The sequence below is a fragment of the Miniopterus schreibersii genome (genome assembly GCF_964146895.1).
Source record: "Miniopterus schreibersii genome assembly, chromosome: 15".
Classification (NCBI taxonomy): Eukaryota; Metazoa; Chordata; class Mammalia; order Chiroptera; family Miniopteridae; genus Miniopterus; species Miniopterus schreibersii.
This window is the reverse complement of record NC_138115.1, coordinates 26,649,398-26,720,701: the sequence shown is the minus strand read 5'-3', so window position 1 is coordinate 26,720,701 and position 71,304 is coordinate 26,649,398. Positions and strand designations below refer to the sequence as shown.

The window sequence follows — 71,304 nt, the reverse complement described above, 5'->3', positions numbered from 1 at the left end:
CAAACAAGTGAAGAATGAAGGACATGGTGCAGTGGTCACCCTCCAGCTGTCAGCGGTGCTTACACAAGAGGCCCCTCCCCTTGCACCCTGGACATGGAAGGTCATGTTCCCATAGGGAGCTGGGGCCAACGGTAGTAAGGGAGCATCCACAGGATACCAAAGAGATATGCAAGCTGCACACTGTCACTTAAGAGCCTCGGATAAGGGGGAACATCAATCTTGCATTCAGCATTAGGGGAGAAGGCAGAAAGACCAGCAATTTAGCCACATCTTCCAACAGTCAAGATTACAGGGAAGAGGGTTTTCCACTAGATCAGATATGTTCCCCTTGTCACATCCCCTACCACTCACTTTTGCAATTCCCTGAAAAGCTAGTGTGTACAACACAACCCTGAGGAGGACTCACCAGTGAGCTAAGATGGGATGAGTTCCTTAGCTTGTGACCACATAATGGAATCACATCATATATTTAAATTTACACAAATTTCAACTATTTGAGCTCAGAAATAAATAGCTTAAATAATGTTAAAAGTACCTTTTTTCCTTCTCATGAGATGAACAGAAAGAAGTGAATCTGCTGTCCCTTCAGCAGATGCAGAAAAACACCACATTTCCTTTGTGTCATGAATAATGAGAACCTGTTCCCTCACTGAGTGAGATGCCAGGGTTTAAAAACAGGTGATTTTCCCATCACAGGCCTCTCAGTGCAATCCATCTGTGCCATCTAGTATCAACCCAGGAATCAATACTTAAAGGGAAAAGGGCTATGTTGGATTTACTGAAAGGCAGTGTACCCATCTCCAGTGTGGCTCCTTCCTTAAGAACATGTTAAGGGTTATTTTGTCACAATTTTGTATAATATGCTAAATGTAGTGCCCAAAGCTTGCTTGTGTGACTCTATTATAAATGTAAAACATAGCTTCTTTGTTGAGGAAGAGCAATTTAGACAGCTACCTAGCAAATTTAAGGTGCTAAATGGGTAGTTTGCCATGAAGAATTCAGTTTGGCTGTTTCATTTCAATGACTCTTTATAGACGGCCTACTGTGTGCAAGGAATTGTTAGGAGCTACTGGGGATACAACGGAGATCCCTGCTTTGCCATAGCCTTCACTGCCAGTGTTGGGCTCTAGGAAGAAGGTGAAAACCAAAGACTAAAGGGGGAGGGTGGGACACCATCTTCTTTAGAAAACTGAGGAAGGCTTCTTGGAGGAGGAGACACTTAAGAGTGGGCTGGATTTCAGCGGATGCCGAAAGTAACAACAGTTGGCCATTGTCACAGAGTTTGGTGCTTCATCCAACGACCCTGAAGTACCTCCATTTTATAGATGAGAAATCTGGTGGTCACAAAGGTTAAGTCACTTGGTCAAGGTCACATTATGTGGCAGAGCTGGCCTCAAACCCAGATGGGTGTTGTAAGGTAGCAACACTGCCTATTATAAGGGTAATGTTAACTAGGCTCTCAGAACACTCAGTAATCAATGAGCACTCAGTCAACATTAGCCCCCTCTCCTTCTTTCTATATTGTATCCTGCTACAGCACAGAGCTCTGTTTAATAAAAGGGCCAGGAAGAAGTGGGCTGGAGGATGGGCTTGAGGTATGGAGGGCAGGAAACTGGTACAAATCACTGGGGGCTGCCCGTCTGGGAGATGAGCCAGTGCAAATCTCATGTAAAGATTTGTAGCTGGTCTTCTATTACTGAAGAGTTGACAATAAGGTCTTCACCAGGACACTCAAACCTACTATCTATACATATTTGTTTATTGATTTCCAGAAAATACTAATATATATACACACATACTAATAAAATGTATACAGTATATGTAATATAGTGTTTGTGGTGAATATACATATGTACATACACATGTTTATACACACACATATACAAATTTGTATATCACTACCCATGGGAGTAGCTATTTTTATTTTCTCTCCCTCATTTACAGTGGGCGGTGGCGTTTTGGCTGCCCAGCATGTCAGTATACCCTTCCTATAGGAGGAAGCTCTCTGTCCCCTGGCAGCCTGCCTTTAAGCCTCAGTGCAACCTGTAAGGTGCTCCTGTTTGAACTGAACTTGAGAGGCGGGTCAGCTGGTGGTAAGTCGCAATGGAGTCCGGTAGCACAGAGGCCATGTCCAGGACATGAAGTGCAGTAGTGTCAACGGAGAGGATCCCGGGGCAGTGGGTGCCTGCAGTGCCCTTGGCACTGTGTGAGATCACAGCCAATATGCTTCTGATTATACCTAGAGGTGCTGCCTGTTGTTTCTAATCAAGAGCCCTGCCTAGCCCAGACCCAGTAACCTGCCCACAAACAAAAGATGGTGTGGTGCTCTCAAGTGTAGTTCTGAAACCTGGAGGGAAGCCACAAATGTTACATTGATTTTAACAATAACCAAAGCAAATCTGCCATTCCACATTAGCCTGGGGTTTGGCTATCTTTTATGGAAATAATGCTATTTTCTGTCTAGATATATGGGTGGTAAGAAAACAGTCAAAATCAATAATCAAACAAGTCCTGGCTCTTGGCTCTGGGTGGATCAGCTGGTTTCTTGACTCATTTCTTATTTTATCTAAAGCTAGGTCAGACTGTCCAGGTGCAATGTTCATAAAAACCAAAGCCTTAGTGTGCACATTTTCTTTAAGGTCAGGGTAATTTACAGTCTGTCTGGAGAAGCTTTTAGAGATGTAGAATGTGATGTGGGATGTGACTGTAATCCACAATGCACTCCCATTACCCTTCCCTCCTATTAGAAATTGATTTTGGCACTGTTCCTTCAGTGGAAAGTGACTCTGTCAGCAATTGCTGTTTCCTTTTTCACACATTGGGGTTCCCCCAACCAACGTATTAAAGAGTCTTTAATGTTCCTTTAGGAAAGGTTAAATACAGTTTTCACCAACATTTAGAATTTCATGTCTGCCTGCTGTTTCTACTGTGCTTCGTTCCCTGAGCAATTAATAATCACATGGGGTGGAAGATCGTTTTCCTCAAATTACCTGAGCTTGACTACTCTGGATGCCACATGACCCTGAAGGAAAACACAGTCAAACAAAGCACATAGCCCTGGTCATGGTTGGCAGCTTGTGTCTCCCTTTCTCCCTACCTGCACTTCACTTTAGGCAGGCCAGAGAACACACTGGCCTCCATCAACAGATTAGTTGAAGCTGACAGAGAGTGGTTAGTTCATCTTTGCATGTGGCAATTAGAGTTTCTGTAATTTTCAGGGTATTGAATAGTGTGTTGGTTAATTTTATGTGTCAGCTTGATGGGATCATGGGGTGTCCCTAACTTTTTGTCTAAACATTATTTCCCAGTGTGTCTGTGATGGTGTTTCCAGATGAGTTAGCATTTGAATTGGACTGAGTAAAGCAGGTTCTTCTCCCCTGTGTGGGTGGGCATCATCTAACCTACTGAGGGCCTGAATAGAAAAAATTTAAAAAGGTGGAGGAAGGGAGAATCTACTCTCTGCCTGACTGTTTGAGCTGGGGCATCTATCTCCTGCCCTCAGAGTGAGACTTAGACCATCGAGACTTAGACCATCTGCTCCCCTGGTTCTCAGGCCTTTGGACTCGGATTGAATTATACCAGTGGCTTTCCTGGGTCTCCAGCCTGCAGATAGCAGATCATGAGACTTCTCAACCTCCATTATTGCATGAGCCAATTCCTCATAATAAATCTCTTTATATTGATTTTGTTTCATTAAGAACCCTGACTAATATAGGTAGTGTCTCTTAATCGTGTCCATGATATCATACTTTTTTAAAAACCTATCTAGCCCAGCGGGGCATGGCTCAGCGGTTGAGCATCAACGTATGATCCAGGAGATCGGGGTTCAATTCCCGGTCAGGGCACATGCCCAGGTTGAGGGCTCAATCCCCAATGGGGGGCGTGCAGGAGGCAGCCAATCAATGACTCTCATCATTGACGTTTCTCTCTCTCTCCCTCTCTCTTCCTCTTTCTGAAATCAATAAAGATATATTTTAAATAAAATAAAATAAAACCTATTTAAATTCATGCTCTCTTGGTTAAATATAAAAATTCTCTCATCCCATATACTGAACTTTACATCTTTCACAGATCCCCAGATGTTAAGTTTAATTTTCTTTAAACTTATTATTCATTTTAAAGTTTCCAAATATGGGAACATATTGAATATGCCTTTTAAAAATGAGGTAGATTCCCTGGAGATTTGGGTCAGCCTGTATAGGGAAGAGGCCCTGGTTAACAGTCATGGGTATGGCAAACCTGCAGGGTGGTGGACCCAACAGCCATTCTCAATCCTCTCCCTATTGACATCTGCTGACTAGCTGTTCCATATTTCTAAATAGAAAGGAAATTATTAAGATATGGTTCTAAATGTGGAAGAAATATTTAGGACAGTTGTATTGTAGGTGGGAGAGAACAAATAAATGTAAAGGGGGATAAAGTTTCTATACTTAACTTGAACTGGTAAAATCATGGTATCAGTAGACTGTGATGTTATGCACATATAATCTAATACCTAGACCAACCACAAAAAAGCTATACAAAGAGATACACTAAAAAACACTATAGGTAAACCATAATTAAAAAGTTTAGATAACCCACAGAAAGGCAGGGAAAAGGAGACAGAGAAGTAAAAATAGAACAAACAGAAAACAAAATATAAAATGGCAAACTTAAGTCTTGATAGATCAATAATCACATTAAATGTAAATGGTCTAAATATACTAATTAAAAGAGATGGATTGGCAGAGTGGATTAAAAACTGACCCAATTATATGCTATCTACAAGAAACTCATGCCAAATATAATGCTATAGGCAGGTTAAAAGTAAAATAATGAAATAAGATATATTATACAAACATTAGAAGAAAGCAGAAGTGGCTATATTACATCAGATAAAATAGAATTCAGAGCAAAAAAAATTTCCACAGACAGAGAGCAACATTGTTTAATGATAATAGGATCAATCCATCAAAAAGACACAGCAATCCTAAATGTGTATGCACCAAACAGTAGAGCCACAAACTATGTGAAGCAAAAACTGATAGAACTAAAAGGAGAATTAGGAAAATCCGCAATTATAGTTGAAGACTTCATAACCCCTCTCTCAACAGTTGATAAAACGACTAGATAAAGTCAGCAAGGACATAGAAGAACTCTGTGAAGTCAGCAACACCAACAACAAACAAGATCTAATCAACGTATATAGACTATTCCATCAAACAATACCAGGATACACATTATTACCAAAATCCCACAGGATATATACCAATATTGACTATATCTTTGGCCATAGAACAAAAATTTAAAAGAAAATTTTAAAAGAATTTGAAATAATACTGAATGTATTTTCTGACAACAATTGAATCAAACTACAAATCAATAACTGGGAATCAATAGGAGAGAAATCTCCAAACACTTAAAAACTGAACAATAGACATCTAAATAATCTATGGGTCACAGAGGAAGTCTCGAGGGGAAAAAAATACAATGAATGGAATAAAAATGAAAACAAAACATATAAAAATTTATGGGTCACAGCTAGAGCAGTGCTGCCAGGAAATTTAAAGCACTAAATGCCTACCATTAGCAAAGGGAAAATCTCAAATCAGTGATCTAAGCTCCCACCTCAAGGACCTAGATAAAGAAGAGCAAAAGAAACCCAAAACAAGTAGAAGGAACAAAATAAACACAAACAAGCAGAAGGAAAAAATAATAAAGATAAGAGCTGAAATCAATGAAATAGAAAACAGAAAAATAATAGAGAAAATCAATAAAGCAAACTGCTATTTTTTTGAAAGAAACTTACTCCAAGTCTCATATTTTGTATAAAAATAAACTCAATGGATCATGAACTTAAATGTAAAGCATAAAACATAAAGCTTTTAGAGAAAAAATAGGAGAAAATCTTCATATCTAGACAAAGATACTTAGATTTGACACCAAAAGCATAAACCATAAAAGGAAAAATTAATAAATTGGATTTCCTCCAAATTAAAAACTTTTGCTCTGTAAAACACCCTGTTAAGAGGATAATAAAAGACAAGGTACAGGTCCTGGTCAGTTAGCTCAGTTGGTTAGAGCATCTTCCCAATATGCCAAGGTTGTGGGTCTGATTCCCCTGTCAGGCCACATACAAGAATCAACCACTGAATGCATAAGTGAAATAACAAATCAATGTTTCTCTCTTTCTCCCCCCACTCACTCCTTTCCTCTCTCTCTCTCAAATCAATAAATAAAAATAAAAGACAAGCTACAGACTGGGAGAAATATTTGTATACCACATATATGACAAAAGACTACTATCTAGAATATAAAAAGAATGCTCAAAATTCAATGGTAAAACAAAGAATAATTAAATTATGAATACATGATGAAATATTTCACTAAAGAGAATATATAGCAGGCAAAGAAACACATAAAAAGACATTCATCATTAGCCATTAGGTAAATGCAAATTAAAACCCCAATGAGGCTGGCCAGTGTGCCTCAGTTGGTTGGAGCATCGCCCTATACACCAAAAGGTCTCGGGTACAATTCTGGGTCAGGGCACATACCCAGGTTTTGGGTTCAATCCCCAGTCAGGGTGTGTACATGAGGCAACCAACTGCTGTTTCCCTCTCCCTCTCCCTCTCCCTCTCCCTCTCCCTCTCCCTCTCCCTCTCCCTCTCTCTCTCTAAAATCAATAAAAACATATTCTCAGCTGAGGAATAAATAAACAACAACCAATGAGATATTACTACCCACTGATCATAATGATTAAAATGCTGACTAGGATGTGGAACAAATGGACCACTCACATTGCTGGCGCGAACGTAAACTAGTAAGGCCACTCAGGAAACAGTTTGGCAGTTTCTTAAAAAAACTATACATGAAAACTATACATGTATCTACCATACAACTTGATCCCAGAGAAATCAAACTATGTCCACCCGAAAACCTGTACACAAAATGTTCATAGCAGCTTTATTTGTAATAACCCCAAACTGGAAACAACCCAGATGTCCTTCAACAGGTGAGTGGTTAAACAATCTGTGGCACCTCCATACCCTGGAATGCTGCTCAGCAATAAAAAAAGGGTGGGCTATTGATACAGGCCATAACCTAGAAGAATCTCCAGTAAATAATGCTGAGTGAAAAAAGCCAATTCCCAAAGGTTACATACATATGGATGAAATGACAAGATTCTGGAAATGGAGAATAGATTAGTAGTTGCAGGGGTTAAGGAGATCATGGGTGAGAGGGAAGTGGGTGTGGCTAAAAGGGACCCCACTAGGGATCAGTGCAGTAAAGGTAAAGTTCTGTATGCTGACTGTATCAATGCTAACGTCCTAGCTGTGATATTGTATTACAGTTTTACAAGATGTTACCGTTAGGGAAAACTGACAAAGGGTTTTTGAGATCTCTATATGCTTTCTTACAACTGCATGTAAATTTACAATGACCTTAACAGAAGAGGTTTAATTAAAAATATCAGTACTTTGTTCAAATAATGTGTTGCATTATTTATAAAACAACTTGCAGTCATTGTGAACTACTCTCCTAGAAGTTTAAGCAAGTAGTTTTTTTCTTAACTTTTTTATTTTGAACTACTTTTAGACTTACAGAAAAATTGCAGAATAGTAGAGTTTCCATGTATCTTTCACCTACATGCTCCCAATTGTAAACATCTTGTATAAACATAGTACAATGATCAGAACCAGAAAATTAACATTGGTACAATACCATTAACCAAGTTCAAGGTCCCATTCAGACTTCACCAGTTCTTCCATTAATGTTCTTTTTTTTTGTTCCAGGATCCTATTCAGAAACCCACACTGTATTTACTTGTCATTTCTCTCTGTTCTCTTACTGGCTCCAATTGTTCCTTAGTATTTTTTGTCTTTTATTGACCTTGACGTTGCCAAAGATCAGTTGTTTTAGTAAATGTTCCTTGTTACAGGCTTGTCTGGTATTTTTATATGGTCGGACTGAGTTCTTGCTCTATGAAGCCATCTGAAAGCTTCTAGATTCTGAAGTTAGGAAAGGACTCCTAGGGAAAGGGAGAAGTGAGGGAGGAAATTCACTGGGTCCTGAAAAACTGTATACATATATAATGCACATGCAACACGCAGTTACAGGGCACTCCCTCCAAAAAACCCAAACAACCAGGTGTGTTGCCTGCCCAGAGTTAGCCATACTCTCTCCTTCACAAATACCTTCAGCCACTAGGCGGCACCTTCATTCTTCTTAGTGGCGGCGTTTTTGCTAGTTGGCGCCAGGAGTCGTCTCTAAGTCTTTAAGTGAATAGTTCTTTCTCAGCCTACTGCAGAGCGTGCAGATCATTTCCTCAGCTGATTCAGATGTATTATGATGTGCTGAGAAATCTGAGCACTCCCTCACCCTGCGGAGACTAATTTCCTTGACATATTTGTTGGATTAAATGCATTAAATACAGTGTGTATTTAAATGCACACTGTTTAAAACTCAGCGCTGCAAAATGCCATGCTCAAGATATATATTATCTAGTCAATAACTAACTTTAATGTAAGAGAAGGAGGGAGGGAAGAAGAGAGGGAGGGAGAGAGGGAAGAACCTGATTTTGTACTAGACCAAGGGTGAGACATAGCAGCCAAGTCTAAAGCTTTCCACAAGTCAGCTCCATCCTGGCTTCACCTATTACTAGATTTATATTACCTTGGGCAAAATAATTCATCTCTCTAAGCCTCAGTTTTCTCATCTGTAAAATGGGGAAAATGGTACCTCAGAAGTATGGCTTTTACATGTCTGACATATGGGAAGCACTGGGTGTTGTGCCTAACACATAGTAGGCACTCATACAAAATAAGACTCAGGAATTTTTTTGCTCCTTTAGACCCAGAGATGGCGTTGGTCCTGGCTCTGTGGCACGCTTCTTCTTCCCTGTGCCAAGGTGATCTCCCTTAGCTCTGGGAGGTGTTAAAGCGTGGGTATTTGGTGCACAGACTCGGGAGCCAAGTTGCCCCGGTCCATGGCCCCGCTCCACCACGTGCCAGCTGTGAGGCCTTGGGCAAGTTTCTTAAACTCTCAGTGCCTCAGTCTCTGCATCTGTAAAAGAAGATAATAATAGTCCCCTACCTCACAGGGTTGTTGTGAGTGTCGAATGAATCATCACATATAAATTCATGAGGTCAGTACAGGCATCCTTGGAGCTCTTGCAGGCTCAGCTCCAGGCCACTGTAATAAAGCCAGCATCAAGTTGTTTTTCTGGTGGAGGGTCTTGCCTTCAATTTGTAAAAAACACACACCTGTGAAGTATAATAAAGGGAAGCGCTGTACCTGCCGCGTATTGTTACACAGGTCTTGGCTATTCCTATTATTTCAGGTTAATTCAGGCCTCACGTGCCTTCAACTCTTAGCTGGCCTTCACACCCAGAATGGGGCCTGTAGGGCCGCCCAGAGCCCCATCCTGTTGTCTCAGTGCTATGCTCAGATTTTCGAACTTCTAGAAGCCCCTATGCATAGGCCTACCTTCTTCAAATGGCACCTGCTCCATGCTGGAAGCCTCCCCTCCCCTCTTTTACTGATTCAAATGTACCCTCCTCGAACCCTGACCTGTGGCTCCTGCACGAAATGGAGCAAACCAGCAAATCCATACAAAGATACTAATGGCTGAATATAAGCTCCGGGGGGACAGAGGTCTTGTTGGTCTTCACTGCTTATCCCTAGTACCTAGCAGGAGCCTGAATTTAAAAGGACTCAATAAATATGTGTCACATGACATTTGGACCTGTAGGGACACAAAACCTTAGTTGAAAGTAAAGCATCTTGAATGGTGGGATTTCAGGCATCTTGAGAGGCTGGAGAGGAAAATGTTGAAGGCGGGGTAGTCTTACCTGTTTCCCTCAGACTACAGTGACTATGGGACATTCTACTTCACTTACACATATAACTGTATTTTAAAAAACTTTTTCTTTTGAAATGAATTTTGACTTACAGAAAAGTTGCAAAGAAAGTGCTCATTTTTCAGCTTCCCTGTATGTTAATATTAACATCTTACATAGCCACAGTGGTCAAAACCATGAAATTAACATTGATACTATGAATGTTACTATTAATGCTATTAATTACTATTAATTAAGCTACAGGCTTAATTTGAATTTTACCAGCTCTTCCACTAATGTGGAACTTCCATTGCATTTAATCACCTCAGTCGCCTCCAATCTGTGACACTTCCTCAGCCTTTCCTTGGTGACCTTGCCACTCTTCAAGAATACCGGTCAGATACACTGTAGAATATCTGACAGTTGGGTTTTGTTGAATGTTCCTCACTATTAGATTGAGTTATGGATTTTTGGCAAGAATACCACAGAGTGATGTGACCTTCTCAGCATATATATCAGGAGTTATGTGATGTCAATATGTCTTATTATTGGTGATAATTAACCTTGATCACTTGTTTAAAGTGGTGTTTGCTGGGTTTCTTTACTGTAAAATTGTTACTTTCTCTTTATAATTAATAAATATCTTGAAGAAGATGCTTTGAGACTATGCAAATATTCTGTTTCTCCTCAAACTTTCTTGCACTAATTTGAGCATCCATCGGTAGATTTTGCCTGTAATAATTATTACTGTGGTGTTTGCCTAATGGTGATTTTTTATATTTCTCATTTCTTCTACATTTATTTATTGGAATTCTTCTGTAAAGAAGAGCTGTCCTTTATTTACCATTTATCTATGCAATTAAAACATTTATATTAGTATGAAACCATGGATCTTTATATTATCTTTACAGATTATAATCCAATATTTACTTTATTTACTCATTTCTCAACTTGTGCCAATTTTGGCCAATGGGATTGGCTTCAGGCTGGCTGTGTGTCTTGTCACGTGCCCCATCCTTTCCATAAGGTCATTTTGGTAACAATAGAGACCACCGGGCTTATCAGTAATATTGTAATAACTATATATGGTGTCAGATGGGTACTAGACTTATTGGGGTAGTCACTTCGTGAGATATATAGATAGATGTCTAATCACTATGTTGTACACCTGAGACTAGTCTAATATAGTATGTCAACTGTAATTAAAAAATAAATTAAAATAAAATTTTTAAAGTGTAGTTTCAACTTGGTTCTTATTCATGAAGTAGTGGTTTGAAAGCCAGTAAGGCTTGTTAAAGGAGCCAGAACATTTAAGCAGAAAACAGTTTTCTCTACTGAGAGAGCGGAATAAGAAAAGGTTGTTACTAGGACACATCAAGGCATCTCCACAATGTGGAATATTTTACAAGAAAATTAGCCTGGACCTTTACAAAGTCAGTGTCATGAAACCATCAAAGAAAAGCGATGAGGGTTTTGTAGATTAAAGAGGCCAAAGAGACGTAACAACCAAATACAATGTGTTGACCCGTGAAAGGATTCTGATTTTTTTAAAAGTTATAAAAGTCATTTTGGGAACAATCGAGGAGATATGAATTTGGACTGGATATTAGACACCAGGGAATTATTAATTTTCTTAGGTGTGATGATGGTTTTATCATTCTATAGGAGAACACTCCTGTTCTTAGGAGATAAGATGCTTAAGTATTTAGGAATGAAGCATTTTGATGTCTGCAACTTACTCTCAAATAATTGTTAAATATGGCAACACTAGACCAAGATAAGGAGCAGAGAGTCTTTAAAAAATTTAAACAAACAAGACAAAAATGCCTCAAGCAGAAGCCTCTTTACTACCTTAGAAAGCTCTCATTAGCAATAGGACTTGCCATTCCTTTGACTCCTTTCCGAATGTGAGCAGTGTTTTAACACCTTCTGGGAGATGCCTGTGGCTTTAGTGAAATTCAAGCCCTCCAGGCTTCACATGACTTACACATGAGTCCTTCTCCTCCCTCCTGTACCCTCAGGATCTAAGAAATTGGACAGACTTCCATTACTCCAACTTCTAGAGCTTGAAGAAGACAAGTTTGGGGGACAGCAGGACAGAGTCCATAAGGAAAGTTTTTTCCGAGATACCTACATTATGATGAGTAAAAGAACAATGAATATGTCACAAGTAGGAAAGCAAGCAATACACAGAAAGCGAAGGAGAGAGGGAGATCCCTGCCTGGAAGAAAACCCAAGGAATAAAAGAAAATCCCCTCTGGCCGTTTTGAGGATGTTTCTGTTTAGTTGGCTGTTCACCAGATTTTTATAGTAATAAAGGAAAAATAGAAGAAAGAAAAGACCTTGGATATTTGATTGTCTATTTTGGAGAATTACTGCTTAAGGAGAAAATTGAAAAAGTGCCCCAAACAATAAAAAATTATATCTGTTCAGGGATATTGGTTCTACTGTTGTTTACAATAGTGAACAGAAAGATTTATATAGTCAGAAATTGGTTGAATAGATGATAGAAATTCATACCTTAGAATACCATGCAGGGTTGAGAATGAAGACTGGGATCTGCAACGTGTAAAGGGGAAAAAAAAACCCTCGATGTTGATCTGCTTGCCTGTGCTTATGTGCTTTTATGAACAAAAGCACATAAGAGCAGGTAAAGGTGTTTTCTTAAGAGGTTATCAATGGCTCCCATGGCTTATGATGGGATTTCTAATTTTTCACCCTTTTCTACACTTTTCTGTATTGAGTTGATTTTTATTTTATTGTTTTTTTAAAAACATCATATATGCATTCATTTTATTTAAACAAAAATAAAAACTTGTATCTCCCTTTGCTTTCCTTGAGCTCAGGGGACTTGAAAGTCCCTGAAGTACTCTGGGATGAGGTAGACCAGATGGAATAAAACCAGGTCCCATTAGTTTTGTAATGAGGGGCCAAACATCTTGCCTTTTCTCAGGACAGCTCTGCAGCCCAAGCCCTTGGGAAGACTCAGCAACAGCGGATTGACCTGAAGCTACCAGTGACCAGCTGGGCAGACGGCTGTTGGGACATTGGGCTTGTGGGAGATGAATTGTTTTGGAAAGCGGAACGGGGCCATGGAAGAGTAAGAGTCTAGCAACTTATTGGCCAGACCATCTTAGGCAATTATTTCTCCTCTCTAGCCTCAGTTTCCCTGTCCATAAAATGGAGTTAATGGAATCTACATCATGGGGTTATTGTAGGGATCAGACAAAATAATATATGTAAAAGATAACCAGTGTCAGTTTCCCTCTTCAAAGTCTTTCCATTGTGCAGTTAAAATTAGATTTTTCGTTTTATTGATGATTGAAACTTGGGTTGAGGGCAAATTTATTTGGAAATGTTTGTGGAAAGATAGATAACCCTCCCTGACCCTTAGTCTACACCCGCACATCTAGCCCTCAACACACTAGGATTTCACCAGTGATGGGAGTCTTACAATTCAATGATTTGTTTCCAGGACTTTGATTTCCTGGTGCATTATCTTATTTGATATGTGGGAAATAAGAGAATTCAACGGTTATTTCTATGAATAGAACATGATTAAACAGTTGTCAGGAAATCAGAACAAAAGGAAATGCTTTGCACTCAAAAGGCCTGCAATCAGCAAGGAAAGGTCAGAATGGCGGCTGTCATCTGAGATGGAAAGAGGTTTCCATTTCCCCGCAGGGCGATAGACTTTTGGTTTCCAGCTTTTCATCTCCGGGTTTCAGCTCAATTCAATAGCAGAGTCAGCCTGCTGCCCTGGGCTGAAACACAACTTGAGCACATTTGGTTACTTCTGTTTTATTCAGTACAGCAATTTGGATTTTTAAAGAGTAATTAAGATGAGTGAACCAGCCCTCTGTGTTGCCTCTGGAGGGACAGTCTGTCCTAAGCTGTGATGGAAACATTCTCTCTGAAGTCATCTTAACACAGGAACCCAGCAAATTGAGATTGCTCACCAGATCAGAGTCTTGGAAACAACGTTTAAAACAAAAAATATTTTATGGCAACTGAAATGTCAAAGGAGTGAACTCAAAGAGCTGAGTTCTAGTTCAGTCACCAAGCATGGAATCCAGGATTGAGCAGAAGAAATAACACATCTGCGCACAGTCCAGACAATTTCTGCCTCGGATCACATCTGTATTTCTGCATGACATCTCTATTTCTCATCTAGGTTAATATTTTTAAAAGATGGGTACACAAGAGACCATTATGCTTACGCCAGGAGCTTCAGAATTTAAAAGTGCACGAAAATCCATGTCATAACTTTCCCAAGTCAGAATCCCTCAACTAGGGCAATTTCACCTGTCAGGTGGGTGTACATCTGAGGGGGCTTGACAACATCTTGACCCTCACGAACATCCTCTGTGTGGGCTGAGGGGAGTGAGGGAGCTTCTAGGGGCTGTGCATTGAGTTGAACACTGTTAGGAAGTGATGATGCTGATGAATTAACCTCCAAATGGTCAAGCATTGAAACCAAGACCTTCATAATTTTGATCACTGGAAACCATGGGATTAGTAACTTGGCTCATGTTGTGAATGACTCTGTGTGTGTGAGTGTGTGCACGTGTGCGTGCAGGCATGAACACACACTACGTGGAATAAGAGAACAGAAATGAAAGATTCCAAACAATTAATTGCCCAATTAGCTGTCCTTGCAATTATGGGAATGTGACATTCAGTTAAATACACAATGATCGTTTTAAATTAAATTGCCCATTTTGAAAGCGTCCTCCTGGCTCGGTCACGATGCCAACTGGTTCTTACTGAGGTGCCTTTGCTTTTGAGAGGCAAGCACAATAGTTCCCCTCACACTAGGCCTGGGTCTGCTTCTTAATTAACAAAGTTGAAAGGAGGGAGGGAAAAAAACGTGGCTGGGAGCTGGGGGCTCAGCTAGACAGCCTTTTCAGTGATTTCTCAGGCTTGAGGGTGGCCCGCCTGGCCTCTGCCTCTGAGGAAATAGTGCAGGGGGAGGCAGGGCGGGCTGGGAAGACTGGCTCCAGCCAGGACGTTGTTGTGCAATCTGCTAAAGGGCTCTTTTCAAAGCAGGATGGTGTGCGGGCAAAAATCAAAGACAAGTGCATACGAGCAAAAGCTCAGGTTCCAGAGATTCAACATGACAGAGGTCTGGCTGGAATCTTATCAACATTTCCTGCTGGCATCCAGAAATCCAAGGGGACAGAACCTGAAAACTGTTCTTCCTCTTCTTGTTTTCAAGGATCTGGTCTCACGGGCTGACCTGCTCGCCCGCTCAGTGCCCAGCTCCGGGATGCACAAGAACCTCAGTTTTCTTTGGCATTCTCCCAGCTGGCATCATGTCCACCCAGAAAGACAGCACAGCCCTCGATACAATGGGGCCCGCGGTTCCCACATGTATCATTTTCACATCCTTGAGCTCAGAAAGAAGGGGCCAAGGGGAATCAGGATTTCGAGGGCATTGGGAACTCCTGGACAGGCCTCTTCTGCCTTGGGTGGCAGCTCAGGTCGCAGAGCCTGGGAGGGCTCTGCACCCAGTGAACATTTAAGAAATGCAAGCCTATCTGACATGGGGTTCCTGAGAAAGCCCTGCGGGCCAGCCCTTTTGCTCTCCTGCACTATGAAATGTGTTCCTGATGGTCATATTATTGGACACGAACTGGCACTTAAGAGCAAGGGGGGCTTCCAGATCCGGGCTTCCTGCAGGCTCTGCTGCTTCACAGCTGGGGGAACCTGGGCAGGTTACTTAAAGGTTCTGAGCAGCAGGGAGCTTGTCTATAAAAAGAGAATAAAAGTGGTATCAGCCCCATTGAGATATTGTAAGGACTAAATAAGGAAATACATAGGAGGGTCCTACCACTGGTAAGTTCTCAAAACTGGTAGCTTTTATTGCTATATATTTATTATGCCTTTCAAAAGGATGGCTCGGTGTCGAAGCTGGGCCTCCAGAGAAGAGCCATCAACCCCTCGGCCTTGCTTAGACCTGGGGCCTGGAGGCTGAGGTGCAGGCTGATGGGCCCACTGTATGATCCACCCTGCACATGGCCTCCAGTGGGGTTTTTCTAAAAATGGAGCTCTGTCCAGAGCATATCTCTCCTACTACCTGGAGCCCTTCAGTGGCTTCCACCAACCACAGGACATAGGCAGGGCTTCTTCCATGACAGAGGGTCCCTCTGGGCCACCTGGCACAGGTAAGGCCAGAAAGCCTGAGGGCCTGCATGGGTCAGGGTCCAGGGTTCCCTCCAGGTCTAGGGAAGACTCAGGAACAGAAAGGAAACAGATCTGGGGCAAGCGTTTCAGGACCTGGGACAGGCTGGGAGGAGGGGAGGGCCTGCGTGACAGCTGGACCTGAGAGTGACCGGTGATCCTGGGGTGGTGGCGAGATTTTGGCCTCTTTCTGTCCCATCACCAAGTGGCTGCCTTTCTTCCTGCTGTGTGAATATAAATGAGGCAGCACCCGTGATGGTTTCAGTGGTTGGTGTGAGAAAGAAGCCCTCATCGTGGGCAGTTAAGATGGGCTGGTTGCAAGTTAGAGAAACTCCAATTGAAAAATAGGATTTTTCCTCCCTCACAATTCTAGGAGTCCAGAGGCTTCAGGAGAGGGATTATAGATGGCTCAATGATGTCATCAAGAATGCAGGCTCTGCTTGTGACTCTGCCGTCCTTGCTGTAGACCCTTCTAAGATACTTCTCTTCAGAGTCTCAAGATGACTGCCAGGGAAAATGGCAAGCAACTGCTTCTTTGTGAGGTGGGGGAAGAGCACAAGAGCCCTCTCACCGACCATGCAATGTAAATCTTTCCCTGCCGCCTGACTGGGCAATTTAGGGTACCCCAGACCAATAACATGGTTTCCCTCTGGAGCTGGGTAGATCCCAAAACAAATCTGAGACCCAATTGGAAACTGGTCAGGGGAGACCGTGGGTTGGGCATACAAGCTACCTCTCTGCAGGCCCCAACAAACACACACCTCACACTGCCCACAGGAAGGACACCAGGTCTGTGGGACTGAGACATCCTGGAGCTCCTTGAAGATCCATGGTAACCTCTAGAGGTGGCAAGGATTAGTCTATCTACTTTCCTGAAAAGGGCTCAGAGAGGTTAAGAAACTGACTCAGGGTCACACAGGCAGAGGCTCAGCAGTAGGTCTTTCTTTCCCCTCCCTGCCCACTCAGAGCTTGTTTCTGGTCTAGAATCCTACAGAGGCCCAGAGGGCAGGAGGGAGGCCCACGGGTGATTGAGTTGTTTGTTCTGTCTACAATTGGATTGGATTGATATGTAACAGTCCACTCAAGAACAACCCTGAAATGCACTTGACACCCACCCTCCCTCTCAGGCTGCAGCCCTTGGCCACCGACCAACTACTTGCTCTCTGGCACTTCTTTTCCCTGCCACCATTCCTGCTTCCTGCCCACAGGTCTGCTTTTTCATTTTCCCTTCCTGCCTCCATGTGACCTTTGTCCCAAGACTCCCCATTATCAGCTAATGGCAAAGTCCTCCCTGTGTGGGTGTGACAGGCAGGGGACTGGGAGAAGGGAGAGAGGAAGGACATTCCTATGCAGAGAGGCGGTGGCAGCTCCCCCCTGGCACTGTGGAAGTGAAGCCATCTGAGCAGATCTGGGTAGACTGGCCCAGGTGCTGCCAGACGGAACATCAACTCCATTAGGGCAAACACACTGATTTATCCATTGGAAGATGGGATTCCTTCCAAGAAGTTTCCCTTTGACATTTGGTGCAAACTAAGGGGTTGGAAACTGAACTTTAGATAAACCAATTTTCAAAGCAGCCAAGGGGCAAAGTCCACTTGCTGCCCGGTAGGGCTTAACCTTTGCTCCTGGAGGGGTGCTGGGAGTGGGGGGATGTGGCCCTTTTCTCTTTCTTATTTGGATGGGAGAGGCAGAGTCAAGAAGGCTTCCCTTCCCAGAGGCCAGTGAGAGGCATGGGCTTCTCTGGCCAGTGGGATGCCCACAATTCAGGTCCATGAGTTAGAGGTGGCGTCAGGGTCCACCTGTGTCTTGCTCATTTCCAGGGCTCCTTCTCTCCTTTTTCAAGGGAGTCTCCCAAACTAGGGTGGGCCCCACCAGGGGTTTCTGGATACCCTATGGTTTTTCTGCCTTTTGGAATTCCTGGGTCTGCAATAAATGTGAGCCCCAGAGCTGTGGGGGAGGTTCTGGAACACTTTCCTTGTCCACTGGTTAGGAGAACTATGGCTAAGTGCCTGCTCTGCCTTAGCTACCTGGGTGACTTGGGGAAAATCAAGTAATCCCTCTGTGCCTCAGTTTCCTCATCTGCCAAGGGGATTTTAATAATATCCACTTTCTCTCCTGGTTCTTATGAAGATCACAGATGATAACAAGAATGAAAATGCCATGCAAACCAGAAGACAGGTCATAATGAAATGGTGCCTCTTTCAGTGGTCCCGACCCCATGCTGTGCTTTGTCACTTCTTCCCACTTGGAAATAAGACCACGGGAGGGGGCATGGCTTTCAGTGAAGTGGTTATTTTCCTCAGGCCCCATCGTAATTGGAAGGGTCCTGGAGTGGAGGTAGTCAGGAAAACCCAAATGTGAGTCCCGGCTCCCTCCATCACTAACGAAGTGATCTTAGCCAGTTCCTTCTCTGGCTTCTAGAAGGGAAGGGATAGATGACCACTAAGTTACCCGCCCTGCCCCCCCCCCCCAATGGCTCCAGTTCTGTGAATTTTATTGAACTCCTTCCTTACCCTTATAGTAGAGTTATAACCAGGTTCCCACTGTAGTCTTGACTAAAAAAAAAGCTTTATTGAGGTGCAGTTGTACACAATAAACTAGGGATCCTGACTTGGAGAGAATGCAGCTGCTTCCCAGCTAATGCCTTTGCAGTCTCCAGAACCTTACCCTCATCGGAGGGAGCAGTACTATTTCTTCCTGGCTTCCAGGGTTCCTATTATTGGAAATGCATTAACATTCCCCAAATGTCATGATGGAGCTAAGAAGGGACTCCAGGCCTGTGGTGGGGAGACAAGAAACTTTGGGAGGGTGATCACTTAAAAATATTGACTAAATCTTTGGAATCCTGACACTTTCTGCAAAGAAGGCTTTGGCCAAGTCTTCCATGTTCCCGAGAGAACCAGCAAGACCGAGAGGGACGGGATGAGCCAAACAGTGACAACACCCCAAAGCCGGTCTGTGAAGGCAGCTGCAACTACTCTGAGACCCTGGAAGTTGGGGCGAAGCAGATTAATCCTATACTGTATTACAAGAGAAAAACAGCCTTCCTATGTATTCTAGATAATTAGCCATGTGGTCAATCGCTCTGTATCAACTGAAGATAATGTTATAGGAGAACAATTAAGGACACAAAAAAAGTTCCCCAGACCAGCTCCTCCTCTTCTGCACTATTGACATTTGGGGCCAGATCATGCTCGGTTGTGGGGCCCTCCTGTGTGTCATAGGATGTTGAGCAGCATCCCTGCCTTTACCCATTAGATGTCAGTAGCACCCCACCCCCAGTTATGACAACCAGAAATATCTCCAAGCATGCTGAATGTCCCCTGGGGTCAAAATTGTCCTATTTTGGTTTTTAAAAAATGGTCCTGTTTTATTTTGTTTTTAAAATTAAGGACCTTTGTTTTAACCACTGTTGATTGTGTGACTGCTACATGCCAGGCACTGTGTTAAGGGCCTTATAGACAGGACCTTGTTTACCGTGGCTAGTGGAATACAAGGGCCTTTTATTTTCTTCTCTTATTATGAGAAACACATAAAGCCAAAGAGTCTTTTGATTGCTCTAGTGAATTTGTAGGTTTTCCCTCTGCCTCCCACTTTACTGAGCAAGGAGGTGGGCCGGTGTCGGCAGGGAAAAGAGGTTAGTGCCCTGGCCCGGTCACTTGTTAGGAGTGTGCTTTTAGAATCTTCCTCACCCTTTGGAGTCTCATTTATAAAGTGGGAAGAATGACACCTGCCTTGCAAGGCCGTGAAGCTTAGAAACAAAATATGTGAGGAGAGGGAGTCTACCTGCTTTGCTACCACCTCCTTCGTACCTGCCGCTGGTTCACAGATGATCAATAAATGCTCCTTAGAATGAATAGGTTGGTGGAGCAAAGTGTCTGGCATCTGCCACAGGCACTGGTACCCATATATACGCCCAAAATACTTACTGGCTGACTGTGTCTGTGATGAGACAGGAGAGGAAAGAGGCACAAGCAGGTGTCAGAGACTTTAGGGAGCAGGCCGCAAACCAGAGCCACCTCTGCCTTGTGGAGTTTGTGATCCAGGAGGATGGAACAACAGTTAACACAAATCACAAATCATTAAGTAACTGCAAGTGTGAAAACTACAGCAAAGCAGAGGGGCCACACACCCACACTGAAGCACACCCAGCCACGGGCAGCTGAGACCATCTGCCAGGGGTCTAGCCTGTGGGATTGTAGTTAGCCAAGGATCTGGGCTCGGGAGAAGTTTTAGAGAGGTCTTCATTGCTTTTTAAGCTCAAAACAATGAACTTTAATAAAAGAAAACATTTCCATTGAGCTTGTAAATACTTATAGGAGTTAAAAGTAATTAACTAGTCTGTTTTGTTCTAATTCAGTAAGTGCTTTCTTCATTAACTTCACTGTCCTTTAAGGTTGGAATTAAGGTTTGTCTGTATTTGGAAAAGATCACATCTGCCCGAAGATGGATGGGTGACTAGCGTAAGGCAGCCACTTGCACTGGGAACACCAACAGGAGACTGGGCTCTGTGAGGCTGTGCCCACACCCTGGCCCTGCCATATCTTGCCTGTTACCCTGGGCACATTTCCCCTCCCTACCTGCCAAGCCTCAGTTTTCTCCTGTGTAGTGGGGATGGTGTTACCATGCAAAGCTGTGCTGAGGATTAAGAGGCTGTGCTATGAATGGAAAGCACCCGGCGTACTGTGTGGCACAGGAGGGGTCAGTTCATGAGGATCCCCTCCCCTCTTCCTTCTTCCCTTCGCTTAGAGACAACCTCTCCCAGCCATATTCTCTCTGTCACACTCAGGTCGGGTGATAGTGCTGGTGGGTGCATGCTCACCCCCCTGCCTCCTTGCAATGGTCTGAGTCAGGCTAGGAGCTCCTAGAGGGCTGGGGCTGGGAGCCACTCACCTGAGTGCCCCTCAGTGCCCATTTGCTACCAGACACCTCCCCTCCCCTCCCTGTTCTGTTGGCACTGCCGAGAATGATGTGTCCCAGGCTCCCTGGCAGCAGGCTTTGGCTAGTTTCTACCAGTGGGAGCACTGATGAGAGATTTGAAAATGGAAAGACAGGAGAAGCCAGGGTGTTTGTCTCGACCTCCCTCTTCTGTGTTGGGGCTGTTTGTTTGGCAGTGGCTGCGTTTCCTCTGATAACCATGGTCCAGCCCTGCTTGGCTGAGGCTTCTAATTACACCATTTTCCTCCTGCATCCCTCTGTGCCTCGTGGGTGGTACTGGCAGCTTCCTGCTGTTGCTAAGCTCTGGGCAGCTTCGCCATCTCCTATTAGGCTTCTAAGCCTTTCCTCCTCCTGCGTAAGCAATTCCCTGCGCCGAATTCCCTCCCCGGGAACTGCCTGGGCGGCTGTTTCCCTGACAGGAGCAGACTGACGCATTTTGCTTCTCCAGCCTCTGACCACGGAAGGAGCTCACAGAAGGATGGATGCATTTTCTGTTAAAATATTGTAGAAAAGGTGGGCTTTGCCCACTCTTTCTAGGCCTCCTCCTTGGTCCCCCCTCACTTTCCAGAACCTTAGCAACCTGGAAGCACAAGGAGCAGCCCAAGTGAGGGCCAGCCCCAGAAAACCTATGACCAAGCCTTTAAAGTTCGTGAACGTTCTGTCGGGTTCATTACTGTTCCATTTTTCTCAAGCCCCCGCTTCTAATTGGATCCATCTACATAACAAGTATAATCAGTGAGCCAAAATTAAATATCCCCACCTCTGCCCTTCTAATCAGCCACAAATCACGAATATAAGGAGCTGGTTCAAGTGCAAGGCCCAGCTCTGGGCGGCCAGCTCTGCCCATCAGTTCCGGCGGGCTCTGCACACAGGCAGGACCTAACCCCCCAGAGGGGGGACTGCTAACAAGTCTCATTCAATGAGGTCCTGCTTGCCACGGAATTAGTCTTGAAGGAGACTTACAGGGAATGCTGATTTAAGAAAAACACAACCTGATTACAGATGATTGGGAGAGAACGGCATTTTTGGTCTCCTGAACCTGCCAGGGACCTGGGGCCTGCTAGGGTGGGTCTGGATGCCCAGGAAGGGGGAGGGCCACCCTGTTCCTGCTGCGGCCTCCTCCTTCATGGAGGGCCTCAGATTCTGGAGACAGACCCCCCCCCCCCCGGGTTCAAATTCTGCCTCTCTGACTTACCAGCTGTGGGGTCAGGGTGAGCGTTTGACCTGGTCTGAGCCTCAGTTTCCTCATCTGTAAAATGAGCTCCTCTGTCATAGTCCTAGAAAGAGCTCCAGGACAGAGAAAGTGCTCAACAAAGGCCTTATTATCCTCTCCCTGAACATCCTTTAAGGACCCAGGCAGGCCTGTAAACATACTTGCTCTGTGCTGACTTTGCCAGTCATATTTAAACCTTCCTGTGCCTTGGGGGAGGTGCGTACAAGCCGGAGAAAGCCTCTGGGGGGAGTGGCAGCAGATGTCTCTCCGGCTGTGGTCTCTGTAGCCTGGTTTGTCAGGACAGTTTGTGTCTGTGTCTTCTCTCCATTCCCTCCTGGAGGGAGGCTCTGTCCCCAGCCTCCTCTCCCCCTCTCCCTCCCGGTTTCCCACCTCCCGCCCTTTCCTCCTACTCCGCCCTGTTCTCCTGCTCACCTTTTCTTTCTTCCTCCCCCCTCCTCTCCCCTTCTTTCCCACCCTTCTCCTTTCTCTTCCCCTTTGCCTTTCCCTCCCTCTCCCTTACCCTGTGACATCGTCACTTCCTGGCCTCAAACAGGTCCTCGGAGGCCGAGGCCGGGCTGCTCCTGGGGCCCCACCCTCTCCAGCCACCAGAGGGCGCAGCGGGGGAGGGGGAAGAGGTCAGCGGCCTTTACAATCACTGTGCAGTTACCTGGCGGGCTGGGCCCAGCCCAGATCCCCAGGGCATCCCCTCTCCCCTCTCACTGCTAAGCCATGTTGGGGACCATTCTTCTGCCTCTTCCCCAAACTCACAACCATCTTTACTGCCCCGCCTCCTCTGTGAGCTTCATGCAACCGTTGCCTAGCGCAGGGCTCCTTCAAGCGCCTCTCATGTTTTTCCCTCCCTCCCCATGGCCTTTCGGGCCTTGACCGGGGTCTGTCACTCATTCTTCCCCAAACTCGGCTGACAGCCTCTGACCAGGAGGACCTGAGTCCCTCTCCCCACCTCCATCTGTCCTGCCGACGGTGGCCGGAGCGCATTTCCTGGTCCGTGGATTGGATCGTGTCAGCCTGTGCTTGGAAGCCTGCCCTGCCGGCCACTCAACCGGGGAGCTTCTAACAACACAGGTTTCTGGGCCCTGCCCATGACCTCAGAGCCACAATCTGGAAGGGGGAGGGAGCAGGAATCTGTGTTTTCAATAAGTCCTCCTGGTGATCTTCAAAGTTGAGCAGGTCTGTAGGAAGGGGTCTCAGTGTTAAAGCTCTTAGAAAGCAGAGAAAGCCCTTAGGAAGCTACCTCACCATGTACGTGTGTAAAAATGTGCAGGACTGGGGTGGAGAATCTGCATGTACAATAAGTGCTTACTTAACATTATCGATAGATTCTTGGAAACTGTGACTTTAAGCAAAACATACATAAGAAACCAGTTTTACTTTAGATATAAACAAGAGTTAAGTCCCTAAGGCATATATCTGGTTACAAAAAAAATCACCAAACTTCTAAATAAAAACCCAAAGTACTTCTAATATTAAACATTGAGCTAAATGTGAGCTCTAAAGGAGACATCTGTAATACTTTCAACAATAAAGATAAATAAATAAAAATTAAAAATAAAATAAAATAAAAATAATCTGGGCTGGGGTGGGGAGACGGAAAAAAAGAAAGATGAATAAAAGCAAGTAAGATAATTATTTTCCAGCCCTCTCATTCCAGTCTTGGGTGGCTGGAGCCCATCCTGGCAGCTCAGGGTACAAGGTGGGACCCAACCCTGGACAGGAAGCCCTTCCGTCACCGGGCGCATCACACACACACCTGCACACACTCACTCACTCAGGCTGGGAAATCCAGACACGCCGATGAGCCTCACCTGCACATCTTTGGGATGTGGGAGGAAAACGGAGTCCCCGAAGAAAATCTGTACAGATACAGGGAGACCGTGGAAACTCCACACTGACAGTGGCCCCGCCAGGACATCAGTTTTTTATTTTCTCATCAGTGTTTTAACAAAACAACATTATTCGAGGACCTGCTGTATGTGTGTGTATGTCTATATGTGCAAGTTATACACACACACACATACACATATATATGGTATCAATTGTTGTTTCAGTCACTGTGCTAAGATATGATTCAATCCTTACTACCCCCTATGAAGCAGGTCCCATACTCATTTTACAGATGGAGAAACAGAGGCTCAGGGAGGGGAAGTAACTGCTGCATAGTCACACAGCTGGAGAGCCGTGGGGCAGGATTTGAACCAAGGGCTGCTGCTGAAGTCAATGTTAGAGCCCCCCTGCAATGCTGCCCATTGGTGGGCCAGGATTTTCATGGGACAGGCTCTCTTTAATTTTCAAGATCAACACCCCTGGTTTATAGCTAACCCCACCCTTTCTCATGACAGCCCCTGGAGGCTGGAGTTCTAAGGTTCTGAGAGTCTTCCCCACCAGGCCCACCCCTCCTCAATGTAATCCTCAGTGGGTTTTAAAGGGTGACCTCTTTCACTCTGTCCCCACCAGCCTTGTCAGTGGGGGGGGGGGTTGGAGGGGGAAGCACTCTGTCATGGTTTGGCTTTGAAATTGGCTGAGGGAACAGAAATATGAGGCAGGTGACTTGCCCTAACTCGGCCAGTGAGAGCAGGACTGGAAGGCAGACCCTGACCCCAAATATCTGCCTGGCTTTGAAATAGGTACCTCAGATTTGACCGCTTCCATGTTCAGATGCACCTTTGTTGAGAAAGAACGATCAGTAGAATGAATGCAGCCACGATCAGCTTTCACACTATATGTAAATGAACTCCTTCAGTTCTCTTCATTTGTGGAAAAATATACAGAGAAAATCCCATGTGGGAAATGGGAGCTTTAAATTATATTGTTTGTTCTCTGTAATTGAAAAAGTGCTATGTACACGTAGGGAATGAGCACTGTGTTCTCTAAACACCCTGTGGACTTGAAACGCTGCAGGGTAAAGGGGATCCCAGGGTTTATGGCTGGGCTTTGCTGCAGGTCTTTTCAGAGCTACAGAGAAACTAATTCTCACTTTGAATTTCTAAGAAGGTGGATATAGTTCTCAGCATTCCTGAGGTTCATTTGACCATGAACCTTGTCACAGCATCTTTGGGGGCTAGCAGACCCTACAGTACATTTGCAAACCCTAGGATCAAAAATACTAATAAATATAACCCCTTACATGTGCAGAATACTTTATAGCTGGTCCCCAATGAGCTTTCAGACATGATTTCATTCAATAGGGTTTTCTCGAGGGACAAAGAGGGTCATTTGAGGCTGTGGTGGGCAAGAGCAAGACTGGGAAGGCATCAACAGGGGAATATGGGGCACCTGGAAAAGCTCCAGGGAAGCTGGGGACAAAGGTCCCATGAACCAGTCCTTCCATTGGGTTCCCAATCTGCCACAGGAGATGGGCTGCACCTCCTCAGGAGGTTCCTTCTCTACCCCAGAGCCTATGGGAAGATACCCGCAACCTCACTCAGGTTCCCAAGCCAGCATGAGACCCCAGCCAGGCACTTCTCTGGCTTTCTTGCAGCAGGAATATGCCATCATTGTTGGGAAGCACAGCTTTCCAGGAAGCCCAGGTCGTGGCCATCTGTCCACAAGGGCTGGAGCCAAGGCTGGCCTGGGCCACATGGCCAGATTACAGCCTTTCTCTCCGCCTCCAATCACATTTAGGATGCTCAGGATCAATGAATGGTCTGATCATTCAAATCATACCAGAGTGTGCTGATCCCACATGCTGACCAACTTGGGATAAACCTACTTTTCAAGGGCAATGTTTGCCTATTGGTGGGATTGCAGGCCCTGCTGCAGTGCCATGAAGGAGGTGTCTTTGACCTGCAGTGCCTTCCTAGGACCCCATGAGTGATCCACCATAAATTCGTTCCTGTTAACTACTCAGCTTTCCCTGGTGCACTATTGCACTTGTGTATCCAGCAGGAAAATACAATGCTTCTCAGAAGTATGAATCTAATGTTCTAGAACCACCCAGAGGCTTTGGAGGTACTGACTTATCACTATTTAGCATCCACTCACTTGGACACCTGGGACTGTCGGGGGAGTAACTCCACATAATGACCAGAGTTCGCAGGAACCAGGTCCCGTTCTAAGCACTTTGTATGTATTAACTTGCTTAAGCCTCCCAGGGACCCAGTGGAGGAGATACTATTTTTGTCTTCTCCACTTCATAAAAGGGGAAAACAAGGACAGAGAGGCCAAACAATGTGCCTATGGTCAACCAGCTAAGAAGTGGAGAGGTAGGACTTGAACTCAGGCTGTCTGGCAGTTCTTGGCTAGCCCTCTGCAGAGATGCCAATCTGCCCAGGGCTGAAGGGCAGGACAGCTGGTATTGCAGAACTGAAGAGGCCTTTAGAAGTAGCTCTGCCCATGCTGCTCAGGCAAAGTACAAACTGGAAGCCATATGTATCTTAAAATAGAATCTTGGAGAAATGAATTTCTAGCTAAAGGAATGAATCTCAAATAGTCAATGTTCAAGAATTGGTAGGTGATGCTGTGTTGGCCAGAGAACATGTCCAGGTAAAACAACCCCCCAAACAAACAAACAAACAAATAAACAAAAAACTAACAAACCAAGTTAAACTAAACTAAAATATAAATAACAGAGCCACACAGAAAACCATAGGAAGGCAGTCACCTCTTCTGCTTGCATAGAAAACTGTCAGATCTAGAAACAAAGGAAGATAGATATAAAGGATTTCAAAGTATGAGAGTGATTTTTGTTTTTTCCTTTAATGCCAGGTTTCAAAGAAGGAAGAATATGTCTGTCACTGTTACACATTCATCCTGTTTAAAACCATCCAGATGTCTTAACGGGCTCTGTCAGGAATGGGAGGGTCCCCATGGCTGCTTCTCAAAGCCAGTAAAGAACCCTTCACTTGGAGTGTGGAGTGGCCCTCTCGTGGCCATCACTTCTTTTTGAACACTTGACGGCACACCTGGTCACAGCATGTCAGCTCCTGCAACATCAGAAAGTGGGTGAGTGAGGAGCAGGTTGGGCCTTCCTTCTGCCCTACCCCTGGTCCTCCTGGTGTCTGTGGTTTGGGAGGGGAGGGAGGGGGGAGCTGTAATAAAGAGGACACTTATTCTGGGCAAAGTGCTTCTCCTGGATCCAATCAGCTGGCATGCCCTGCAGGTGGCAGTAATTTGATTTTGACACTTGAATTGAGCTTGAACAACTATAAAAATGAAAAATTTGAAGAAATTATCCTCTTGGGCGGGATTTCTCCTACTTTTGTGATTAAAGCGACATCACCTAATTTATAAAAGGCAGCAAAGCCGTGAAGAAGAGAAGTATTTAGTGGGGAGAAGCGTTCAGAGGGCAAGGGCCTAGGAAGATGCTTGCTGCTGAGCGGTGCCCCTCTACCCTGTGGGCTTTCTGGCCTCTGGAGATTAGAATGTTGGTTGGTGGTGGCCCAGGCAATGAAAGGGTGTGGGCTGCAGACAAGATGCTGTTTTTCATCCAGACAGAGGGAGCCCTCAAGCTTTATCTGTCACTCATGACCCTTTAAGGGAGGAAAGAAAAACATGAGTGTGGGGACCACCATGAAATCATTGCAGTTGACGATGAATCCATTGTCTTAACCACAGGGACCACTGGGTATTGCACTTCAATTAAAAAGATCCATCATCCAAACCAGAGCAGGTAGGAAACACTGTCAATGGAAAACACAGTGAATGCCTCCCATTTGTCATCGGTTGACATTGCCTCTGAAATAAAGATCTCAGGTGAGGCAAGGCTGGCTCTGAAGGGCACCATGGTGACCTGAACACTGACACTGGAGCCAGGTACCTGCCTGGCTCCACAAATGAATGAATGAATGAAGAGCCATTAGTTGAATGAACCACTTATTTAACAAATGAGTGACTGAACGCCTGAAGGAGTGAAAGATTTTTCACTATTTGAAAGTTTGAACCATAAATTGCCTTGAAGATTGAAGAATGAAAAATTAAGCTACCTACACAGATGTAATTTAAGGATATCCGCAGTGGTACCTACTGCTCTGTGCTAGTACCGAATAACCTAAAATATTTTGGGATCAGGTGGATATAACTTATGATGAGAGGCCAATGCCTGTGGTCTACAAGCAGTTCACAGGCCCAGCTGCCCCCTGTCCATTCCATCTGCACCCCAACCCCTCTTTTTCCAGGCTCAGAAAACTGCGAGGAGGCCTGGTCCCACCTTCTTTTGGGACATCTTAATTCTGTGCCTCACATTTCTCTCCAGCTGCTCTTTAACAGGTTTCCTGTATTTCTCCATGGATCTCAGCTCCCTAGCTCAGCATTTTGAACTTCCATTTTCATTGCAGCCATTCACAGAAACGGCCATATAGATTTCTTCCCGGAGACCCCTGAGCCAGATAGGAATGGCTTTCTGACTATATGACCACACGCATTTGGCTGGAGCTCAGGGGAGGAGTGCGGGGCCATTTTTCTTGTCAAGGTGCCTGGCTAGATGAACAGGCAGCTCATGTGAGCACAGTGCAAGGGAGCTGGGCAGACCCTGGGACTTACCAGGTATAGCTTGTCCCCTTCAACCCACTGCCTCCAGCCACGGTTCTCCTTCTCCCCCTTCTGCACGCACACGAGGACATCGCCTTCCCAGGTGATCAGCGACTGCAATGACAAGTTCCCAAGCAAATCAACTGTGTGGTCTTGATTGGGACTGAACAAACGCCAACCTGCTGCTGCAGCCCTGAAGCTGCCCCTGGGCTCCTGCTTGTCCACGGTGCAGAGCCCTCCGCCTCGGGAGAGATCCTCCCAGTCTCATTTCCACAAACACCTGCCATTCCAGCCAAACCGGCTTATTGTGGCCGGTTCTGTCTTCTTTTAAGAATTCTTCTCTTCCACTTTATCATATGGTAAAGACAGCATTCCAAATCAGAGGGGAAAAAGATGATGCACTTGACTATATAATGATGTAAAATTTCTAGAAGGGGAAAATACCTCAGAGTCAACAGATGAACAAGAAGCTGCGAAAAATACTTGTAACACGTGTCAGACGAAAGACCCGATTCCCTTATATAGAAGAAAGGTTCCCATAAATCAGTGAGAAAAGGTCGTTAACCTAATAGGAAATTCAACTAAGGATGCCAACCAACAGCTTACAAGGAAAGAAAAACACGACCCTAGCAGATGGCCTTTAAACATAAGAAAAGATAATCACCTTCACTCCTAAGAGAAATGCAAATGAGGGCTGTTTGTTTTTTAGATTCGATTCATCAAACAGTCAAAGATAAAAGAGTGATAACCCCCTGCAGAGAACCTCCTATAGGGCTGGTGGGTATATCAGTCAGTATTAATCTTCTTTTACCTTTCAAAATATAACATTACGTATACTAGAAATTCCACTTCTGGGGATTTTCCCTACAGGAATCACATTGTGAGGACTGCCCACTGCAGGCCAGTAAGAAAGGCAGGGAAGCTACCTCACTTGCAGGGGACCGTGTGGATGGCTCTAGGGTCAGCCTTGTCATCTAGAGCCAGGAGGGTGGACCTGCTCCTGGCCTTGGTCCTGGGTTTCCTCCAGGCAGCAATGCTGACTGGTCAGTATCACAGGGGTGGCAGCAGAGATGCAGACCTTGTGCTGGATGACCGGCAGGTTGGAGAGGCTACAAACATACTGAGCCCCAAGAGGCTCAAACTCCTGTGCACATATTTACAAATTACACATCCCCCAACTCCTCCTCTGTTCCCCTTTTTACCTCTCCTAACACCTGCATGGGATGACCTGTACCACCCGTAGGTGGTTCTGCAAGGCGACCCACTTCTGTGCCAGAATGAGGCTTGCATATGCACTTCTGGAGATGATGATGTCATTCCCATCTAAGCAGTGGCTTGGGGTTGGTGATATCCTTCCTTGGGGATGACCCCAATGCCAGTTGGTTTTCTTCCAAGTATGTGCAAACCATATTATGCTTCTATGAACAATATCATGCTAAGGACCAGATGTTTACTTTTCTGTCTTATAAACCCCATTGGTGATAAACTGAGCAGTGTTTTTTAATTCACTGTCCTTACACATTCAGGTCTGTTTTTTGGTACAAATCTGTTTGCTACAGATTGTTTAAATCTAGCTATTTCTAAAATAATATTTGACCTTGATCATATATTTTATATACAATTTTATTTCTCCTCCTATTACTCCTCAACATATTGCAGCATTGTTTGTTACAGCAAAGGACTGGAAGCCCCATAAATTCTGTCAGCGAGCGGCTGGTTAAATATGGTGTGGTTCATCCCTGCTATGCAGCCCTTGAAAGAAGGAGGCAGTTCTATACTGAAATGAACAGTCTCCATAGTGTATAGTTTAAGTTTAAAAAGCCAGGAGCAGGGCCACGTGCATAAAACAAAGGGGGCATGTATATGCATGCCTGCGTGCGTTCGCACAGGTTCCCTGAAAGGAGGTAAAACAATCCCTAATGGTGATTGTCCGTGGGGAGGGAACTGAGAGGCTCAGGGCAAGGGTGGGAAGGAAATTTTACTTTTTACCCTTTAAATTCTTTTTAACCATCTGCATGTATTAATATTCCCCAAATTAATTTAACAATAAAATTCTACATGCTTTCTAAAGCCTCACATCTTAGAATGTCTTGGAGGAGCTTAATTCACAGGTTGCTCTCCTAGATATTCTGGGAGGGAGATGAGGGCTGGAATATTGCAGAGATCTCTTTCAAATAGACAAGAAAGGAATATACATTTGCTGTCGCCCATCTTCGGTCTTGGATTCATTTCCCTCCCAAACAGGTAAGAAAGGACCGACGTCTCCTATTTGGGCAAGGACTGTGTCTTCTCATCCCCTCCACCCGTGTTGCCTACACACCACAAACACCTAATCCATGCTGCTTGAACTAACGTCTGTCTCCCCTCATAGACAATAAGCTCCATGAAAGAAGAGGCCGTGTCTGCTGTTCATTCCTGCAGCCCCCAGCTCAGCACAGTCACCAGGCATAGGAGGTGCTGGGCAAGCCTGTTGGATGCACCTGAGGTTGATTTTGTTCAAATGCAACCTTGAGGCAGACCCGCAGAGGGGAATAAACGAGCATGTGTGTTCTTCTTTGATGACAGTTCTTGACGGTGACTCAGCCCACCCACCTCCTTGCCTTAGTTTCTATGGTACCACCGGAGCCCCCACGTGTCCATCAATATGGACCCTGAGTGGCAATTGCCCACCTACCTGTCTACTTCCTCATGGGACTGGGAGGTCTCTGAGGGCAGAAAGGGGGTCTGACTCATCGCTTTATCAACACCAGGCCTCACATGTAGCAAGTAGGGGCTTCGCAGATTTGTAAAAGGAACAAAGAGAAAGGTGGTGGTGCACGAGGGCCTGTCCTAATATTTTCTTTTAATGACTCATGTTGGGCAGCAAGAGGAAAAGTTATCCTGGCCCTAAAGTACATTGGTTATCAATGAATCATGGTGACACCTACACCTTATTCCTACATAAAACAAACTATAAGAAGAGAGAAGATGGTTTAATGAACTAAAATTCAAATTCAACTTGCTTTTAGTTGGTGTTCTTTATCCCTGAATCAGAGGAGGCTTTTCAAAGAGGTTCAATTGCCTTAGAAGATCCTGAGGTTGAGATGATAAATATAAGTGAGGAAAACCATTGCTTCTGAGTGGGGGCGGGGGGGGGGAGGGGACAGGGCCCCAGGGGGAGGAAGAGGGGCACTTGCAGTGAATTAAGGAGGAAGTCGGGTCCACGCTGCGATTCCCCATCATGGTGTCCATGGCTAACATCATCCAAACGGCCCTTTGTGGTAAATCAGATGCAGGTACTGGATCAATGCTACATTTACAGAGGCTGATAACTAGGCTGTGGTTATACAAGAGAATATCCTCATTCTTAGGAAATACATACTGAATTATTTAGGGGTAACACAATAGATTGCTTAGGGAAAATATGTATAGAATAGAGAGAGAGCATGTACAAAAGATAAAGCAAACGGGGCAAGGTGGTAACAATAGGCAAAAAGTGTGTGGATGGCCTTTGTTATAGTCTTGAAACTTTCCTATAAATTTGGGACGCTCCCAAATAAGTGTTGTTGTTGTTTAAAAAAGGAAAATAGCTCTTTACATTGAGAGCATTGAAGAATACTCTTAACATGTTTAAACCCTCCCATGTAAGACTTATTCCTTCAGCGCCCACCCTCCTCTGGCAATCCCTGAGGTGGGGCCCTCCTGGAGAGACTCTTTCTCCTGGGCCCTCCGGAGACATTGTAATGACATTATTGGTTCTATTGGTTTTAATTGCCATCATCTTTATCTGCTTTCCCTGCCCCAATTACCTATTTTTAAAAATTGAGGTATAATTCACATACGATAAAAATTTCCCTTTAAAAGTATATATAATTCAGTTATTTTTCCTATATTCACAAGGTTGTAAAACCAGAACATTTTCATTGTCCCTGAAAGAAACCCCGTACCTATTAGCAGTCACTCCCCATTCCCTCTGCCCCTGACCACTCTCTGTTTGTATGGATTTGCCTGTTCTGGACGTCTCATGAAATCATACAACATGTGGCCTTTCATGTCTGACTTCTCTCACTTAGCATAATGTTTCCCAGTTCATCCATGTGGCAATATGAATCAGTACTTCATTCCTTTTTATGCCTGCATGATATTCTGTTGTGTGAATATCAGTTACTTCTTTTACATTTCATTTTATTTTGGGTAGCTTGTATATTTTTGAAAGGGACTTTAAATCCTCTTAGAAATAAGTCAGGGTGGGCAGTGAGAATTATATATGACCCATAGGAAGGAAGACTGGGGTCCCTGGGACCCTCAGAGAGGACTTAACCCCATGATCATTGTGGGTTTTTTTCTTTTGCCCTGGGATGGTAGTGAACTGGGTGCGTTAGGGCCCTATTGAGCCTCTGCTGCAACCCCGCCCCTCACCTCTCCTTCACACCGCTGAACAGGGGATTCTCAGAGGGCTCCTGAGGGTGACTGAGGAGCTGAGAAGTGGAACCCTGGAGAGTAAGAGCATGCACACGTGCATGCACATGTGCAGCTGCGTCTGCACTCAGGCCTGCCACCACATGTGGGCAACAGAAAGTCATCAGGGAGATAGGCTCACTCACTCCCTGTCGCCCCCTTCCAGTCAGGTTACAGGGAGCAGGTAGTCCCCAGGGCACCTGCTCTGCGCTCTGATTCTCCTGGGAACAGCCCATTGCTGGAGACTGAGCAATGTCTGTCCTGGGCACTTCTCAGCCCCACCAAAGAGAGAGCGAGAGAGCCCCAACTTCTTGCTGTGGGCAAGCAGAGACCAAAAGTGGGAAAGGGGATTCTCTCTGCAGGGCTAAGAACTGATCCCGGCAGAGGATGGGGTCTGAGGAAAAGGAGAGTGGAGAGCAGACAGGCAGAAGGAAAGTGGGTGTTAACAGACAGAATCCTTTAAGAGCCAGAAAGGGCTGAAAGGCCACTATTCGTTTCAGGAAGAGTGAGTTCTCCACCATCCAAGGTGATAAAAGATCAAGTCAGAGAGAGCAGGTCTGTTCTGCAACCCAAAATGCAAATGACCAGGGGAAATGAATCATTTTGAACTGATGAGGTTAGGACAGCAGAGTGATGCAAAAATTCTGAGCGCATTTTCCTATGAATTCCGGTGTCTGATGAATTGGCCTTCCAGCCACACAGTTCAGAAAAGCCCTGTCGATCCATCAGCCCCTCAGGTGGGGATTCACAAGGGGCCATTCCAGGGCTGGGAGTTTAGGCTCTCCTGCCAAGTCTGCTCTGATGGAGGCATTTCCAAAGTGCTTTTCATTTCCGACTTTTCTTTAGCAAGGAGCACTAAATATAATTCAACCCTGACGTGATGGCTGAGATTATCAATGCTGCAGGACAACCTGAGAAATAAAATGTGTCCTGCTTTCGTGGCTTTGGAAGTCAGTAGCAAAGAATGATGACAACTTTTCCTTCCAACCCCAGGAGAGGTTCCAGAGCCCATGCCCCTTGCTTTGGGGAAGAGTTGAGACCTCTAACTTTGAAAGAGCTCATGAAAGCACGAAAGAAGGGGGACTCGAGGGAGAGTGGGGCTCATGGTGAACAGGGAAGGGAAGGGTGGATGGTCCCACTTTCTTTTGGCACCCTGAGGGGCTGGCCTCTGCTGGGGGTGAGAACACAGATACCTGAGAACAGGATATCTGGCCCCACCCTCCCCAGCTTGGGAGCCAGGGCAGAGGTCCTGGTGGCTGCGTTGGCAAAAGTGGGATGGATGCTATTATTCCAGCTGTCTACCCTCATAGAAACGACACAAGCACAAACAGTGAGTGGTCAATGGCAACCATGCTAAATGACAAACCAGAAATCCTTTCCTGGACTGTGTAACCCTCAGGGTTCTTGTATGATGCAAAAGTTGGGATGGGAGACTCCTTAAATTCGACTGAGATCAGCTTTCTCCCCATTCTTATTTGTGGGAACTGACCAGGTATAACTGAATTTGGAAAACCAAAGACAGGTGCTCTGAGCATGTGTGAACACTGCAACACTAGGTCACTAGGCTGTGAGACCACATGGTGACTCCGAAGGAGAGGGGACCTGCCGTTACACCTGCCTTCCCCCCACCCCACTTCTCCCTGCTGCTTCCACTCTCTGCCTTATTTATAAACTGCTGCTCTGGGTGAGGGCCTGCCTCTCCTGCACTCCAGTTCTTGGGCTTTGAGATAAATCCCCACATGTGCACCAAAGACTGTCTGCTCGCTTCTGAATCCTACCTATACCCAAACCATTCAAGTGACTGGAAGTCTGGCCTTCTGATGCATGGGAACTTCTTCCATTATGTCCTGTGAGTTAGGGTGATATGATGCAGAAGCCACAAACTTGTTGGAGATTTCTGTAAATTACTAGGACTGGACTTCATTTAGTACACTGAATTTTTGTTTGCTTTGCATTGTATTTTCCTTAAACAATAAATCAGCAGAGCCCTGGCCCATGTGATTCAGTTGGTTGGGCATCGTCCTGTGCACCGAAAGGTTGCAGGTTCGATCCCTGGTCAGGGTGCATGTGGGAGGCAATGGATTGATGTTTTTCTCTCAAATCGATGTTTCTCTCTCTCTCCCTCTCCCTTTCTCTCTCTCTAAAAATCAATAAAAACATATTTAAAACAGAACAAATCAGTGGGGGTCATCTCAAATTGAGATATTTCATATGAAAACATGAATTCTCAACATCTCTTGGGAAAAAAAATCTATTGACATGAGGCATCAGTCCTCCGTGGCAATGTGTGGCTGGTGCTGAGCAGGGCTGCCCTCTCATGAAGCTACACTATTCAGCTCATATGACTGAGCCCTCCCTATGATATTCCACCCTGCCCTCTTCTCTCTGCCTGCCAGCCCATGTCAGACCCTGGAGAGGCCAGCATCCCTTAATCTCTCCTTTGCTTATAAGCTTAGTGCAGAAGCCAGCTTGCCTCTTCCTACATGAAATAATGATGCTTATTGCCAGCATTATTAAGCCCATTCTGGTCCCCCTTTCCAGGTTGTTTCTGTCACTTTTTTCTTTGTGAAGCCAAATAGCTACCCCCTCCAGAGTGTACGAGTGAAAACCGCCCTCCCAGGTTAGTACCTTAACAGTCCGGTTGTCCAGGCCCTTCGTGTGCTCTTCAAACTCCACTCCAACAGTGAAATCCAAGTCATAGTTGCGGAACGTGCTGTTGGTTTTCGTCTTGAAGTTATCACCATCTTGATTAATGATCTTCGTCTGAGTCAGGCGCACTGCGATCTTGCGGGTGGCAAAATCAATATCTGTTGGCAAAGGGAGTTGTGGAGGTTCTGATGTGCTCAGTCAGGCCCATTCGTTTCTTTAACAAGACTAAGCAATCAAGACCAGAGACACAGATCGGGGCAGGCCACATTTCTTTAAGTGGGAAACAAGAGTTGTCTTACACACGACCAGTTTGGGCATCTCAGTCAATTGTTGGGGACCCTGGGGTTTCTCATGCCTCCTCAGGAGTCCTTATGGCAGGGGGAGGTAGCAGGCAGGGCTCATGCCTGAGCTGCAACTCTGCAATATGGGTTCACGAACACACACACACACACACACACACACACACACACACACGCCCCTCTACCACAGCAGCTTCATTCTACTAATTTGACATATTGTGTTTCTTTGTAAGAGTTTGCTGAATGTAAGACTTCATGTTTAAAAGAAAAAGGACTGTTTAAAAACAACCAATCTAGAGCATGGGTAAAGATGGATTTTGTTAATGTTCACAGCAGGGAAGGATACATACAAACTTCCATTTTTAAAGCAGATTAGGAGCTTACTTAGCTAGGCTGTTCTCCCTTCCTCATCAGCCCCCAGGAAAGCTTTAAGCATACTTAATAAACACTTGCTTAGAGAATTGTTTTGTTGTTTTTAAGAAAAAGATAGGCATTTGTCTATATTTTTATTATGAAAAATTTCAAACAAACAGAAGTAGAGAAGAGGGTACAGGGACCCCTACACTTATCACCTGTATCCAACAGTTATCAAGATTTCACTGCATTTATTCATCTACAGCTTTTCTTTGTCTTGATATTTTAAAGGAAATCTTACTCATCTCTTAGAGACCATTAGGAAGTAGAAGGGAGCATGCCCTTCAATGGAGTGTTTCATTTCCTAAGCTTTGCATTTTACAGTAAGGTGCTAAGTGCTGAGCTCACCTTTTTGCTAACCTCTGGTTATACGTAAACCATCACCCAATCCCAAAAGTCTCTATCCTGTGGAATAAACCTAAAAACACAAGATAATTCTGGAACTGCTAAATGTCTATCCTTGTTATGAACACCATTAAGCTCTTGGTCTTGGTCTCTAGCCAAATCATACTTGACCCGCTTTATGCCTGTAAATTCCCTAGATATCTTTGGATACCCATCTAAATCTTTAATTTTTTTGAAAATCTACCTGGAAGGTTTAAAAACCAATAAGATTGTTTTTATTATATCCCAAGGGTAATCTCAAGGGCAAGAACAGTTCGGATTCATTGAGTGCTGTTTCTCTGAGACTTCCAGCCCCATCTCTATGATAGGTGATTAAACCTCACACTGTGTTCATGAGACCAGCAGTTGCCAGCAGTTCTGGGAGCTCATGTCAATTTGGAGAATTAATATCTCCTCTGGTGGTCCCCCTACCCCTTCTGCTGTCCTCCCATGGTGGCCAAGCATCACTTCCCTTACCCTCTCTCCCCAGTTCCTTTCTGACACATTTCCTTCTGAATTCCCCTTTGGTCACCGTCACTCCCCTTTTCCTACAGAACCAAGGAGAAGCCCAAGCTGGCTGCTTGGACAACAACAGAATCACATCTGCATGGGAAAGGGCCCTGGCTGGTCTTTTGGACCCTAAATTATATAAAGTCAGTTTTTATCATAAGAGAAAAAATTTAAGTAACATCATTCAGCCCAAGAGATAAAAGAATTACATACCTGAATCCTAAGTTGAAATTAGGTTCAGGTCAGCATGAGCTGGTGCATGAATGCCAGTGCCTTGCTAAACTATTGCTCACTACTATTTGTTGAGAACCTACCATGCCTGAGAATTCACCAATGAGTCCCAAACTGGCTGCCCAACAGGATCACCTGGGAAAATGTAAAAACTACAGATTTCTGGGCCCTACCTCAGACCCAAAATCTCTGGATAGTTTTAGATCTCGAATTTCCTCATAATGAGCTGTTTGGAGAAAGACTTCCATGATTTAAAATACCTAAAACCTCCTGTTTAAGTATCTACTCCTCACATCATAGGAGATGACATGGAGGCCCAGAGAGGTTATGTGACTTATGCAGCTGAAAAGTCACATAGGGCTTGCTAATTGGAAGGAGTTTGGGGAAGAACCAAGTTGGGAAGAGAAAACAGTGGTTTTGTGCACTGTCCCCACCATACAGCATTTGTTTTCTGGGCCCAGGGCTCTCTAAGAAATCCGAGTTGGAACCGTCACACTCTAACCCCTGTATGTTGTCTGCCAGCTGGATTAGCTTTAGCTCTGTGGCACGTCCAAGCCACACGGCCTGTAGGGCACAGGACATGGGTGAGACAAAGGCTCTCTCTGCTGCGCTTTGTGCTGTGAACACCTCTAGGCATCTGGGCCAGCATTCGCAGAGCCCAGGTGCCCCATGGTGTTTGTCACGGGGCTCAGACCCATGCAACATCTGGTGGTTAAAAAAAAGTGCTCATTACCAACTAAGTTTGGGAAATGAATGAAAACCAAGAGAAGCTTGTTTCTGTACTGAAGATCTTCATGGAGCCTATAAACTAGGAAAGATGCTTTGTAACTCCAAGAGCAGGATACAAGACGTAGCCTTTCTCAGTCTTTTGTGGCTGTGGAGCTGCCCCATAGTGGAACCTCAAGCTGGCCAGGTGTTCCATAGGACATAGTACAGAAGAGCCTACAAAACCCCTTCGGAGGCGTTTATCTCAGTCACCTGAGCCCTGCAGTTGTGGCAATGTATGTTTAATTTTTCTCCTTTCAAGGCAACTGCTGGCCTGTTTGGAAGGGAGAAGACTAGAGAGGACAGTGGTCAAGGATTTCTCACTTAAAACGAATCCCTCTTTAAAATTGCTAAAAGCCACTAAGGAATGTCTTCCCTATCTAGTTAGTATAAGCACGTGCTTGAGGCAGGCAGACGGCTAACATGTCACATTCCAACCCGTGTTTCCCTCCTCCTACCCCAGGCACACTGTCTAGTGCATCAGGTGACATCCACGTGTCTAACTTCAGTCTTGTCGCTGGACACGCGGGTGCAGATCTGGAAGCAGCAGAGAGCAGTGGCCGTAAGTGGAGCTGTTGTAAACTGCATCGGGTCATTTTGAGGATGAAATCTGACAGCTCTTCCCGGTGGCTTGTGGTAAGGGCCTCATAAATGGTAGCTGCTGGCATCTCATCATCATCATCGCCAAGTCCCCTGATCGCACCAGCTGGCTGGCTTGGAGTCTTTTGCATTTTCCAGGCGCTCCCTGTATACTTGCTCCCTGAACCCCTGCCCCTGAGCTCCCCGCTCTCCAAGCCTCACGAGGCCCAGCCCAGCATGCAGCCGCAGCCCTGCCTTCCCCACCCCCTTCTGCTCTTTCTTGCCTCCTTCTCACCTGCTCTCCAGGCCATTTTATTCCCCAGGGGACACTACCTGGTCACTCTACCTGATCCCTCTGCCTGACCCACTCTACCTGATCCACTTTCTCGCTCACATAGCCCAGGCCCATCACATGGGCATTTTATCAGCTTTCTCACTCCATGGTTTGGTCAACGAGTAGAAACAACTTTAGCTCCTGCTTTGCCCTTGGTGCTGAGGTCCATTCTGCGCTACATTCTGCTACTGGAACCATAGTTAGGAGATGGGAAAAGTCCAACCAACTAACCAACTAACCAACCAACCAACCAACCACAGGTCATGTGTTAACCAGAAGAAACAAAGAGGGTTCCTCCAGGCAAAACTACTCAGAAAGAACTGGGAATTACAGAGAAATTTAGAACTGAAGTGTTCCTCAGAGAGTAAGTCTATTTTTACTGCCCAGATGTGGATATCGAGGCCCAGAGACGTTAAGGGGTGGGTTCAGAGTCAGTCAGCTAGGCCAGAGCTCCAACAGTTTGTCTACAAATACATCCTGTTTGTCATTCACAACTAAGGCTTTCCTAACAGAAAATATCTCTCGTCCTTGGTTGCTTAGAAAGGTGGATTGCAGTTTAAAGTGCCTATTGCTGAGAGAACTGGCTTGTCCTGAAAACACCATCCCTAGTTAATCTTTCTGACTGGTGCCCGCAGAATCTTATTAGGGGCTCTATGCAAATGGGATCAAGCACACTTCCCCGGATTGAAAAGTGGCCTGGCCTCCTGGCTACCCTTCAGTGTTTACGAAGGCCAGTTAATCAGGCCACCTCTGCTCTACTCCAGGGGAGGGAGCCAAAGGTTCTGCTGGCGGATGCGTGATATTTCTAATCAAAAGGAAAGGTTTACCTGCAGCTGTAGAATGCATACATGTGCCTGTGAGCACACACACACAGGGGTTACAAAAACACTTCCTCTGTGTACTTTGGAGAGAAAATTATTTTTCTGATATGGTATTTTAGCACCAGGGTTATCAAATATGTTTTATCTGCTTTTCTGGATTAAAGGTAGCTCTGAGCCTGATTTATAGCCAGGTGAAATGAATTTCTATCTCAGAGGAAATGTCCAAAGGCAAGCTATTTCTGAATAATATATATGGCTTGTAGCTGCCGCAGAAGGAAAAAACAACACTGAAGTGACTTTATTAAAAGCATACTTTTCATAACTGCATCTTGAACAATGCAAGCCATAAAGTTGAAATACGAGTATGCTACTCAACATTAAAATGCTTTGTAATGGACTTGTGAAAGAAAGCTAGTCGCAGGCTCAAAGGGCAGGCGCTCTTTGTAAATTAAAGAGCAGAGATGCACCCATATTCATCATATGCAATCTGAGACCCATTCCAAGTGCACCTTTGAAGGGCTTCAAACCTGGACTCCTTAATTCTCAGATCATCAGCACTCTTAGGCAACTGTGAGAAGCAGCGTGGAAGAGAAATCTCCGTTTTCCATGCCATTTCCTCCTCCTGGTAACACAGTTAGGGAGGAGCTGGCCTGGCCCCCCGCCTGCCTCCTCCTCTCACTCCTCAAGGACATCTCCGAATAGGTTTTGAACGTTCCCTGGCCAGCAGAGGCAGGCCTAGACGCTGGGGTGACTCCCTGCTCCCCCTGCACTATTTTACCTCCTCACTGTAGTCTAGCACTCACCACTGGGAAGGGGCCAGGGTGGAGGTGCTGCCAGTACATGCAAGGAAGGCACCAAACTTGTCCTCATCTGGGCTCCTTCCACCCCCCCCCCCCCAAACACTTTCCCTGTTTGAAAGTGCAACCAGGTACCATGTGATTTATATAAAGACTTTGGCAGGGTGTGTGTGACCTCTTTGACTTGTGAGCACCAGCAGGAATCCACATAGTGTGCCGTTAACTCCTCCTTGGGTCATTAGACAGTCTTTCTTCTTTCTTTTCTTTCCTTCCTCCCTCTCCCCTCGCCCCCCTTCTTTCCTTTCACTCACTCACTCACTCACTCACTCACTCACTCACTCACTGTTACCCAGGGACTCTGGGTGGCTCTCCTGCAATGTTTCTAAGCTGCCTGCCTGTCTACTTTAGGTGTCCCCATCCTGACAAACTTTGCTCAGAATGAATCCCCTCCTCCCCTAACCTTGTGCTTAGTGCCTCTACCTAGAACAGTGCTGTGGAAAGAGCTTGGGTGTTAGAATCAGACAGGCTGGGCTCCTGTCTGCGCTCCACTATTTCCCAGCCATGAGTGGTCCCAGACAAGCCTCTACTTCTCTGGGCTTCAGATTCTTCCCCTCACAAGATGGAAAGCAACCCTTCCATCTCCCTTCCTGACCCCCCTGTGCGCTAGATCTTATATCAGTGTGCCAGTTTAATACTCCCCTTGGATGGCATCTGAAACCAAAATCCGCAAGACAGAATGCATTTCCCCTGCCCGGCACCCCCGCCGAACTCACTCCTCCCCATGTCTTCCCCATTTCACCAATAGGACCACCACCTTTCCAGTTATTCAGGCCTGAACCTGGGGGCCGTCTTCACTTCCTCTTGCTTCGTATGCCTCTGCAAGCCCTGTCAGCTTTATCTCCAGAATATACACTGACTCTCTCCTCTCCTCTCAGCTCATGGCACTGCCCTCGCCCAAGCCACTGGCAGACAGTGAGGTCTTCCCAGCATCTGTCATAGCACTGGGACCTCATTGTTAGGTCTGCCCTCATTGGGCCCCCCTTTAAACTGAAGCCCACTCCTCCTGCTGCCTGATGCCCTGACCCAGCCAGAAGGAGGACCTCAGGACATGACACATTTCTCAGGGTAAATAAGTTTACCAGCTGCTTTCCTTGCTGTCAAAAAAGAATCTACGGCTGCAAGAAACACCAGGTGTCTAAGAAAGCAGGAGAGGAGGTACCCTTGACCCTTGGCACTCACTCTTTCAACAGGCAATGACTTTGATAATTTGGGACAAATCCAAAGGTTGTCATGATGTGTCACTCTGCTGAGGCTGGCACCTGGGGAGGCTGGTGTGTGGAGTGAGTCACTGGGAGTCTCTCCTTCCCTGCAGAACCAGCAACCAGGCCCGCAGAGAAAGCCAGCTCCCAGGGCTGGGAACTAAATCTAAGAAAGCAATGATTCTTTGGCAGAAATACTTAACAGTGTTTACGTATCTGGGATTTACTGAGGTCTTCACATGTGCTTTCCAGAAATGCCAAGGGCCTCATGCTCAAAAGGGCAAGGCAGGCAAGCTTCACTGACTTGTCAATGTTGGGAAAACAGCCCCTGCCTTGCGGGTTGGGTGTGGAGGAAATTGTACAGATCTTCTGGGTAGCTTGCAGGTTGGGTGTGGAGGAAACTACAGAATTGCTGGGTAGCTTTCAGCAGGTGAAATTCGCAGGGTCGCCCTACCTCAGCTACTTTTGGCTGAGACCCTTGAGACCTGTTTTTAGTCACCACCATTCCTCCCCCCCACTCCTGGCGCCCTGGGCAGGTGAAAGGGGTCAGGTGTTCTGTCTCCCTGGTGGGAAGGCCACTCCAGCTGAAGCATTTCTGCTAGGGCATCATGGCCTCAAGTGGGAGCAACTTCCTAGGGCTATCAGCAACTGGGGAAACTGAGGCATCAAGCACGCCCACATTTGGGGTTTAACTAGTACAACCACCTATGATATTCATCTTAATCAGGAGAGTGTCAGCCCACTCCCTCTAAACCACAGAGATTCGGGCACAAAAAGGTCCAGGGTTTCCTCATTAGCTTGAGATCGACGTAGTGTGATGCTAAATTGGAAATTCTGACTGAAGCTCTAATAGACAATAGGTATCTGATACTAAAGACACTGGGAGCCCCTCACCCACACTGAGGATGAAAACTGGTGTGGAAGAGTCCAAAGGAAGGCTGTGCTTAGGAAGAGGGGCTTTTGGAGAGAGCTGACAGCGGGACTGGAATCCATCCCCCTTTCCTCCCGGAGGGGGCAGAGGGTGGGGACAGAGTAGCTTGCTTCCCACCTTAAACCTAGAGAAAGGGGTTTTAGGGGCCCATCCTGCAGATCCAAAAGCCAAACGGATTTTTATACCTAAAGTCACTGTAAGACTTTTCATTATTTAAAAAGAAGCAGCAAAAGACACAAAGTTGCTTTCTGATTATATTTCCTGAGTCCCGCTTGTTGGCGCTGCTGCAACCCTGAAGTCCCCAAACGGCCCTTAGTAATGTGCTTTCCATCGTTCCAAACAATGACTACTCCCAACATCACCTGGAGGAACAGGCAAGGCTGGGGCTAGTACCCCGACCTGGCAGATGAGGAAACTGCTTCTGAAAGCTCAAGGTCAGAGAGGAGGCCTCAGCTACCTTGGTCCCTCTGGTTTGCTTTCCTCCTCTGATCAGCTTGTTCTGAATTTTCCGAGCTAAGCTTTAGGCCATTTATTTACCCACAGATAAAAATCAGAATTCAACCCCTGTTGCTCACGCAGGGCACTAAAAACAGGCACAACAGGGTTAGGATTTTTACCTCCTTCCTCCTCTTCCAAGTATATTGAGGTAAAATTCTGATATCCAGGAGGGGGGAAAAAAAGCTATCCAGTGCTGGAAACATGTTTAAAGGACATGAAGAAAGTTCCAGTCTCTGTAAACCGTCGAATATGTCACAGCCCTCCTTGTTCACTGACACAGTGGAAATGTTCATTAAGCTACAAGTTAGCTGCACAGAAAAACCCATGCTACCCGAGTCTTGATGGGACTTCCCATCACCCTACCCAAATCACTGGGCCTCTGACCCTACCCGCAGCCACTTTTTCTCCTGTTTAATGTAAGTCCCAGCCAGGAACTCCCCGTGGTGGAGGGTGCTTACGCTGGCAAAGGTGACCAGGGGGCCGCTGTGGGATGAAGTCAGACGGGCACCCAAAGCTTCCTGCTCAGTGCCTGGACCAGGGTAGCTGCCCAGCAAAGTGAGCTCCCCTTTGTGGGCCAGTTCCTCTGGTTTCCAGTGTTTTCTGCCAACCCCACAAGAGATCCCCCAAGAGAGTCAACTCAGGACACACACTGATTGAGTCCCTGAAGTGGAGTCTAGTTCAGCAGTCAGATAAGCAGTGTTGCCTTGGATCTGTATGACCAAAGCCTTTCCTAGCCTTCTGGGGGCTCGATTTTCTCTAGGCTGAAAGACTTGTTAGCCACTCCTTTTCCGCTTCCCCACTAACAAGACTGATGAGAGAGCAATGCAGGGGTCATTTGAGGATAATATCAGGTCCACCCGGTTATCTAAGAGATGGCAGTCACAGGACGGGGGGTGACTGCATTATCCTCTCAAGTTTGGCTTTGCTCTTATATGCACGTGTGTGTGTGTGCACATGTGACTATGTATGTGTATCCTCTACTCCACGCATTTTCCCTGTGTGCCACATACTATGCTAAGGACATTCTAGACATGGTCTCATTTACTACTATTCCCAGCTTGCAGGTGAGGAACCTGAGCCTCAGAGAATTTGTATGACTTGCCTGATATTACACAACTACTAGGCAAGGGGCAAAGCTTGCATTCAGGCCTGTGGAACTCCACAGTGGCACCATCTGGAGGGCCAGGCCACAGTCTTTCTGAAGTTGCCCTCCCTCTTCCACCCCAGCTGCCCCCTTACCCAGGGCCTTCATGTAGCCTTCAAAGTTGTCATTACTCTCCATCTCCCAGGTTCCATTCTGGTCCCTCGTCATGGTGGTGGCCTCTGGTTACCGTGGGTGTGTGGTGGATGTCCTGGAAGCAGGCTGCAGGGAGAACGTTTTGAAATGAGTCACTTTTATAGCCTAATGGATTAGGTTTATGGCTTTGAAGATAACAGGTTCAAAGGTGATAGGCACAGCCCAAAGGAACTTTCCTTTCCTTTGCAAAGTTCAGAAGGACTACTGGCAACCCATGCTCAAAGTCCTGACCTGGCCAAGCATGGGTGTCCTGGTGACCCCCACCATACCACCCATGGCCCTGGCACAGGTCATTTTTGGCAGGCTGGGCTCCCACAGAGCCCCTGGTCCCAGACAGAACACTCCATTCAGCACTGGACAAAAACAAGGACCAAGTACTGACCCCCACATGCACGACAGGTCACAGTTTCTAGGCCTCAAACCTGGAGCCTGTCAGCCACATAGCTAGACTTCTAGTCGGGCTGATGAAGCCAAGATGAGAACTCACACCTGTGGAGCTCTAGTCTACTCTGTGCTGGCCAGTGTACATTCTTCATCTTGTTTTGTAAGTGCACTGAGTTATGTTTAGCCATCTCCATTTTACAGATGAGAACAGGTCAAGGAGGTTAAATCACATGTCTAATAACAACTGGTAAGTGGCTGAGCTGGAATTCAAACCCAGGCCTATCTGGCTCCAAAGCCCTTTCTTTAACAGTGTGCTAACGTCAGCTTGGAAGGGTTAGAATTTGACTTGGGAGCCTGACTCTCACTTGCTTTCCTAAGGGCCTCTAAACAGCAGAGTTACTCAAGAAACTCTGAGGAGAATGAATCTGCTGAAAGTAAGCAGGACCTGGAGGGAGGTCAGATGGCAGGCAGAGGGACAGTGGGACTCTGCTTTAAGACCCCAGGAGCAAGCTGAAGGTCACGTTGACCAACATGGGGGGCATAACTGACATTTGGATAAAGATTCTTGGTTCAGGGCTGTTCTTCAAATTGATTGTCTCTAGCTATGTGATTTACTGCTCTGCCACATGATTCAGAGAGACAGGGCCTGATCAGGGGCCCCTACACTCTGAAAACTGGAGGTGTGGACTGAGACGGATAAACCACGAGTACCTTAAAGCAAGGCCAATTTTGATTGACACTTTGGGGCTCTAACGTATGTATTCTTGTGCTGTGAAATCTAAGCAAATGGTTCTGTCTTTATGTGGCTTGGGGGATGTAAAATAGTACATTTGTTTTTCAGTAAATATACTGGAGTCAGGAGACACACAGCAAAAAAAAATGGCCCAACTGCTGTCAAAAGGGGAAGAGGGGAATAAAAGACAACTTCTCCACAAGTGGAAAATGAGTGAAAGCAAGCAGAAGTGGACAGAAAGGGAACCTGATGTTTCACCCATTGAGGTCTAGCAAAAACTGCTGTAGGCTGAGTACTCAGCCTCCTGGGTTGGAGAAGTAGGTATTTCCCTCCAGGTTCAGATTCAAGGGCCTCCACACAGTCCCTCCCACCCGAACTGAGTCCCCTCTCAGCCTCTCTTGCAAGAAAGCACCAAAATGCTGGCCTGGTAGCAGAAGGGGTTAGGGGCAAAAATGGGGTTGCTAATTGCAATAAGTCAGGGATTGGGTTTTAATGGGCATGGAAGGTTATTCACCCTGTGTAAGGCAGGAAGTTGAAACTGAGATGCTTGCGTAAAGCCAAAACACGAGGAACTACTTCTCCAGTGAGCATGTGAAATAGCCAGAGCTGCCCACAGACAATGAGAATGTTTGTCTATTTGGCCTGGGATCTATGTGATTTAAATACAGTTCTGTCCTATTCTAACTCTGGTTTGGGGTTTGAATTTATGCTTCCTTTGTGCCAAAATATTAAAATCAATAAAGTCCTGAGCTTGCAATACTAATAGACTGCTAGAAAGAAGTAAATGTAAAAATTGTTTGGAAGGACACACCTTTGAATGAGGCCAATCAGACTTTCCTGTAATAAAGCCATGACAAGTGTGATTTCATAATCCTAAATTGTAAAACACACATGAAAATAATCTGCATAAAGCAAACATCAGCAGAAACATACAATCAGATTAGACTTCCAAGAGCTCCAGGTAAAAAAGAAAATCAGATACAAACTATAAAATAAATGTTTAAAATGAATAAAGAAAATTACAAGTACTTAAATACATGAAAAAGAATACAGTGATGTTTTTTAAAAGCTAGATTGAAAAATAACCAGAAAGCAGTTGTAGAAATTAAAAAATATAGTCATTAAAATTAAAAATGTAATAGATAGGTTAAACACAACCTGAGAGAGAATTAGTAAACTGGAATGTAGAGCCAAGAAAACTACCCCAATATATGTAACGCAGATCATGCTAATGGAAATTCAGAACATAAAAATAAAAACAAAATTCTAAAATCTTTCAGAGAAAACAAAATAAACCATATAGATTACCTATAAAGAAACAATACAAAATAACCTCATTTACAATTGCATCAAAAAGCATAAAATACCTAGGAATAAATTTAACCAAAGAAGTGAAAGTCCTATACTCTGAAAACTATAAGACATTGGAGAAAGAAATTGAAGTAGGTACAAATAAATGGAAGGACATATCTTGTTCATAGGTTAGAAAGATTAATATTGTTAAAATGTCCTTACTACCTAAAGTAATATACAGATTCAGTGCAATCTTATTAAAACACTAATTACATTCTTCTCAGAATTAGAACAACTAATCCTAAAATTTATATGTAACCACAGATTTATATGGACCCCCAAAAAGCCAAAGAAATCTTGAGAAAGAACAAAGTGGGAGGTATCATGCTCCCTGGTATAAAAATATACTACAAAGTTACAATAATCAAAACAGTATGGCATTGGCATAAAAACAGACATATAGCCAGACGGTGTGGCTCAGTAGTTGAGCATCAACCCATGAACCAGATCATGGTTAGATTCCTGGTCAGAAAACATGCCCAGGTTGCATGCTCGATCCCCAGTAGATGGCATGCAGGAGGCAGCCAATCAATGATTCTCTCATCATTGACGTTTCTATCTCTCTCTCCTTCTCCCTTCCTCTCTCTGAAATCAATAAAAACATACCCCCCCCCCCCAAAAAAAAAGCCAGACATATAGATCAATGTAATATAATACAGAGCCCAGAAATAAAACCTTGCTTATATGGTCAATTAATCTACAACAAAGGAGGCCAGGATATACAATGGAGTAAAGACAGTCTCTTCAATAAATGGTGCTGGGGAAACTGGACAGATTTATGCAAAAAATTGAACTACTTTTTTATATTATATACAAAAATAAGCTCAAAATGGATTAAAGCCCTGAAACCATAAAACTCCTAGAAGAAAACATAGACAATACATTCTTTGACATCAATACACACACACACACACACACACACACACACACACACACACACACACAGGAATATTATTCAGCAATAACAAAGAATAAAATCTTGCCATTTATAACAATATGGATGGACCTAGAGGGTATTATGTTAAATGAAATAAGTCAGACAGAGAAAGACAATTACCATATGATTTTACTTACATGTGAATCTAAAAAAAAACACAACAGAAACAGACCCATAGATATAGAGAATAAGCTGATGTTTGCCAAAGGGGAGGGGAGGGGAGGGAAAGGGAGAGGAGTGAGGGGATAGGGGGAAAATAAAATAACTCAGACATTAAAAAATAAAGAAGCAATACAATAATCAGATGATATCAGACTTTTTAACAACTATTGGGAGATAGCAATGGAACAATATCTTACAATGATGAGAGGCAATACCTTTGAATAAGAACTCTAAACCCAGCCAACTTCATTAAAGTATGAGGGTTTTAAAAACTTAAGTATTTGCAGATATAGTAGCCCCAAAGTGGAAACAACCCAAACATCCATCAACAAGTTAATGGAGAAACAAACTGTGGTATATTCACAAACAGAATACGACCCAATAGTAAAAAGAAATCATCCTCTGATACTGTACGCATAACAGGGGTGAATCCAATGACATCATGCTGAGGACAAGCAACTTCACACAAAAGATCACACACTGCTCGATTCTCTAGGAAACTCTGGGAAACTGCTTGAAACTCTAGGGAGAAAACCAAACCTAATCTACAGTGATATAAAATAGATCAGTGATTTGGAGGGTATGGGGAGAGAAGGTGGGGACAGGAAAGGTCACGGGACATTTCTTGGGGAGGTAGGAGGGAAGTGTTCTATAGTGGAGATGGTGGTCGTATGACTGCCAAAACTCAAACTCTACAATTGATACCTGTGTCTTTTAAATGCATTTAAGTTATGCTTTAATTAAAAAAATGAATAAAGTTGTTTTTTATTCATGTATTCATTCATAATTGTTTATATAAAACAGATTTAGTATCAAGTCAAATTAAATCCCATATTATATCCACATGAGAAGTTAGCTGATTGACATGAAGTAGACCTATGCTAAAGGGGCTGTAATTAGCGATTGACTAGCTGTTTGTGAGAAATATAAGCCTAAATATTACCTTAAAAATTCAAGAGAAACTTCTAGAACAGTGGTTCTCAAACTTTAGCAAGTGTCAGATCATCTGGGGGGCTATTAAAACACAGATTGTTGGGCATTACCCTTGCATCTCTGATCTAATGGGTCTGGAGTAGGGCTCAAGAATTTACATTTCTAATAGATTCCAGGTGGTGCTGCTGCTGCTAGGTCAAGACCACAGTTTGAGGACTATTAGAGAGTAATGGAAATAGAAGAGGAAACCAATGGAGAGAAAAAAATAAAATCTTAAAAAAAGCTTTGGGTTGGCCACACCAAGTTTTGTATCCAGGTTTCACTACTTTCTAGCAGTGGGATCCCTGGACACTTACCTTCTTGGAGTGCCAGGTTCATTCTTTTAGTCTCCGGGTCATTGTAAGAATTAAAGGTGATAAACATAAAGCTCTTAGCAGAGTCGCTGGCACATCGCACTGGTTTATCCCAAGGTAGTGGCTATGGTATGGGATTGTAGATTAAGCTCATAGCAAGTGTTTGACTTGTCCTCAACAAAACACAGCGTCAGCATGTTCTTTGGTCTCAGATTTGTGTGTGTAAAAGATGGGGGTGGGGGCGGGGAGTTCTGGAGGCAAAAAGTGAGGGACCGTGGATAAAAGATGACAATTGCCGATCAACAACTCATCCAGTATTGTCCCCTACACCTTCCACTCAAGGATGACCACGGATCCTAGAATTGACAGCAGAGCCCCAATTTCAAAAGCTCTGTCCCAGGGAACTTTAACTCTCCACTCATACCAACAAATCACATACCTGGATGTTCCGTGTTCTCAGCTGCCTGCGTGTCTCCGCTCCTGAGCTCATTTGCATAACTCTTTGTGGAATCCCTTAGGTGACTCTTAAGACTGGGAAAACTCATCAGCCATAAACCAATCTTTCTAGGTTGCAAGAACCTCTCTGGAGACCACACTAAAAAGTGAAAGTGTAGGTCCCTCAAGAAGCTTGGGTCTGAGATAAATCAGTCAATTAAGAGCAAGCACAGCAGAGATCCCCGGGCATTTACCTGCAGTTCTCAGGAGCATCTGACGGCCGGTAGTGGGGTTCCTCACTGGTTCCCAGAAACCAGGCAGCTTCTCAGGCCCAGGCCTGCCCAGCTCAGCCCACCCTTCCTCTTGTGAGGTGAGGCGGCCTTTTTCCCAGCACGCGAATGACATCAGCTGGATGCTGACTCAGCTTGTGCGCAGGGCTCACTCCTTCCGCTCCCTGTGACTTGCACATATGGCCCAACATACTGTGTTTGTTATGGGAACAAGATATCCCATCAGAGTGGTTTCACCTGGGGACTCAGAGGACAGGAACCTGGAGTTCCTTCAGCCACCCGGCTGCACAGGGCCTTGCTTTAGTTTTACATAAATTTGTGCTGCTTCTCCACTTTTGCTTCCAAAAGGCAGGCCAGGAGAGCAAGAGGTCACAAACCCCCATCCCTCCCAGGGCCACAGGGATCAAATTGCTCTGGCCCAGGAAGGGGACCATTTGCAAGCCCCTGTTGTTGGGAGCTGGAAAGGTTCACTCCACACCACCTCTTCCCAAGGAAACTGTCCCTGCCTTTCCTCCAAAGACTCTTGGAGGGCCCCTGGCAGTCCCAACGTAGAAACTTTTCCCACCAGACCTAAGGACTGTCTGACATTTTCCAGGTTATGCAAAATCTTACGTTGTCAACATAAGAAACATTCAAACCTGTGAAGAATTTTTGTGAGTTTATTTGAGCCTAACTGTTGACAATTGCCGGGAAATAAAATCTCAGCGGGTTGAGAGAATGCTCTAGAGAGTGGCAGTTTTGCATTTTATTTTATACATTACAATCAAAAGAGAAGATGCAAGTGGGTTGCATGAAATTCATTGGTGATAGATTAGAGGGGCGGGAGAAAGCAAAGTGGGGGGGAGGCCTCTGGGACTGGATAAAAAGTAAAATGATAGACACCCGTTTCTCTTACATAGGTGTGCACAGGATAGTTGTACTGTAGGAACTCCAACCCCGGGAGCGCCACACTGTTCTTTGCTAGTCCGAAAAAACCACGCAGGGGACCAGCGGGAAAAGACATAGCTTTTATTACTTAGATCTGGGGGAGACCCAATGGGGCCTGTTGGAGAGTTTTCGGTGCCCCACCAGGGTCGAGCAGGGATTATCTAGCAGCTAGCAGAGGGGACAGGGAGGGAGCCATGCTGGGAGTGGACTGCGTGCCAAGGTCAAACGGAGGGTCTGGTGAAGCTTGTTAGCCGTCAAGGGCGTGGGAAACGCTCCGATCGGGGCTTATCTGCTCCTTGCGGCCGCTGGCCAGGCGGACGCCTTTCCACTGACTGGGAGGGGAAATTGAGCTATAGATGCAATAGTTACCACTCAGCAGTTAGCTCAGTGACCTGAGTGGTCTCTGCAGAGCAGTGCCTGTGCTTTGAGGGGTCTGGAAAAAGGAAAATTACTCTGACATTCCAAGGATATGTTATCGCAGATGCAAAAAGACAATAGGCTCAGTTAAGGCAAAGCTTGACCTTTGTCAAGAGAGATACTGACCAGGGACATGACTACCTACCATTAACTGCTTTTAGTTTAAAAAGTTTTAATTTCTGACCATCCTTTGTGGTTACTTTAGGCCCCTGAGTTTGCAAGGCCACCACGCAGGCCTTCCTGAGCTAGTCAGGTAGCATGTGGTCCACACTGTTTATTTATTGTCTCTCCCTGAGATTAGGGGCCATTTCCTGTTTTCCCATCTCCAGGGCGCCTAGTGTGCGGCACATGAGGAATAAACAAATGTTTATAGAGTGAAGACTGCTTGTCTTGAGTGGAGTGAGGGAGGGCCCTTCCCCAGCAGAAAGCCTCAATTTTCTGCGCACTCTCTGGAAGGCAGGGCAGAAGGACTCTGACTACCAGTGATGCTGTGAGCTATCAGCAATCTTTCTTTTCACAACTTCAAATTGAATGAAAACATTGGTGAGTTAATCAATAAGATATTGGTCCATATACTCTCCCACAATTTATCAACTGATGTTTGATGTGTTAAAATCAATGGAGATGTGCCCTTTCAAAAACTTTTATTACATAGTGTTTTGTTTCCAATAAGTGGTTTGACCCATGATTAGAATAACAATTGTGACCTTCTGTTGTGAGTGTTGAGCAATCAGCCAGGCATGTTCTGTTTAACTCTCTTAGCAACTCTTCAAGGGAGGGGGTGTCAGTGAATTCCCCCTAGGATAAAGATGATGAAGATGAGGTTCAGAGAGGTTAAGTGCCTTCCGGAAGGTCACACAGCCAGCAAGAAGATAGTAGATTTGAACCCAAACACTCTTCTGTCTGGCTTATATTAGGCCTTTGTTTTCTAATTGAGGAACATAATATTTACCTCTTAAGGCAGTGTTGAGGATTAAGTTGGTTAATGTTTGAAAAGAATTTAGCACAGTGGTTCTCCAATACCTGGTGAACTTGGTAAAAACACAGGCCAGTTTCTATGCTATTTGAGGGATACTGGGGCTGTGTACAGTGCCTTATCAGCTCCCAGGTAATTGTGATACTCACCGAAGTGAGAACCATCTGTGCAGCACATTATACTATAAAGTGATTGAGTGAAAAGGGAGACATTTGGATTAGATAACCTAACGTTCTGAAGTTTTCTAGTTCCCACAAATTCATCCATAAATTCAATGTACTCGCAAACAGAATTCCAGGTGGAATTGTTCTTTTGTGGAGGGGATGATAAAATTGCTCTAAAATTTGTATGGAGGAATAAGAGTCCATGAATAGCTTAGTCTAAGATTGGAGGGTGGGAATTTATCTCAGCAATATTAAGATATGCTACAATGTCAAAGTAATAAATACACTGTGGTATTAACTCCAGCACAGTCAGATAGACCAAAGGAAAAGAACAGAGAGTTCAGAGACAGACCCCTACGCGTATGGGAAGTTACTATACAGCAGAAGTGATACCACAAATCCATTGACTTGTCTATCATTCTTTGTTGAGCAATATTAATTGTTTAAGGGTATAAATGTTTCCTCTGAGCCCTGTTTTAATCATATCCCTTAGATGTTACATGTAGTATTTTAAAAACCTTTTTGTTTTGATATAATTATAGACTCCCAAGGAGTAGTAAAAAGAGTACAGAGAGGTCCCATGTACCTACCACCCCACTTCCTCCAATGAGTTCTTCCTCTATAACTGTAGAGCATTATCAAAGCCAGGAAATTGGCACAATCAGTGCAACTGACTATGTCTTACTCAGATCTCACCATTTTGATTGTACCATTCTATGATATTTAATCTCATGTATAGATTCATGTAACCACCACCACAATCAAGATATGGAACTGTTCTGTCCCCACAAAGGAGCTCTCTCATTATTCTCTCCCTTTATAGTCATCCTCCTGCCCTTCCCTAACCCCTGGCAAACACTGAAGTGTCCTCCATCTCTCTAATTTTGTCATTTAGATGTCATACAAATGGAATCAAATAGTGTGTAACTTTTGGGATTGGCTTTTTTTTTTTTACTTTGCTTAACTCCCTAAGATCCATCCAAATTATTGTAAATATCAAGTTCCTTTAATTGCTGAGTAGTATTCTGTTGGAGAAATGTACTCCAATTTGTTTAACCTTTCATCTGTTGAAAGACATTTGATTTTTTTTTAGTCTTTGGTTATCACAAATGAAACAGCTATGAACATTCATGCATGGTTTTTGTGTGAATATAAGGTTTTATTTCTCTGGGGGAAAATACCCAGGAGTGTTATTTCTGAGTTGTATGAAAAGTGTATGTTTAACATTTCAGGAAACTGCCAGGCTCATTTCCAGAGTGGCCCTACCATTTTATATTCCCACCCAAAATGGATGTGTGATCTAGAATCTCTGCATCTTTGTCAATACTTGGTATTATCAGATTTTAATTTTAGCGATTCTAACAAGTCTGTTGTGATATGTTATTGTGATTTAATTTGCATTTTTCAATAGCTAATGGTGTTGAACATCACTTAATGTGTTAATTTGCTCTCCTTATATCTTCATTGGTGAAGTGTCTATTCAAGTCTTTTGCCCATTTTCTAACTGGATAGTTGAGTTTACAGAGTTCTTTACATATTTTGTATAGTAGTTCTCTGTCAGATATGTGATTTGCAAGTATTTTCTCCCATGTAGTCTTTTCCTTATTAATTTCTGACTATTTTGCTATTTCAGTTTTGATTTAATGTTTGATCCATATGTTTTTAAAGATAGTTAATGGCCCCACAAAAAGAATGGAATTTAATAACACAACGTCAGCCAGCAAAGTCATCCAGGGCTGATGGGGAAGGCATCTTGCTTAGGGAGGGCCTTTAGCTGAGTCTTGAAGAACAGATAGGGCTTGGGAGAAATATCTGTAGTGATTACAGCAACCTTGAGGATTATCAGTTAGGAGCTATAAAATGGTGAGAGTCCTAAAGTGCAAAATAGCAGAGATTTTCTTAAGACATCCCAGGCATTATCTTGATACCCCAAATTAGGTGATGCAATGGCCCACCCCATCTGAAGGGCGGCACCCTTTCAGAGGTGGCCTGTTTTGTGGACCAAAGGTCCCCACCTATTGCTGCGTGGCAGGAAGATTTAACACAGTCTGGAGGTCTCCTTAGAAGAGCCATAAATGAAAACGTGGCCAAGGTTGGGCTGATAATCACAGCGTGTGAAGGGCAGGCTATTAATGAATGCACTTGCCCAATCCGGCAACTCAGAGGACACAGGGCGAAGTGAGGAGGAAAACAGCACGAAACCACGTCCCATCTGGCTGGAGAAAGTCTGGTGAAGGCCATGTGCTGATCAACAGGGAAGAACTCCTGGGATGTGCAACTGACTTGGCCCTTCCAAGTCACCAGCAGCACCAAACCAATCAAACCCGAGCAGGATTAGCTATGAGAGAGTCAGTCAAAGAAGGCTTCCTAGGGAAAGGACTTTCTGAGTGGGTTCATGAGAATTTGCTAGAAAGGGAAGAACTGGGCATTTTTTTTGGGGGGGGAGGGTGGAGATGAGAAGAACAAGGGTGAAGTGCAGGAACCATCACATTCACTTTAGGAGACAAATGTGACTCAGGGTATGTCTAGGAGCCCCAGGAACTTCAGGGGAGGGACTTTTTTTTTTTTTTTTTAAAGTGTTTCTTATTGATTTCAGAGAGAGGAAGGGAGAGAAAGATAGAAACATCAATGATGAGAGAGAGTCACTGATTGGTTGCCTCCTGCAGGTCCCCTACTGGGGATCGGGCCCGAAAACTGAGTATGTGCCCTGACCAAGAATCGAACAGTGATCTCCTGGTTCATGGGTTGATGCTCAACCACTGAGCAACACCAGCTGGGCAGGAGAGGGGCTTCCTAAGGAGGCCTGGAACACCAAAATGAGGCGGGCAGATGCTGCAGGACAGGAATGAAAGGGCCCCTTGTGAGCACAGGCAGTTCCTCACACTCCCCCCCCACTCTTGTCATGGTGTCTGAGATGTCAAGTAGGTCTAGGATCATTCCTTCAGGTTAAGACATTATCCCCTTCAGGTTCTTCTTTCAGACACAAAAAGTCTAAAGATATTTCTTCACTCCCATATTCCACCCACACGATGGTTCAGCTCAAAGTGGGCTACATCTGCTGGAAATTCTCCCTTTCCAAATATCTACCAGCTGGCCCAGCCCATCCCCTGCAGGGGTCTTTCCAGATTCCTGTGCCCCACACTGCTCTCTGTATGCCAGGAGCCCCTCTAGCACTGGCCATCTGAGGGCACTCATTGGGCCACTGAACCTGACGGGACATTTCCTGTGTGAATGGCCCAGCCACAGCCCTGGCCGGATCAGGCGATTAGTATACATTTATGGAGGAATGAAAGACAATGGGGGACATCTCCATCCACTAAGGCCATTTTGCAACTGGTATCTGATATTGCTTCATCTATTTTATATCCTTGGTAGTTTTGGAGGTGTTTTTAGCTTAAAAAAACAGAAATTCTCTCACTTCAGGAGGCCAGAAGTCCAAAATCCAGTAGTTAGATCCAGAAATTTGACCAGGTTCAAAGTTGAATTTTTGGCAAGACCACTTCATAGGTGGTGTTGTAGAGGAGGCGCATAGGTCTGGTTGCCTCTCCATTCTGTGTCCACTACCAGTGCAGATGGCGCCCATGACACTGGACACGGGGACCAGAAGCTCTGCCACTGGTGCCATCCTGAAGCCAAGTCTGCTGCCACCATTTCCAGAGAATGGAATCTTCATTATCCACCTGCCTCAGATGCTTCTCTTTCCAAATCTCTTCCCTCGGGTGCATCTAACTGAGGGAAATTCAGTCTCATACCTGGAGCCTAGGTGCAAGGTAGGCTGGAAAAGCTGGTTTTCCTTCTATTAATACCTAAGAGAGATGGAATTCCTGGGGAAGGAAACTCCCCAAACACGGGAGAGTTGCTCACAAGATGACAGACAGCCACAAACGTGACAAATGTCAACTAGGATTGTCTAAGACAACGGTAAGATTGGGAGTTGTGTTAGGAGTTCAAACAGGGCCTCAAATGGGAGTCTGTGGTGTTAGGGAAAGGACCCATTTGGCCCAGACATCACACTCGTGAAGGGGTTTTCAACTTCTGACATTATCACCAGTGAAGTGACAATAACAGAGGGACAGCAATGGGACAGAATGAAGTTCATTTTCCAGCTTCAAATTTGGTAACATGATTGGACTAGACTGCCTCAGGTACACAATAAACTCATAAACTTTATAAATCCTATAATCATCTTGGAATTTGCACAACATAATTATATTACATTGTATGTTTGTGTACTAAACTATTTAAGTTGTTACATGCAACCATTTAAAATACACCACACATTTTATCATTCTGATCTGGTATTTTCTTCACAGGGGACATTTCAAAAGGAGGAAGTGGTCAGGATTGACCTTGAGATGCTCAGAACTCAAAGAAGGGGGGTTTGTGGGCTGCGGAGGTGGGAGGAGCACCCCAAGGGCATCTCTGAAGGATTGGTAGGGTTTGGGTTATTGGAGGGAAAATGGAGATGACATCATTGGTAAGTGTTCTTCTCAGAGCAAAGCAAGGCCTTTTTCTAAAGGGCTTACAAAGTTATCTCTGTCCTTGTCCCAAATCTCCCTGAGAAGCCCATTCCTGTGTCCTGGGTGATCAGCAGGTCCCCACCACCTATGCAGACAGACCATGCCCTGCAGGTAGGTCCCCAGCTCTGGATGGGATGTGGGGCCGAGCTGAGTTGGTGAAGCCCCTGGGAACTCAGGTGAGGAAAGACCCAGATCTGCAGGTGGGGTGGGTGGGGTGGGGACATGGATCCTGTCAGTGTTGGTGTGGATAGGGAACATTTAGGAGAATTAAGCAGACTTTAATTGCAGTGCAGTGTTGAGCTGTTTAATTTGCACCTGAAAGGAACAGCAGTGGTGTCCTAATTAACTGAGACAGAGGTTATAAATTAAGGCTTCCAGAGAGGTCCTCAGGGTTTGCCTTGTCAGGATTCTTGTGGAAGGGTTTTGGAGGTTGCCCAGAGAATGACGTTGCAGGGGGCTTAGGGATTTAGGGTCCGAGGCCCATGCTCCTACCAGCCCTGGAATGGAGGGTCACTGTGTCCATGCACCAGACTCCAGGGTCCCAATCAGTATCCTGTGTGTGTGTGTTGGTGGCCATGGGTGGCAGAGAACCTACACTGGGAGGTCCGAGAGGCCCTGCTCTAGTCCCTCCCTCTGTCATGGAGGCTACTGGGAGCTTCCTGCCCTGACCAAGCCACCCCTCATTTCTGTTAGATGCTTCTCTACTGCACTTTGACTCCTCCCGCCCTTCTGTCACCCACACCGTGAAATCAGGGTGATTCTACCCCTGAAGTGCCTCTCAGATCTGTTTGGGTTTTTTTTCAACTAGCATGTAAATTGGCTTGTATATGCCCAGAGTTGTTCAAATCTCTTTGCAAATGAAATGTACTTAATATCTATTCTAAGCTGATTACTTGTATTAGATTCATTTAATCTTCACAAAGTCTGTGAGGAATTGTTAGCCTGATTTACAGATGGGTAAACTGAGGCACCGGGGATGCATGACTTGCCTTAACCTCACAGAGCTAGGAAGTAGCAGAGTTGGGATTTGAACCCAGACCACGTGGCTCCAGGGTTTGGGTGCTTAGCCACCTGCCTTTGCCCAGCAGGGCCTGCCACCGCCCCAGGCTCAGTCTCAGCATTTCCTGCCTGAGTTGCTGCACATGGTGGTCCTACTTTCTGAACATTTGAAGTTATGTGATGTAAATATATTAATAAGTTCTCAATTAGAGTATATTTTGAAATACTGTAACTCTCTTCAGTTAAAAAAAAAAAAGTCAACAAGCCTTTCCAGATGCGCAGGCCCGGGGAACTATGACATATAGCGACGCTATTTCCACAGCCTGTGGCACAGGTGAGTGGGTCAGTCCTTGGGCACCACAGTACGCTGCTATGCTTTGGAAATTTAGTGAATCCATGACTAGTGCCCGGTTCTGTTGTCAGGCACTGTTGTTATAATTGAAAATCTTTTTTATGTCCCATAACAATGGCATCCAAGTGACAGTTAAGTGGTAGAGCCTGCAGTAGTGTTCCAAAAATGCAACTAACATCAGTAGCTTGGGACCGGAGGTGAGAGGTACTAAAATGCCACAAAGAAGGCTGAACAAGCACACACAAGCTGCTGCCAAGTTCAGGAGCAAGCCCCCTGCCAAATACAGGAGACGCTGCTGAGCGACTGGAAAGCTGCTTTAAGCCAGAAGCCTGCCTCTGTGGCTATAGATTTAGGCACAATAAGAAACATCCTTCTCACCTTACATACCCTTCTTTGGGAAGATTAGTCTCATAGGAAGTGAATTTTGAATTAAATGTGACTGCCCTGTGCTAAGCTCCAACCGGCATTCTTTGCTCTTTTCTTACCACTGAGAGAATGGCTGCCAGATTAGTCTTGCTGAAAGGCTGATCATGCCACTCTCCTGCTCAAAAACCTCCTGTGGCTCCCACTGCCCACTAAAACAGGTCCCGTTATTCAAGCTATTTGATCAGAGTGGGGCCGAGTCTCCCACTGGGACCAGAGGCTCCCACGGGTGGAGCCGTGACTCTGACATCGCATGCACACTCACACTAACAGGGCCACACTGAGTCCTCCATTGGAACCTGGCTGTTGAAGGAGGTACTGGGGGGAGTCTGATGGGGGTCTCAATACCTGGGGTGGGGTGGGAACTCCCAACAGGTGTAGCACTGGCTCAGTGCCTGGCACATAATACATCTTCATTAAACATCGTGGAATGAATGAATGACTGGTCTTTGCCTTTGACTTTTCTATGCTCAGGGACAGAGACCAGGGCCACAAAGGAATAGGGGTTTCCCAAATCTTAGGCAATTCTGTTTTCATTTGGTCTCGGCTAGGAAAATGACCTTAATAATAAAAAAATTAAACATTAAACATTTCTTACATTTGTCTAGAACAGGGATTCTCAATCTTGTCACTGCTGACATACTGGGCTGGGTAATTCTTTGTTGTGGGGGGGCTGTCTGTACACTGCAGGATGTTCAGGAGCATCTCTGGCCTCTGCTTAGCAGCTTGCAGGGGCACTACTGGCATCTAGTGGGCAGAGGCCAGGGATGCCAGTAGAGCCCCCATCCAAGCTGTTAAAAGTCTCCAGACATTGCCAAACGCCCCTGGGCAGAGGCTGAATCACCCTCAGGTTAGAAACACTAGTCTAGGGCAGCTATTCTCAACTCCAGTGACATATTAGAACTACCTGGGGAGTGTTAAAAAAATACTGATGCCTGGGTCTCACCTTGAGACATTTTGACATAATTGGTTCTGGGGAGAGGCCTGGAATAGGGCATCTTGAAAACTCCCCAGGTGGTTCTAATGTTTAGCTGGGTCTGAGAGCCTTGGTCTAGTGCCTGGCAGTCTACAAGTTTCCATTATGAGCTGCACAACCCCCTGTGAGGGTGGATCATTATGACGGTTTGCTGACTGGAGAAGTGAGGTCCAGAGGGGTGTGGTGTTGCCCTGTAAGTGGTGGAGTTGGGATTTGAACTCAACTCACCAGACTCCTAACCCAGCACTTGTTCCAAGGGGCAAGCACAGTCTGGGCGGACTTGATATTTGGGGGTCCTCGATGTACATTTTCCCTTTCCCAGGGGTTTCCCCTATCCATGGTCTCCCACCTCCTCACTCACCCTTCGGGTTCCCTGTGTTTCTTTATACAAAGGCACAGCTAGCAATCATTACACTTCAGTATGGACACGAGGTTAATTTCCCTCTTTCAAGGGAATTTGCTGGTCACGTCTCATCTATAACAGTGAAAGGGGTGGGGGAAAGCAGAAGAGGGCAAATGGGGGATAAATGGTGATAGAAGGAGACTTGACTTGGGGTGGTGAACACACAATGCAATATACAGATGATGTATTATAGAATTGTGCACCTGAAACCTATATAATTTTATTAACAAATGTCACCCCAATAAATTCAATAAAAAAAATAAAAAATATATAACAGTGAAAAGGAAGGCTTCATATCAGCCCATAGATGAGGTGGGGGGCAGTTTGGGGTTGGTTCATGACACCTTTGAAGTCAAATCCAATTGGTAATTGACTCTGGTTAAGGTTCGCCTCATTCTGGCTGTTTCCCAACTGCTATTCAGCTCCATTTCATTCGCAAATAATTTTTAGAACATCTCCTGTGTGCACATGCAGAGTTTGAGATCTCTGTCGGTCAGATCCCTTCACTAGGCTCTAAGTTCCCAGGCTGGAGAGCATCTTCTCTGGCTTATGTGGCACTCACTGCACTTTGGCCCTGACTGGACATGCAATGTGGGAGGTACACAAATGACATAACATCAGGTCATACACCCCAGACCCAAGCCAGTGCCCCAGGGGAAAGATCACACAGGTGCCACGTCATGACTAAATCTCCAGGCGTGTGGCTGAATTTCCCCCTTCTGGCCAGGGGTGGCATCAGAAGAAGCCAACTCCAGAAGCCCCAGAGAAAAGGTGAGCACAGTGGGGCTGTGAAGCTTCTCCAAAACAGGCGTCTTGAGCAGAGATCACTTTTATTGGGATGGTTTGGTTTTAAGAAAAGAAAAAGAGACAAAGCCAAGAGACAGACTGCTAACAGATACCTGAAGGTGGCTAGACATTTCTGCCCCATGCTGTGCAGAGTGGGGCTCTGGCCCACATGTCTATGCCACTCATTCCTTGGGACTGAGGTCTGCCCCAGCTTCAGTGCACCTTCTTGAACACTTGCTTGCAGACCACACCCTGCACTCTCATCTCCTGAAACAAAAACAGATGCTTGTCGTTGGCCAGAGTAAGGTCACACTTGGGATTCAGTACATCTAGGGGCAGAAACTATGAAAATACTCAGTGGTGCCCTGGCTGGTGTGGCTCAATTGGTTCAGCATCGTCCCATGCACCAAAAGGTCGCCGGTTTGATTCCCAGTCAGGGCACATGCCCAGGTTGTAGGTTCGGTCCCCAGTTGGGGTGCTCAACTGATCGATGTTTCTCTCTCACATAGATGTCTCTCTCTCTCTCTCTCTCTCTCTCTCTCTCTCTCTCTCTCACTCTCCTTTCCTCTCTCTAAAATCAATAAAAACATATTTTTAAAAAATGCTCAGTGGCTGCTATTTTCCCCAAGAGTTAGTTTGAACTAATTCCTTGGAAAGTCAGCCGAACTGGATTAGTGGAGATCAGGCTGCAGCCTGTGAACAGAGTTGGTTGGGAAACATATGTGACTCAGAGCTGACCAAAAGGATCGACCTTCTGACGCTCCCCCTGCCTCCTTAGGGGGCCAAAAGGCTCTAAGACCTCAGGCTTAAACTCAGGACAGAGTCTGTGCCCAGTCTTGGAATAAATCAGATCCAGACACATGGGTTGACTCCCCAAAAGGTTCAATAAGTTGCTGCAGACTCAGGTGGGTAAACTAGCACAGTTGTTCCAAGCTTTAGTTGCACGTTGGAGTTAACTGGAGAGTTTGAAAAATGCCTGGGCCCAGCTTTAACCAGTTATATCAGTATCTCAGTGGGTGTAACAATGGAGTTGGTATTATTAAATGCTCCCAGGTAGTACTAAAATATAGCCTAGAAAGCCCGTGCCCTGTCTACAGGGCAGCCTCTGCTGATTGCTGCCAGGGGGAATGACAGCACAGCGTTGCCACACCTTCCAAGGTGTTTTTTTGTGTGTTTTTTAAGGATGCTAGAAACCAGAATATTTATGTGACATCTCCTAACTTTTAAATTGTTGGCTGAAGACATTTGAAACCCATTGATGGCCAAATAAAAGAGGCCTATGGCCCCCAGTTTGCAACCTCTGTCATGGAGCCACGGAACCACTGAGCTGAAAGGCCAGTGGAGATCACATAATCTATCCTCACTTCTCTGCAGTTGAGGAAGTAGGGCTCAGGGAGAGATGTTCCAGGTCAGGCATTGCAGCTTGGCTTTCTGTATGATCCTCAGAAAACAATGCCCTCATGCCTCTTAGCCCACACACGTCCCCAAGCTCTGGCAGACCCTGATCTTTGCAGAACCCCTATGTGGTAGGAGGGCATTTTGCAGAGGAGGCTGAGGGAAGGAAGGTAGCTACTCAAAGGCAACCAGTGAATCAGGACTAGAACCCAGTCACCTGGACTAGGCTCCTTTCTTAGATCAACGATAGTTAGGGAGTTCCAAGGGCACAGAAGGAGTGATGAGCGGCTTCCTCTCAGAGGACCTGTGTTAGTTTAGCCCTCCAGGCACTAAGGCCCCTTCTCTGGATGTGTGGGTGCTTTTCCCAGACAATGCATGGAGTAGAAGTGGCTTTGATTATTGAGATCATGTCTTACAGAAGCTTAGAGAATTATCCTAGGTTCTCGTCTGCCACAATTTGGCATGGTGAAAAAAAGACATCATTTGGGAGTAAATTTAGTTCTGCCACTTTCTAGCTGTGTAACTTAAATGTGAGTCTCCATGCCCTCATGTTGCAAATAGGAACCATAACAGGACCTGGGCCATAGGGCTGCCGGGAGAACAGAAACAGATAGGGCTTAGCTCCACTATCACCGCACTTCCTCACCTCTTCCTTCTGACTGAACAAGTGGGTCATCCTAGACCTAGAAAACACATTGCTCAGTTTTTAAAGTCATTCAAGCAAATTCTCCAGGCCCTTGGAAGAGAGACTTCAGAGCAGAACCAAGGCCCAGCTTCGGGACATTCTTCCAAGGTCCATCCGGACTCAACAGTGACAGGGCCTCTGGGGCCCAGCCTGCCTGCTCCATCCCCCTCTGGGCCCAGCCTGCCTGCTCCATCCCCCTCTGGGGCCCAGCCTGCCTGCTCCATCCCCCTCTGGGCCCAGCCTGCCTGCTCCATCCCCCTCTGGGCCCAGCCTGCCTGCTCCATCCCCGCCCCAGGAACCTACCAGGTGCAGCTCATCACCCTCAATCCACTGGGTCCAGCCACGTCCCTCCTTCTCACCCTTCTGCACACACTCGAGCTTGTCCCCATCCCAGCTCACCGTGGTCTGCCAAGCAAAAAAACATAGTTTATGTCAGTCTTGAGCAAGCAGCCCCTGGGGGCTGGAGGAAGGACAGAGCCAACCTCGATAATCTAGTCACTTTCGTAGGTTTGCAGCCTAATACTCCCTGTCTATCAGGTGCTCGTATTAAAATATGCAGATCAGTTTAAAAATTACAAAAACCTTAAAAAAATATCATTTAAAAGGGTAATTAGGAGAGAAATGTCATTGGGGTGGGGCTGTCAGAGCAAAGGCTGAGAATGGGCCTAGAAAAGAGGAGGGCTTCCGAGGGCTGAGTGCACGCTGGGTGTGGACAGGTGCGGGCGAGTGAGGGCTGCTGTCCCGCCTCTTGCTGGTGAAAGGCACACTTCACAGACTTCCCTGCCCATCCCCAGAATTCATTCATTCATTCACTTGCAAGGTTTTGGGACACCCAAAAGACCACATCCCTCCCCTCAAAGAGCTGTTCATCTCATGGAGAATGACCTCAGATATTAATACCAACTGCAGGTATGAATGGCAGCTCTTGCCAGTGCTCCCTGTGCTGTCTCTAGATCCTCCTGACTGTCCATTTGGGACATGGATTAGCATCTCTGTTTTACAGATCAGGCTAAGAGACTTGCCAAGTTCATCCAATGGTCAATGGCAGAGCCAGGTCAGAACACAGACCTGTGGGGCTCCTAAGTCTCCCTTCCCACTGAACTTCACTGCTTCCCTAAGTGTCCCATGGTCACCAGTTACAGACCAAGGTGGTGGGAACCCAGATGAGAGTCAGGGAGGAAGAGGCTCTGGGAGGAGGGAGCACCAGGGTTGGGCCTTGAGGGACAGAAGAATGAAACTGAAGCAGAGGAAACGGGGTCTGGGAAGAAGGGTTCTTGGGGGACCACCATGAGACAAAGGCACAGGGACGAGACAGCACAGATGTGCTCAGGAAGCTCCTTGGGAGGTTCCAGGGAACTGTAGGGGAAAGAGAAGGAAGTCCCCTGCCCCTCAGTGCTCGCTACCATGCCCACCCACCACCTTTGAGCCCTCACATCTTCCCAGAGCACTGGGTGCCCTGCCAGGTGCTGGTGTGCTGAAGGGAAGACAGATAACAGGAGGAGGCCCAGCCTGTGCCGATGGGAGACATCACAGTCTTATTGGAGCGGCAAAGGGCCCACCCAGAAATATGGGGTGCAGAGTGTTGGAATTCAGAGGTGAGACAGTCTAGGAGCTCATGATCAAGGCTGGGACCTGTGTACAGGGACAGTGGGCCTCTTTCCTATCTGCAGCGACCTGCCTCCCTCTGAACAGCCCTTCCACACGGGTGCCTGCTTCCCCACTGTCCCAGTTAGAACTCCGTTTCCCCTGTTCACTGTGTGACTCTGAGCAAGTCCCTTCTCTGGGTCCCAGTGTTCCCATCTGTCATATTAGGGGGGTCCTGCCTTTACAGAGGTAAGGTTCTAGGACTCTTGTGTTCCCAGCCTTGCTCAGCTGAGTCAGGACAGTCAGTAACAGCCTGATGAGGATTTAGGAGAGGAGAAATCTGGGAAATGGGTGTGGGGTGAATGTGGCCACTCCCTGTAGGAGGACCACCTTCCCTGGCCTCCCGACCCATCTCTTTCCTGGGCTTGCTGATCACTACTGCCCTCTGCTGTTGGGATGACATATGTGAGAAGGCACATGCACAAGGTGACAAGTGGAGCCAGCTGTGTTCTCCCAGCTTTGCACAGGAATAAATCTGACTTCTGCCCCTGGAGACTGTTCCCTGAGAGGGGGCACAGGAGGACTTGGAGTGGGGGCGCCTCTTCTCCCTGGCCCAGAGCTCTCTTGGGGTGCATGTCCAGCCCCAAACCAGAGAAAAGCTCCCACCTCCAAGTCAGAACATTAACGTCTGACGAGGTGTCATGGGTAATGACCATTAATGACGTCAAGCCACAGACAAGATGCCCATTTACTCGGCGCCCTGTCCATCCCAGGCCTGTTCAGGGCAGAGGGGACTGGGAAATCAGACAGATCTCAACTTCAAGGAGCTCCTAAGAACACTTGGCTTCGTCATTAACTGAGCTTCTCTTCGTGTATTTATCCAGAAGCCTACTCTGCATACTAAGGGCTCCAGACTCAAGCAGAGGCCAAGCGAGAATCACCGGGTCTCAGCTACGATAGACACACTTCTGCCTCTACCAGAGATAGAGCCAATGAGCATGGTCACATCCTCTGTACTGGAAAACACAAGAAATGCTCGAAAAAGAACACAGTGAAAAGAATACCTGTAAACTCGCCTCTTCCGAGATTACTCTAACATCTCGATGTACTTCTGTCTGGTGTTTTTTTTTCTATTGATACACACATATATATATTTCTGTTTTTAAAAAATTAGGGCTGGTGTAGGAGGCAGAGCTCAGGTACAGGTGGGATTTGCTTGTTGAAGTTGAACAATAACTAGTCTTTTTTTTTTTTAGTTGAAGATTCATGGAGATTGATGGACATGCTATTTACCAGGGCTAAATGTTTTAGAAGCTCCTTCCCTTCCCGGAGACTTGGCTCCAACAGGAGACCTCGCCGCCTGCCGAGCTGGGCGCCAAGGAGTTCTGCTATGTTCGCTCTCTGTAAAATTTAATTAGTCTTTGTTTAAGCAGGAGATCTACTTGGAGACTTCCCACTGTAGCTGTGATGACTCCAAAAACGTGACTTAGTTCTCCTACCTTGCTACCCCTACATTCACTTGTGGTGGGAGGCATTTTTCTTTTTAAGCTTTGTGTCCTGTGGGAATAAACCAGCCATTGCCCAAAGGACCAGATTTGTCCTAAGAACAGAAAAGGAAGAGGTCATTCTGTGACCCGCCTCTGCAGTGAGCAGCCAGCCACCTTTGCTAGACCAGGTGCAGTGAAGTCTGGGACAGGGATTCAGCTTGTCGTGTGAATACCAGATCCCATCCGATGTTGTGTTCTAGCTTGGACCCTCACCACTGCTTGATCCACTTAATGAGGGTCTAATGGGGGGATTTCAGCCAAGAGCGTGTTCCTGATGCTTCTCAAGTACACAGGGAGGCAGATGCTCTGGGGGCTGAGGTGGACATGGTACAAACCATGGGGATGGGCAGTGCTGCCTCCAGTCCCCAACCCCATTAGCTCTGGGACTTCACCTTGCAAATGAAGCCCAGACAAATTCAAGGGCAAGGGTGAAGCATGGCCATGCTCAAGTCGCCTCCTAACAGTAATTCTTATCACATAGACCACCTAAAAGTCTGCAAATGGGCTGCAGCCCAAGAGCAGCTTGTTGCAAAGTGAAGCCAGTCTAACTTTTCTATTAAAAACTAATAACCTCCAATACATTGGCCTTATCAGCAGCTTTCCCAGCAAGACATGCACCAACAGATGAATGAAGACAGCTCTGCATCACTCTGACAAGGGAATGTCACTTTGAAAGCCATTGTCTAGTTCCCCTGACCACTTAGAAAACCCAGCTGGCTCTGCTGTATGGGGGCCAGTGACAGAAAAAACCTGACTCCTGCAGGCGGCCTGAGGAAGTATGTCCCAGGGAAGTCTCAAGTGCCCCTTGCACTGTGCAAGTGACCTGTACTAGAAGTGACAGACCATTCCCGTTAAATGGATCCATCTTTAGTAGTGACCTTGCATGAACCACTAGTGGGATTCAAATTGGCTGCCAAGAATTTGTGACATTTGTCACAGCTCCCACATGCCCAAACTCCCACTTCTGAGAGTGCGGCAGGGCAGGGGGAACCATCAGTTGCTTATCCCTCCACACTTGCCCACCCAGCTCTAGCAGGCCCTCTGCTTATGGACCTCCGGGAGGGCTGGGGCTGAACCTTGTCCTCCTTGTGATTCCAGAGCCAGGTCATAAGAGGGCAGGTCTTGTCTATGGTGCTTCTGCCTGCAGAGCCAGGATTGACCCAGGTCTGACTCCAAAGCCTGTGCTCTTTAAATTTGGGGGTGGCCCAGATGGCGTGGCTCAGCGGTTGAGCATCAACCTATGATCCAGGAGATCTGGATTTGATTCCCTCTCAGGGCACATGCCTGGGTTTCGGGCTCGATCCCCAGTCAGGGGCGTGCAGGAGGCAGCCGATCAATGACTCTCTCATCATTGACGTTTCTCTCTCTCTCCCCCTCTCCCTTCCTCTCTGTGAAATCAATAAAGATATTATTTTTTAAAAAAATTGGGGGGTGGGGGGATTGAAAAACCAAACTGTACTTTCTATACATGATGTGAACCACTAAATGATGCAAATTGGCTATTCCTCCTGGAGTTTGAGTTTAAAGTACGCTTTACCCTTTGAGGGTTCCTGAGACAATAAGGAGATTCTCAGCCTCTGGAGCTTGTGTTAAATAAACCGAGCAGACGGGAAGGGCAAGGAGAGTAACAGAGAACCTGCCAAATGCCTAGTACTTTGCTGGGAGGATTCCATAATGTTTCACTTGACCTTCATGTTTTAGAGCTGATAAAAATGAAGCTTAGCTAAGTAACCAGCCCAAGCCACCTAGGGGTTAGGAGTTGAGCCATCACTTAAACCCAGTTCTTTCTGGCTGAGAAATCCACTACTGCCTGCAAGGCCAGGCTGCTGCCTAAGTGGATGGCCTGGCTCCACTTGTTCTGATCCATTCCTAGGGGGCTGGCAATTATCTAAAATCAGCACATTCAGGGGGAAAAGCCAATTCACTCTAAAAGCAGATTAAAACTAAATTAATAAGGCCTTAAAATGTGAACAAGTAATTAGGGACATAAAAGCTGTTCAAAGCAACTACTACAAACCAGTAAAGCCACAAAAAGGCCTTTGTGGGCATTGGAGAAGGCAATTCCAATACCACGAAGAAGCTTACAGCAAATGAAAACAAATTCTTAGGACAAACAAAATGATTAAATGTTAAGACTCATCTTGACATGTCATTTTTAAAATTCCTTAAACATTTAAGAAAGTACACAGAATCAATTTTAAAACAAGAAACCATCAGAGAGCTCAAGGCCCCATGAGGCCAAGATTCTGGATGGGGAGGAGGGAAATGGGGCTGGAGATGGTCATGGGGCTCCTGTGGAACTGCACTCAGTCATCTAGGGGACCAGCACTGAGGGTGGCCCTGAGGCTGGGCTGGACCCAAGCTCTGCCCGCAGCTCAGCCTGGAGGGAAGGCAGACATGTAAACTGACATGGACCCCATCTGTGTTCTGTGCTGGGATGTGCTGGGCAGGACAGTAAACAGAACATGGGTTGTAGCAAGTTGATTCCTTAAACCTCCTTGAGCAGTTGTGCTTCTCCCCATTTTACAGATGTGGAGGCTGAGGCTTTTAGTTTATCCGCCCAGGAAGAGGGTAGATGAGATTTGACTCTAGTAGCACTCTTGGCTACTGTGCCCTGGCATTCCCTGATCTAATCTAACCAGTGAATGAGCAGTAGGATTTTGCAACACGGTCCTGTGCAAGGAAACAACATTCAGCAATTGTGGGTTCCACAACTGTACACCAGCAGCGGGTGCTAGAAATAGAGGTGGGTAAGGAGAGGACCCTGCTCCCAAGAGCTCACACATGACTGGAGAAGAAGACAAGCAGACAGAGAATTCCAGCAGAACGGGAAGTGCTGGTTAAAGGCAGGTGGTGGTAGTTATGCAAGTGGAAAGGCACGTCATCAGCCTCTGAAGGAAGGGCAGTGGTCCAGCAGGGGAGGGCTCCTGGAGGAGGTAATGTTGGAAGTAATGCAAAAACAGCATGAAGGGTAGGTTAAAAAGTAAAAGTTGAAAAAGGGGCATGAGGGACTCCCAGGCAGAGGACAGATGCAGGAAGGTCAGAGGCTACATGAGGGGCTTTGCCTCGCTGGACTCTTTTGGCATGACCCTCCCCGTGGAACCCGACCATGTACCTCCAACCCTTGAATTTACTGGGGAGATCGCTCATAGCCTCTCTTTTTCAACTTCACATCTCTGTGGCTACAACCAACCCAACCTGGTGCAATGGAAAATCCAGATGTTTGCTTATCTGGCAGGCAGAGGTGGCTCTGCTACTCAGGTCAGTGCAAGGATTATTAGGCCCATCTGAAGTGGGGTGTGGAGGGGCGAGTAAGGGAGGGACCTCCTGCCAGAGAGTGCTCAGAGGGGCTCTGAAGGGCTGAGTCCACCTTCCTTTTTTTTTTTTAAATCTTTCAAGGAGAACAGAAACAAACAGCTCCCAGAAGATAAGAGATGCTGGCTTGGTAACCAGGAAAGAGGGAGCAGGTCAGGAGCTATTGACAGAGAGCTTCTTGGAGTCTGAGATCCTTTCAGTCACAGCAGGATACCTTAGAATCTATGGCAGAGAAAGCTCACTAACCATTTGTTGAATGAATAGGGGTACTGTTGTAATCTTTCAGACAATGAACACCCATTTTTTTAGCCAAAATATCCCAGGCAATGTGACTGTTTATTCTTCCATAGGTTAGCCTTAAAAAATTGGGTTTGAAAAAGGCCCCTATTTTCTCAAGCCTGGAGCACCTGGTCATCACGCCCAGGGCCACGCAGCCTGCATGAGTATCAGTCATAGTTTAACTCCCTTCTGCCCAGCTCCAAACCCATGGCCTGCCCTGTGTGCCCACATGACCACCGTGCTGCCATGGATGCCGTCACTGTGGGATAGCACCAGCCGGCAGGCTGTGGGCCTGGGCTGGCCCAACCACCGGAGAGCAGTTCTCCTGTCTGATGAGCTGGGCACTCAGGAGAGACCCAATGACAGCCTTGGACAGAGGCAAGCCTGATCTCCAATCCATGCCCACCTCCTTCTAGCTGGGTCACGCTGAGCAATTTACTCTGCCTTCTGAGCCTCCACTTATTCATCTGCAAAATGGGCTAATGAGTTTGCCACAGAACAGAGCCATAGGTAGAAATGAAACAAGGGGCTGCAAGGACCTATTTCAGTGCTGCACAAATAAAATGTTTGGTAAGCAGTAGTTCCCCTCTGTCCTTGACCTTGCTCAGCTCATTTCTATGGTCCTGTCTCCACTCATGTGACCCTGCTAGCTTTTCTCTGGATGGCCAAGTGTCCCATCATACATTTACCACCCCCAGAATTTATCTTTTGGAGGACACAGTTTACAAGGTGAGGGAATTCATCACTCATCTTGCTAGAGCAGTTGAGTGCAGGCTTTCTTGAATCTACTCCTCCCCAGGGGTAGGTATCCCTTACTTTGTAATTATCCCCATTTCACAGGCAAGTAAAGGCACAGAGAGGTGAAGTAACTTACTGAAGGGCAGGTAGGTTGTAAGTGGCAAAGATGAGATTCCAAAGATGAGAGTCTCGCTCCAGAGCTAAACTGGTTACAAATCACCCAGACTGCCAGGGCCTACCTCAGAGGGAGTTGGGCTGTGGACAAGCAAGAGCTAGAAAGAGGGCTTGGAGCTGCTGCCCTCAGCCCTTGAAGCTGGGGTTCTTGGCCAGCAAAGTAGCCTCCATTGTCGGGGAGAATGGAATGTAAACCCAACATCACTCCCCTGTACCTGATG

At 45.8% G+C, this 71,304-nt stretch overlaps 2 protein-coding genes across 3 annotated transcripts in view; both read right to left on the bottom strand.

Moving 5' to 3' along the window:
* Window positions 1-26,867: 26,867 nt before the first annotated feature.
* RBP2 (retinol binding protein 2) lies at window positions 26,868-50,495 on the bottom strand. 2 transcript variants are annotated; one of them, XM_081159181.1, is made up of 5 exons: window positions 50,388-50,495; window positions 44,786-44,909; window positions 35,704-35,882; window positions 28,651-28,752; window positions 26,868-27,095 (listed from the first exon to the last, which is right to left on the bottom strand). In XM_081159181.1, the coding sequence occupies exons 2-5, from the start codon at window positions 44,856-44,858 to the stop codon at window positions 27,045-27,047; spliced, it is 405 nt and encodes a 134-aa protein (XP_081015307.1). In that variant the 5' UTR covers window positions 44,859-44,909; window positions 50,388-50,495; the 3' UTR covers window positions 26,868-27,044. The 2 variants fall into 2 exon arrangements, with proteins under 2 accessions (XP_081015307.1, XP_081015308.1); XM_081159182.1 differs by lacking the exon at window positions 50,388-50,495 and adding an exon at window positions 49,702-49,777.
* Window positions 50,496-61,393: 10,898 nt separating this feature from the next.
* The window catches only part of RBP1 (retinol binding protein 1), a 20,622-nt gene continuing 10,711 nt past the window's right edge, over window positions 61,394-71,304 (bottom strand). Inside the window, exons 3-4 of the mRNA XM_081159180.1 lie at window positions 63,750-63,851; window positions 61,394-61,633 (exon numbers count right to left, since the gene is read on the bottom strand). Coding sequence (XP_081015306.1) covers window positions 61,580-61,633; window positions 63,750-63,851 — 156 coding nt within the window. The 3' untranslated portion in view covers window positions 61,394-61,579. The remainder of the gene's footprint in view (window positions 61,634-63,749; window positions 63,852-71,304) is intronic.

Excerpts from the sequence above, each read along its gene's own strand:
- RBP2 (XM_081159181.1), bottom strand. The coding sequence starts at position 44,858 with ATGACGAGGGACCAGAATGGAACCTGGGAGATGGAGAGTAATGACAAC. Across the intron at positions 35,883-44,785 it reads AGGCTACATGAAGGCCCTGG|ATATTGATTTTGCCACCCGC; the intron begins GTAAGGGGGCAG and ends CTTTGCCAACAG. Across the intron at positions 27,096-28,650 it reads AAGGGGACAAGCTATACCTG|GAGCTGACATGCTGTGACCA; the intron begins GTAAGTCCCAGG and ends CTGATGTTGCAG.